The sequence below is a fragment of the Pseudophryne corroboree genome, chromosome 4, assembly GCF_028390025.1.
Source record: "Pseudophryne corroboree isolate aPseCor3 chromosome 4, aPseCor3.hap2, whole genome shotgun sequence".
In the NCBI taxonomy this organism is placed as follows: Eukaryota; Metazoa; Chordata; class Amphibia; order Anura; family Myobatrachidae; genus Pseudophryne; species Pseudophryne corroboree.
In genome coordinates, this window is record NC_086447.1 from 701,922,822 (window position 1) to 701,994,910 (window position 72,089).

Consider the following 72,089-nt stretch of genomic DNA (forward strand, 5'->3'; position numbering starts at 1 on the left):
TATGCACCAACAAGTTTTTGAAATCTTTGCTGTTTTTCTGACTGTTGTCATTTTTGCTGTTTCCTGCACTATATGCTGCCCACAATCTATTTGCATATATTAATGGGTTCTCCTCACTTTGCTGTTTGATTTCATATGCAACCATTGTGCCTGCTACTGAAGGGTTAATTATCTTTTGTAGCTCCTCTACAGTTTCTTCATATGTACCTTTACCTTCTTTAATCAAATCTGTCAAAGCACTCCAAGCAGCTAATGGAATTGTTAATTGCAGTACCTTAACCTGATCAGTGAGATTTCTAATTCCTAGAAGTTCACACCTCTGCTGAACATTAGCTGCATGGGAGGTGATGTGTTCTCCTGAACTCATTTTTCCAATCATATCTGCCACTCCCATAAGTGTTTTTATGGGTTGTGGGGGATGATTGGCACTAGGGGCCCTTGAGTGAATGGCCTCTCCTTCACTATTGAATCCCAATAGGGTGTTCCTACTCTCAGTGAGGAATGCTGGCTGTTTATGAGCCCTGTGTGCCTCAATTTCTGTCTGTACTTCTTCATCACTACTATCTGTGCCTATTAATATAGAGCACTCCCTATTCGCTGCTGATTCTGCAAACTCTCCCATTGCTATGGGTACCCTGAGGGTAGATTCAGTAGAATTCCCCTCTCCCCAGCAGTCCTCTCTGTCCTCATGATTTGTGTCCCATTGTTCTCTTTCATATGCATAGATAGGATATGGGGCAGTGGCTGCAGTTCCTATCCTAATGTTTGCAGCAATATGTCCTTTCAGAACAGATATCTCTTGCATAAGCTGCATCTCCCTGTCCACACAAGGGGTATGGTCAATTGCTTTCCCTTTCATACATTCTGTGAGCTGTCCCTGCATAACTTTATATGCACTTATTATCTCATCTCTCTCTGTTGTAACCTCTGTTAGAGCTCTCCTACATTCTGTGGATTCCCTCTGAGCATTTTTATGTTTCTGTAACACTTCATCCTGGGAGATTTTACCCATGTCATTAAGTGTTGTTAAAGTTTTAATTTGGATATTTAGCTGATCTATTTTTTCCTTGCTTTCTGTTTCTTTTAAATTAGATTCTTCTCTACATTTTTGTAGGGTTTTAGCTAAACTGCTTAATTTAGCATCCATAGCCAAACAGGCTGCATACAAGCCTGCAATGGCTATTCCTTTCTGTTTCCTTTTCTTTGATGATTTAATTTCATCATCAAACAAACCCTGGACATAGCTCCATGGGTTTTCTTTTAATTTGGCATCACAAGCAAAGTCTGTACACTTTTGCTTTGTGATGTATTTCACTACAATGCTGTCTATATTTGACATTGTAGCCATTTTACAGATTTATTCCCTTTCGTTATATGTATTCTATCACTGAGAATTACAAACTTTTAGTATTTGGGAACAATATTTCCTATATTTTGCACGTGGTATCCTCCCTTATCTGTTCGCTAGCCTGATAAGTTAAACTCTAACACCCGTGTTTTTTAATTTCTTACTTTAGGCCTTTTTTAGAAAATAAAATTCTCTAGTCATTTGCAACTTATTCCACTGTGATCTTGTATTTTGCCCAGCGGGCTTATAGCCCTTGCGCTGCCCCTAAATATTGTATTTAGTCAAAATTGATACTGAATAATTCCAAGTCCCTTCCGTGGTCGCCAATGTTGATTTATGGAATCTTATATAACATATATTTATTATATCATATATTGATATAATGGTTTATGTATTTTATATCTGCAAATATATTATAATAGGCTTACAAATAGGTGGGCTCATAACAAAAGGGGTGATGTTTAGTACTGGTCCAATCACACAATATGTAATGCGTGGACGTTCCTATTTTCATACCTGTGATTGGCTCAGATTAAAGGAGCTATATCTCTACTGTCCAGGAAATATTTCCAGGCAAAGCCTAAATATACTTTACAGAGATATATAATCCTGGCTCATTGAACATATAAGTACTATACTTTGACTACAAGTCAATTGTCCCAACTTGCAGAGCCTTATATAATATATGCAGATTTCATGTATAACTTTAGTGATTCCGAAAATGAGTTCAAGACTTGGAATACCAGCTCTATTTTGTCTAGTACATTTATTATAGGTGATACAAATTACAAGATAAGATAACACAATGATAATAAATCTTATAATTTATCTGTACTTCCTTAACCATGGTACATACATAAAACACAAACAGTTATACAAACTTAAACAATTAATACACATACTATACACTTGCAAGAATATGTGAGGGCATAATTCATAGCTACCGTCTTAGGATCCTGACTCCCTCTGGACTTTGTTCCTTCCTCCTCTCCTTCTAACTCTCTATCTATCAGACTGCCCCTTATATCCTATATTCTACCAATTCAAAACTAGTATATGCCCACAGTTTCCAATGGAGTACATAATTATAGGTTTTGACAGATTCCAAAGTGTAATAAAACGTTCTCTGCTAACTCCGTCCCACGGTGGTGAGCATGTAGAGAATTTTGGGATCATAAAGTTTGGTATTCCTTTATCCATCAGAGATCTACCTTTGTATGGATGTGTAAACGATCTATTTCGCCTAGGCCCTAGGGTGTTAGCATAAATGATTGTGACCTGTTTATAGTGCGTTTGATCCTATATTATCATTGCCTCTGGCCAGCAGTATAACTGGACAATAGGCCAGCTGGTTGATGTACTCTCTAAAGGTATGAAGATCTTTGATTGTGAATTCCAATGTACCCTGTTCATACCAGTAACTGTTTGCATATTATGAGACCTGAGCTAGGTGACCTATTGACTTTATCCACCAAGTTATGATTATTTATTTGCTGTGTGTGAATCAAGTATACAGTATACATATATCTACATATCATGTAAACTTTGATTTAATTGTACTTGGTATAGCGCAGATCAGACGTTAATCCTTTGATTAATACAGATATGAATAATGGCATGGAAGGGATGAATTTGTGTAATGCTCAATGTATTGTGTATTCTGGCTATATGGCTTACACAGAGAAAACCTGTCTCTTACATAATGACCCATAATCTTGCAGTAAAACACACAGAAATACATGCTACTAAATTCTCAAAACATAAGACTAATACATTCAAACCTATTTAAGTTATACCTTACAATAATATATATATACACACACTCTTAACTGGTTAAAATCACATTGGGTAATAAATCATATTATTTAATTTACATAATTTGTTCTAACTTTGGTACCTACTAAATTATATTGTTATGTAATGGTCTATATGGCAACAACAGTCAGAACTCTACTTTTGAATAACTGTGTATCTGTATACAGCAGAATTGGGAGGTCCAGCTACCAAGAATCAGCTTGAGCATTGACAACTGGATGTGAGAATGGTGTTTTGGTATATTTTAGCTAAATCTGTACCTGAGTGATAAATGACAATTGTGGCATATTTATTAACTTTTTTTTACTACTATAATGTGAAAAAGGGGGATTTCACACTCTTTTAACATTATTTTAGTATCACCTGAATGTATTAAAGGGCAATTAGAGCAATTTTTGTGAGCTCCAATCACCGATCCCATCTGTGGTGATTATGATCTACTGTCAGATGGAGGTCGTGCCATAGGGGGGTGTCATGAGAGGGTGCCAGCAGCGGCAACGCATATGCAGGAAATACCTGGGATATTTTTCATGGAAACTACAACAATATGTCTGTGGAGTGGTGGCGCAGGGACACAGCTTTCTCGCAAGCTCTGTCCCTGCATGCTATGATTGATACATCCATACAATGTAATTAATAATCTCATTGCAGATTGGGTCGATTTTATCACCTCACATGCGCATCCTCAGATGCGGATGGTGATAAACCAACCAATAAGAGATTTAGGGGTCTATTTACTAAGTCTTTGGCTGGTACTTTATCTCCATCCACTTTATCTCCATCAATCAGCTCCTAACTGCTATGCCACAGGCTGGGTTTGAAAAATGACAGTTAGGAGCTGGTTGGCTGGTGCTTTATCTCCGTCCACTTCATCTCCACCCAAGGCTTAGTAAATAGACCCCTTTGAGATGAATTATTCAGTGAACTTTACAGTAGCATCTCTGGCGGACACAAAATAATTAACTATAACTATAAATGTACAAAAATGCGCCAATATTATGTATAACATGTACAGTAGATAGATAAATTAGGGGCTGATGCACAGTCAGTACAGTTGTCAAAGTATATTGTGCATAAATTCACTCTATGCACATGATACAATTTCAAAACTTTCCACAACAGAGAATTTAATGGGTTGTCTTTTATATGTTAAAAATACATTGCTAATGAAGAAATAGGGGTGTATTCAATAAGTGTCGGATCCCTTCTGACATGCATTTGTCGGAATGGATTTGACAAGGGCTATTCAGTGGACGGCCAAATCCGACTGTCGGATTTGAGCCAAATCCGACTATCGGATTTGACCGTACCCGGGGTCCTGTCCTGCCGCTGCTGTCAGCGGCTGCCGGGTGCGCTGACAGCAGCGGCAGTGGAAGCAAGATGGCAGCGGCCAGCAGGGGCTACTTGACAGCGGCAGCCAGCGGGGGGAGCTGGATGGTGGTGGGCGTCGGGGGGAGCTGGACGACAGCGGGCAGTGTTGGACGGTGGTGGGCAGTGGGGTGAGCTGCCAGCGATGGCCGGTGGAGGCGATGTCTGCGGGGCGGGGGGAGGCACTGCAGTGAGAGAGGTGCCTGGCCGGGGGACGGCTGTCAAGGTACCTCTCATCCCTGATCCCCATAGCCCGCAGCACCGTTCCCCGTCTACTCACTTCAATCTGACTTGTTTTCAAGTCGGATTGAGTTTGTCGGAAAGGGGGCCAAAACTTGTCGGATTTGGCCCCATTTCCGACAGAAGCACGTGGATCGGCAGCTATTCCATCGATCCATGTGTTTTCCAATAAGTTGTGAATTCCCGACTTGATGGAAAAAAACCTGCACATTTTGAATGGGTCGGAACCCCTTCCGACCAAAATTTGTCGGAAGCTGCCATCTTTCCGACAAGACGGTAGCTTCCGACAGCTATTTAATACACCCCATAGTCACAAAACAAACTCACTAAAATAACAAAATCTTACAGGCGGCCGGTTCATCAGTCGTGTGTTCTAGATTTAACATGCAGTGAAGGGGGTTTCCCACCACATTTGAAATCTTCAGTGTAATATTTTCTTAGAGACAGGTACTCTTTAGCTATTTTATAGTGTGGGACCAAGAATAGAAGAAACAATATATATCATAGTGTACTGTGTTATAAATGGGGAATTATTCCAGTCGATACTAGGTAATTACACTCACCTTCTGTAAGTAATAAATACACTTTAGACAAACTCGTTCCATTATTCGACTATAGCTGTAAATACAATTTGTTCAGGAGAAGTTGAGAGGAATGCCTGGTACATTTTCTACGTTCTCCCATTTGCAGATGATTGATATTCATTCCTAAGTAGAAAAATATTACATTATGGTGCAACCTATAGATTGCAAGCTTGTGAGAAGGGCTTCCTACCTCTATGTCTGCCTTTTATTAACCAGTTTTGTTCTATTACTGTTATTCTAAGAAAGGTTGTAAAATGATGACATTAAGTAGTCATAATATTAAATAAATAAATTAATCCTATTTAATAATATATTTATTTATAATTTCCACTAGAATAAAAATATTTACAAATATAAAGAGGTGAAATAAGTCATGGAAATAAACCACAGATTTGCTAAGTGGTAGGTTTCAAACCAGCCGCCAAACCGACACAATCCCTCTGCAATTATGCAAAATGTAGAAAATCACACGTATTTCTACTCAGGCGCTATGTAGGGCTGTGTTTCCACAGCAGCTGTGTAAAGAGTGGGGTAACCGGTCCCTACAATAATAGATTGCCAAAAAATGAAATATGAAACAGCGCTTGCAAGATTCACTTTGAATAACAGATGGTTGGATATTCAATTTCCGCAGATGAAGCTTCGGGTGATATTTCCCGATGCTTCATCGATGTTTTTTCAACCCGAAAACTTGTGTGTTTTCGGTAGAAACAGCTCTGTTTTCGGGTGAAAACTGGTCTGTTAGCGGGATTTTGCTTCGCCTAACGGAGGCAGGTGAAACAAATCCTCGTAAAGCTGCGGCACACGCCGGCTTATCGGGGCTAATTAGATAGCCCCCTCAGCGATACGTTTACACCCGCAGTCGCTGCGGGTAATTGAATATCCCCCATGGAATGAATCAAAAAACTCACACATTTAATAAACAAATAGACATACAAGAAAATTGTAAAGCGATAAAAATAGCAATTTCATGTGCATCACATTAAAATAAAGTTCATATAATCCTCTTCCCTCTATTGCTAGTGCTTGCAGAATATATCAATTCCAGCAAATACAATCATAAAGAGCCTGTTCCTAGTAGAACCTCCAGTCAATGTCCCATAGTACAGCTAGTGGTATAATGCTTTATATCAAAAAAGTAAGCAGTCGTCCAGCTGCATAATAGTTACGACATCCATGTCTGATAGATGGGGTCCTTTTTAGCAGCTATAAATCACACACAAGAATGGATCCCTTGGTGGTGGTGAAAAGCAGAGGCGTCGGAACTGGGGGGGGGGGCAAGGGGGCAGCTCGCCCCCCCCCCAAACATAGAGAGGCGCCGATCATGTCCAGGAGGAGCGGAGGAGTGCTGTGCGGTCAGGTGAAAGACAGCACATTACATCCTTCGCTCCGTGCAGTGATTGTCCGGAGCTACCCACTGAGCAAGGTATGCAAAGCAGGGAGGCGCTCTCCCTGCCCTGCTACCTTGCTGATTGCCCGAGTTGCTGCTGGATGCCGCTGCACCTGTCACACTGTGACAATCAGCGGCGCCGGCAGTATGCTCTTCTGTTCTGTCACAGTGATGTTGATTTCCTCCTGTCTGTGTGTCAAGCCCCCCCTCTCCTCCTTGCTCCTCCCTGCTGCCCATGTCAGCTGGCAGACAGGCAGCAGCGTCGCCTCCTCCAACTCCTCCCCAACCTCTGTCACTGAAGATTCAGCAGTCTTCAGCACCGCCCCCTCTCTCTCCTCCCGTCAGATAGAGGACTCAGGACACAGGAAGTCACATAATGTACATGTGACTATGCACTGTCTGGGGGAGGAGTGAGCTGTAGTGAGAAGAGGAGCAGCCAGCCAGTGTATCAGCCTGCAGCCCTAGTAACCAGCCACAGAGGAGCTGAGACAGGTAACTTCTGCTGCAGATAAACAGAGGGGGGTAATATCCTATCCATGTGTATGCGGGGGGGGGGGGGGGGGTGTCTGGGGAGGGGGTATCCTGTTCGTGTGTCTGGAGTGGGGAGGGGGGGTAGTATCCTGTTCGTGTGTCTGGGGAGGGGGGGGTAGTATCCTATTCGTGTGTCTGGGGAGGGGGGGTAGTATCCTATTCGTGTGTCTGGGGAGGGGGGGGTAGTATCCTATTCGTGTGTCTGGGGAGGGGGGGGGTAGTATCCTATTCGTGTGTCTGGGGAGGGGGGGTAGTATCCTATTTGTGTGTCTGGGGAGGGGGGGTAGTATCCTATTCGTGTGTCTGGGGAGGGGGGGTAGTATCCTATTCGTGTGTCTGGGGAGGGGGGTAGTATCCTATTCATGTGTCTGGGGAGGGGAGGTAGTATCGTGTTTGTGTGTGATGGGGGGGCGTAGTATCATATCCGTGTGTGCCGGGGAGGGGGCGTGGTATCATACCCGTGTGTGCCGGGGAGGGGGCGTGGTATCATATCCATGTGTGCCGGGGAGGGGGCGGGGTATCATATCCGTGTGTGCAGGGGAGAGGGGGTCATATTAATGTGTGCTGGGGGGGGGCAGAAGTGGCATATTAAGTACGGTGTGTGCTGCATCCTGGGTTTTCTGCTTTGAAAACCCAGCGGTGGGAGGAAAGAAAAAGGGAAATGTTCACTTGCTTTGGCGCTCTGCTGTCATCTGTTCCCCGCTGCTGCTTTCTTTGACCGCTGCGCCAGCTCCAGCATGAAGAAAGAAGCCAGTCAGAGAGGGATGCAGGATAGCAGCAGTAGTGTAGTGTGTGGGGAGGGGGATGTAGGGTAGCAGCGATAGTGTAGTGTGTGCGGACAAAGAGGGTGCAGGGTAGTGGCAGTGTCGTGTGTGGGGTTCAGGGTAGCGGCGGTAGTGTGTGTGGGGAGAGGGGGTGCAGGGTAGCGGCGGTAGTGTAATGTAGTGTGTGTGGGAAGAGGGGAGCTGGGTAGCAGCGGTAGTGTAATGTAGTGTGTGCGGGGAGAGGGGAGCCAGGGTAGCAGCGGTAGGGTAATGTAGTTTGGGGAGAGGGAAGCCGGGGTAGCAGCAGTAGTGTAATGTAGTGTGTGTGTGTGTGTGGGGTGAGGGGGTGCAGGGTAGCAGCAGAAGTGTAATGTAGTGTGAGAGGGGAGCCGGGGTAGCAGCGGTAGTGTAATGTAGTGTGTGTGGGGAGAGGGGGTGCATTGTAGCAGAGGTAGTGTGTGCGGGGAGACGGGAGACGGTGTAGCAGCGGTAGTGTAGTGTGTGGGGGAGAGAGGGTGCAAGGTAGCAGCGGTAGTGTAATGTAGGAGGAGAGGGGATCCGGGATAGCAGCGGTAGTGTAATGTAGTGTGTGCGGGGAGAGGGAAGCCGGGGTAGCAGCAGTAGTGTAATGTATTGTGTGTGTGTGTGGGGTGAGGGGTGCAGGGTAGCAGCAGAAGAGTAATGTAGTGTGTGCGGGAAGAGGGGAGCCGGGGTAGCAGAGGTAGTGTAATGTAGTGTGTGGGGAGAGGGGGTGCATTGTAGCAGAGGTAGTGTGTGCGGGGAGAGGGGAGCCGGTGTAGCAGGGGTAGTGTAATGTAGTTTGTGGGGGAGAGAGGGTGCAAGGTAGCAGCGGTAGTGTAATGTAGTGTGTGCGGGGAGAGGGGATCCGGGATAGCAGCGGTAGTGTAATGTAGTGTGTGTGGGCAGAGAGGGTGCAAGGTAGCAGCGGTAGTGTAATGTAGTGTTTTGGGGAGAGAGGGTGCAAGGTAGCAGCGGTAGTGTAATGTAGTGTGTACGGGGAGAGGGGATCCGGGGTAGCAGCGGTAGTGTTATGTAGTGTGTGTGGGCAGAGAGGATAACATAGGACAGAAAAAGATTGTCTCTTTGTTGGCGCACTTGAAAGAAAAAAGGAAGAATATTTACATTTACTATAAGTATGTTACATTAAAATATAACTTTTATTATTACTATCTTAAAAGGTTGCAATTGAGAAACATAAATGTGAAATAATGTGTACAATTCGTGTAAATTCTGTGAATAAATTCAATAGTGCAAACTAGTAAAAACTGATTCACTGTGCCTAAGTTTTCTGCTCAATTAATTATATCATAAATATACAATTGAAGAGTAATAAATATTGCACGATAGCTGTATGTAGGGTTGAGTAGCATATACTGCTCACATAGACGGCAAAAATAGGTATCAAGGACCAAATATCTATAGGTGATGTAAGAATAAATTGATGAGACTAGAGCGTGTTTAATTTCTGTTTCATATGTTGAAAAACACACTGGGATAATCCCACAACCTCATATACTCTCATTATTTCTTGCAAGATCTGCCTGTAATAATGTGGTTGTCTAAGCCAGTTGCTGCTGACAGAGGACCCTATCGCACCATCGTTTGATTATTCATAAACAATGAGACCGCAACTGACTATCCAAGTCTGCTTAGTATTGGTCCCTAAATAATAAATTGTTCCAACTTATATGTATAAGTTGGGTCACATCAATTATGCAGGTTGGTCCTATGAGCACCCTTCACATATCAAGTGGATATTTATGAATGCAGATGCTTTTATTATAGGCGGCTGCCGCTGTTCTCCGCATTCAGACTCCCCGTAAATACTGTAGGGGTTATTATGTCTGAAGTGTGATCAAAGATCACAGTGGCTATATTGCCTGCCACTTGATATGGTTGACTAATATGTCCCATCAATTAGTTGTTAATTACTGTTTAGAACAGTATTTTACACTCAAGCAGTTCACATCTGCCGGCCACTATCCGGGGCATTCCAAAAGGTGAACTCCTCCGGACCAAGAGAAACTGTTCTGATGCAACCAAATACTCTGTGAGAGAACAACAACTGGCAGAAAGGTTAAAGCAAAGGGGGTATAGCAACCGGTTAATAAAAACCGCCAAATGAGATGTGAAAACATACACCAGAGATTCCCTGTTGGTACCAAAAATCAGAACTTCTAAAGAAGAGCCAGTAAGATTAATAAGTACCTTCAACAATAAATGGAGGGAAATCAATTACATCTTACAAAGACACTGGTCAGTTTTCACAGTTGACAAGGACCTTAAAGATATATTACCACAAAAAGTCCAGAGCAGTTGGAGAAGGACTCGTAACTTAAAGGACATCTTAGTGAGGAGCCATTTACCATCTTTGAAAAGACCATTACATTACAAGAAGGGCTCTTTCTGCTGCAGACAATGCAAAGCGTGTCAATTCATGACGACCAGAACTAACTACAATGACGCCTATGGCAGGAAGTGGGACATAGAGAGTTATATCGACTGCACCACATCAGGGGTAGTTTACCAAATAATATGCCCCTGTAACAAGATATACATAGGCAAAACTATAAGACAACTTAAGGTGAGACTGCTCGAGCATGTGGGTACCATAAGAAACGCAAGGCAGGACAAAGCTAAATTTAAATCTCTTACCCCAATTGCTAGCCACTTTTTGAGGTATCATGATGGTCTCGCTAAAGGCCTGCAAGCATTTGGTATGAAACACTTCGAAACAGGGATCCGTGGCGGTGACATTGATGGAGAATTGCTCAGATTTGAGTGCAAAATGATATTCCTGATGGATAGTCTGCACCCAAAGGGTCTAAATGAAGGCACCAGCTATTTACCATTTTTGTGATCTGCCTGGGGTTACAACCTATTCAGTAAGAATTACATAAGATACCCTTCACCCTCCATGAAGAGTCCCGCATTTTATATTATATTATTTTGTGTATCTTCTCAAAATCGAGATGTTTATAATTTCCTCTCTTTCGAGAGGGGTTAACGAAAACTATACAAATATAAAGTGCTTAAGTATTTCTATTTCGTATGCCCTGATAATTCATCTGTGTGTAATCCTAGAGATATTATAAATTTATACAAATATCAAACATCCAAAATTTCATACTTACCATGTCCAATTAATTTTATCTGTGTGCAATTTCGGTAGAGATCATCAATTCTGTTCAAAAGGGTTTTTTCTGACCCTAGATGAATCTATTATCTTCTTTCTTCCTAAAGCGCAGTCACTCTTTATTTTTCAGAGGGTTTTTTCAACAATTTACATCTATATTCGTTGTATTGTGAATATATATTCATCATACTTGGTAGACTTACCTGTGTGTAACCTTGATGGGTACTCGGATTGCCGGTTTTCCTCAATCTTTTTTGGATCCGGGTCTGAATTGATGTCATTATGTCCATAATTAATATATATACTTTTTTTTTAGAAGCAGCCAATCTTTTTTTTTTTCTCCTTGAATCTCTTTCGAATCTAGGACTAAGCCATACTTAGAATGTATATTTATTTATTTTTATTTTTATCTTCAGCAACTTACATTTTTTGAAATAGGATTAGTAACAATTATTCAATTAGTGAATCAAGTATCATAACTGAAATAGGATGGATAGGTTTTCCCATAAGCAGGTTCCCTCAATTCCAAATGGATATTAAAATCATGACTGTATGATTAAAGGAGGTTTTATTTTTCCATATGTTATATATAGCAATAAAGGAGAATAGTCATTTAATATAACACGCAATTTATGTGACGAAGTTAGGTTGTGGTTTATTTTGATCACTATTACACATTTTTTCAACTGTTTTTTCACTTAGTTTCATTCACATTGGTTTTCACACAACCTATCTTTTTATCATTTTATCATTTTTCACATCCGCTCAGAGCACCTAATTAATTCATATCTTATTTTTGTTTATATAGTTTTATATTGCATAGCCTTTGTTGAGGTTTACATTTTACTCAACATAAAAAGGGAATGTTACCCAAGGGAATATTCCCCTATAATTACACCATTAATAATATTATTTATCACTAAATTAATTCACTTGTCACTGTCTCACTTCTTGCCAGTATTATTATTTTCATTTTCTGTTAACAATTTTTCTTTTTATTTAATCACACACTCTTACATATTTTCTTAGTTTGTCAATTTATTTTACACAATATATATGTACAAATATTTATTTATGTTATATATAATCATTATGGTCTGAGTATAATCAATTTATACCACACTATATTCATCTTTTCCTAAGAATATGAAAGACCAACATCACTCAAATCCATATGATATTTATGTGTATATACACATATATATACACACATATCTGGATATTACTAACATATATAATGGAGGGAACGGCATAATGGGTCTCCTCTCATTCATCTTATAGAAAAAGGTAATAAATACATCATTATTACTACTTTATGAAAATACCAATAGAAGTTATCCTTATGTGAGTGGATTTTTATTAATTTCGCTGTGAGTATTGTGCTCACACGAGAATGTGAGCGCTACGTGATTACTGGCCCGGGATTGGTTCAGAATCGTCACGTGATTCGGGACGATTAATCATGCATTCCACCGGGACCGCTATTACATGAATGGTGCGGTTCACAGGAGTCCAGTAGACCATGTGACAGAGATCGAGGTCTGGGATAGGTGGAATGCTCTGTTAAAAGTATTCAGGATTGGTCATTCGGGTTCGCCTTGTCAAAGCAATTGCGAAAAGTGCACGTCGGCGTTTCAGAGCGGTGCTGACAAGCCCGCTCGTACTGATCACAGTGAAAAAATGTGCTCGAATGATTTTATACAACAGAATGTGGATAGATGAGAGATAGAAGAAATAGCATGATTTACTGTTATGTAGGGAGTGTGAAAATGCCAGAATAGCGTAGCTACTGCACAGACGTTGTATATAGTCAGATATGAGGACCAGTAAATTTCAGACGGCAGGTGTGGTTTGGTAATAGCGGACCACAAGCAGTTTTTAGGACTTGTAATTTAACACATTAGTGAGGCATGAACCAATTTGTCCTGCCCATTGTACAATATTAAAGTGATTGAAAATGTACTATAATCAATAATACAAGTCAGAATACTCTTCACAGCTGCTGCGCCTCTCTATCAAGATCTCTGAGACACGTGCCAGACAGGAATATACCCAACACAGCTTTTGCTCAATAATACCATTGTGGTATAGCCGCATTGATACAGATAATATCGTATTCAAATATTCACTGTACACATTGGGTGTGGAATACTTTGATTCTTAACCAACGGCACGTACAGAACAGCAGTATTATTATAGGAATTTGCTAGGTGTGTGCAACTCGCTATATTAAAGATGTATCTATCTAACTAATTAAAACAGCTACACAGGGTACTCCTCTAGCACAAAATCAATAAGTCTTTATTGGAATTTATTCATAGTTGCTGCACACCTAGAGGTTATTACGATTCAGGCCGGCAGCACAGTTGGATGCGGAGTCCGCACTTTGAACCCACACAATAGGGTCCCACTAATTAATATAAGTGCAGTGGCAATTAACAAGCATGCTGTACACATATTAGACGAGGAGATAGGATAACTGTTTATAATTTGAACTTTTATCTATATCTATACGGCTAAAATTATCATAATGAGGATTGTAATGGGGATATATCCCTTTAATATTTAACATTAATAATTGATGGGACATATTAGTCAACCATATCAAGTGGCAGGCAATATAGCCACTGTGATCTTTGATCACACTTAAGACATAATAACCCCTACAGTATTTACGGGGAGTCTGAATGCGGAGAACAGCGGCAGCCGCCTATAATAAAAGCATCTGCATTCATAAATATCCACTTGATATGTGAAGGGTGCTCATAGGACCAACCTGCATAATTGATGTGACCCAACTTATACATAAAAGTTGGAACAATTTATTATTTAGGGACCAATACTAAGCAGACTTGGATACTCAGTTGCGGTCTCATTGTTTATGAATAATCAAACGATGGTGCGATAGGGTCCTCTGTCAGCAGCAACTGGCTTAGACAACCACATTATTACAGGCAGATCTTGCAAGAAATAATGAGAGTATATGAGGTTGTGGGATTATCCCAGTGTGTTTTTCAACATATGAAACAGAAATTAAACACGCTCTAGTCTCATCAATTTATTCTTACATCACCTATAGATATTTGGTCCTTGATACCTATTTTTGCCATCTATGTGAGCAGTATATGCTACTCAACCCTACATACAGCTATCATGCAATATTTATTACTCTTCAATTGTATATTTATGATATAATTAATTGAGCAGAAAACTTAGGCACAGTGAATCAGTTTTTACTAGTTTGCACTATTGAATTTATTCACAGAATTTACACGAATTGTACACATTATTTCACATTTATGTTTCTCAATTGCAACCTTATAAGATAGTAATAATAAAAGTTATATTTTAATGTAACATACTTATAGTAAATGTAAATATTCTTCCTTTTTTCTTTCAAGTGCGCCAACAAAGAGACAATCTTTTTCTGTCCTGTGTTGTTCTGTAACTTTATTGTCTATGGCAGCATCCCCTATGATGAATGGTAACAAAACTTCCTGTAATCATAAAATTTGGGGAATTTTTCATCAAAACGAAAAAATACCAATATTTTTCTAGTGCAGAGGATATCCTTATCCCCCATTTCCCTTATATTTACTGGGCAGAGAGGGTGCAAGGTAGCAGCGATAGTGTAATGTAGTGTGTACAGGGAAAGGGGTTGCAGGGTAGCTACGGTAGTTTAATGTAGTGTGTATGGGGAAAGGGGAGTCGGGGTACCAGCGGAAGTGTAATGTAGTGTGTGTGGGGAGAGGTGTGCAGGGTAGCAGCAGTAGTGTAATGTGTGTGTGTGTGTGTGTGTGTGTGTGTATGTGTGTGTGTGTGTGTGTGTGTGTGTGTGATTGTGGGGAAAGGGGGTGCAGGGTAGTGGTGGTGATGCAATGTAGTGTGTGGGGAGAAGGGGTGCAGAGTAGCAGTGGTAATGTAATGTAGTGTGTGTAGGGAGAGGGGGTTCACTGTAGCATCGGTAGTGTAATGTGTGTGGGGAGAGGGGGTGCATTGTAGCAGCAGTAGTGTAATGTGTGTGTGGGGAAAGTGGGTGCAGGATAGTGGCGGTAGTGTGTGTGGGGAGAGGGGTGCAGGGTAGCAGTGATAGTGTAGCGTGTTGGGAGGGAGGTTCAGGGTAGTGACTGCAGTGTAGTGTGCGTGGAGGGGGTGCAGGGGTAGTACGTACCTGTCCTGTGCCTGGCAGGTCCCTGGAAGATCGCTTTGTGAGAAGAAGAGGAGATCTGCAGGAGAGGCAGTGCTGCAGAAGGTGAGTTATTAAAGACTAATTAAGGTAATTTCTCATTTGGGGGGTTGCCACAGCAGTTCAGCATCCCTGCCCTCGCCCTCCCTGTAACTCTCCCTCAGCACCCCTGCCCTCGCCCTCCCTGTAACTCTCCCTCAGCACCCCTGCCCTCGCCCTTCCTGTAACTCTCCCTCAGCACCCCTGCCCTCGCCCTCCCTGTAATTCTCCCTCAGAACCCCTGCCCTCGCCCTCCCTGTAACTCTCCCTCAGCACCCCTGCCCTCGCCCTCCCTGTAACTCTCCCTCAGCATCCCTGCCCTCGCCCTCCCTGTAACTCTCCCTCAGCACCCCTGCCCTCACCCTCCCTGTAACTCTCCCTCAGCACCCCTGCCCTCGCCCTCCCTGTAACTCTCACGGCCACTACTATCAGTCACCTCGGCGCCAGCACTGCACTGGTCACTGCTAGTGCTTGATATACTCTCTCTGCTACATGGGGCACGTGGTAGAAAACTAGAGTGACATGGGAGAGCTGAAGTGACATCATACAATCAGACATTCTGGTCACTAATTACGGTTATAGCCATACTCATCGTTGCCGCGATGCATATACATGGATATACGCATCGCCACAAGCTGCAGTATACGCCGTGCTGCAACTAGTCGCAGCCGGCGATTGCACCATTGAAGCCTATGGAGTGCACGCCATAGATGCGGGCACACTAGGCACGCCATCCATGTCGTGATGATGAGTGTGGCTACATCTGTACATGAGGAAGCCAAAACAATAGTATGCTTTTCTGGTTGTGGGAATTTAGTGTTGATCTGGCCTTTAGCGATTCAGCAATTTAGGGGCGCCAAATTGAGATTATATCTTGCCCCCCCCCCCAACCTAAAAACGTTCTGATGCCCCTGGTGAGAAGTCACGCTGTCCAGAGTGTCAGAAGATGATTGCAAAGAGCAGTGTACCTTCCAGAAAGAATCCAGAGATTTGGTTAAGGCTCTCAGTAGATCATAGCTAGTCTCTTACTTGGAGAGAAACAGGGAATGGAATCATGTCAGCACATGGACTCAGTCCCTAAGAGATATACTGTATAATCATCATTAAATGATTTTAATTTTAATTTTTTTTGAGTGTGCAAAATGAATTGTGTTACCTGATATTATATATATATATATATATATATATATATATATATATATATATTTCACATAAATGAATGCTTCCAAACATGGGGGGGGTAATTCAGACTTGATCGCTAGGGTGCATTTTTTTCATCCCTGCGATCAGGTAGTCGGGGGTATTGTGTATGCAGGTGTGCGATCACTTGTGCTGGAGAGCTTGTGCTGGAGGGCTTACTCACATGCTGCGATGATTGGGGCCGGAGCTGACTTCAGAAATCCTCCCACAAAACGTCGGGTCCCTCCTGCGTTTTTCTGGACACTCCATAGAAACGGTCAGTTGCCACTCACAAACGCCCTGGTCCTGTCAATCTCCTTGCGATTGCTTGTGCGTGTGGAATTTTCACACCATCCCGTCACTGACTGGCGATCCCCATTGCTGTGGTCCATCGTACCTGCGCATTGCTGTGCATACGCATGCGCAGTGCAGACCTGATCGCAACCTGTGAGGTCAGAATTGGCCCCTTGGGACCCTATTTACCATAATCCACATTTTTGCCCATAATTGTAGAAGGTTTGTACCATTGCAAGGAAGATGGTACAGTCCTAGAAGAGGAGGACCATCCACCAGGTTGGCGAGGGTAGTGTGGGTGTTCACGATGGAGTGCTGGGAATACAGAGTTGAGGATGGAGCGGAGATGGGGAGGTGGGCAGAGACTGAGGTGACCCACAGTCAGTTTTCACCAAAATTTTGCAAGAAACTTATGCTGGGCATGGCAAAGAGCTGGCATCAGATAGGTAGCTTACACCATCACTATGCTTCTGATTTCAGTGTCAGTGCACAACTGCGCATGTGCACCCATCTGCCTTCACATACAATAGTGGGGGTGACTGAGTGCATCCGGAAAATCCCTCTCCAGTAAAACCTGCAATACAGTAGCCCATAGCCCTACTGTGGAGTAACATCATTTTCAAATGGTATTAGCCGCTGGACCAAGCCACAGGAGCTTTGCATCGGGGGACTGCTTTTGTGATCTGAAATGGAGGCACCGCTAAAGATATCAGAGGTATCTGCTGCAGCCTCTCCTGCTTAAATGCTGGGGATACTTAGATTTTCCCACAATTACACTTTAATAAATGGGGCCCAAAATCTTCAATTGATATACAGTACCTTGTAGTACTAAACAAAGCATTAGTCAGTCAGGTTACAAAGATGATGTGCCTACTATAGGCTTACTGGCTAGTTAATAACTGGACAGCAAATCAGGGGCTGTGTCATGGGAAAGTTAGTAGCAAGAAAACCCCACCACCACCAAATTGTTTTTTTAGAGTACCACGGGCAGTCTAGGCCAGGGAGCATGCAGGCAGATGACTCTGCCCAATCTCTCCAGTTGTGTTCTAAAACAATCACAGCAATCACAGCAATTGGGCAACATGTTCTGCCCTTCTGCTGCCCACCGTCACCTGCCAGTAACAGGCACGGCAGGGTCCCGACTTTCTGTTAGGATGCAGCACTGCAATGCTAATTAATGAATGGCTCTGGACATCCACTAATCACAGTGGTGAGATGCTTACACACATTGGTGGATAGCTGGAGCTATCCACCAGTTATAATGCATGAGGCTGAATAGGGCAGGACTGAGAGACACAGCACAGAAGACAGCCCAAGTAAGTATAGTAATCATCTGATTTGCCCAACACACATTGATCTGCTGTTCTGCTGTTCACCAGGGGAGGAAAAGGGGCATGACTTTTTTTTTAATGAAATGGGAATACAAATACAAGTAGAGAGTGCAGTTACCAGGTTTTCTGAGACATCAAAATACATTTATTGACTCACAGTCATACCACAGGGGTAGCAGTTGAAGTTTTGTTCTACTAGGAGACCTTTGTCAGGACAGTCCAATCATATTTTGTGGAAATTAGCAACATGTTCAATCTATGAGTCACTGAAACCGTAAAGGGTAATCATGAAATATATATGCCATCTTTATCAGTATGTGTATATATATATATTTATTTATATATATATATATATATATATATATATATATATAAAATCAGGTGTAGGTGAGGCGGCACTCACAGGGCTTAGATAAACTCAACATAATCAGGCGACTAGCACCAAACATTTCAGTTTTAATGTAAAAACTTCTGTCAGGATTTAAATTAAAACTGAAACGTTGACCTATTGTTTGGTGCTGGTCACCTGATTATATTGGGTTTATCTAAGCTCTGTGAGTGCCAACTCACCTACACCTTCTATTACTTCCATTGACATGGAATTGGAAGGCACCCAGGCCATATCACTTATTGTGATCGAGCAACGGCATTGCTGCTCTCCCTCTCTCTCTCTCTATATGTATATATATATATATATGTATATATATATATATATATACATATTCTATATTTACTCTTTAACTATATTTATTCTGCATGGTTATTCCTTAAAAGTACAAGTTTGTAAACCCCAGCATTTGCCCCTATTATAATAGGTCTATATGTACGATGGGTGTATTCAGGGCTTAAAGTGATCCTGGAGAGATGGTGGAACTCATTTACCCCACCATCTAGCCCCCCTCCCCTCACGTTAACCTGAGCCAGGGCCAGTGCTAGTGTTTTTAGCACCCCCGGAAAACTATAAATTAGTGAACTACTTCTATTACTTTATAAAAGAGACATTGATCTCACAAAGAAGCAGCTTGGTCACTCAATAGTACCCCCAATTCAAATTACACCACACAGTAGCACAATCTTAGTCATATTATATTGCATGTAGTGCCCCTGATTCACATACAACAACATAGTAATGACCCTTACTCAGGTTATGTCACTCATTAGTGCCCTTTATTCATGTTGCACTACACATAATGCCCACAGTAGTGCCACTTTTACACATAATGCCCACAGTAGTGCTGCTTATACACATAATGCCCACAGTATTGCCCCTTATATACATCTCTGCCTCTGTCACTCGAGCAGCTCACCACATGTGTCCCTAAAGCAGCTCCATGCCCTGTATACCTCCAGCAGCTTCTCCACTTCTCTTGTCCCTCCAGCCCCCTCTCATCTTGTCTGCTAGATGCACAGAGCCTGCTTCTCTTCATGGCTCTACATGACAGTATGCCATCACACATGCCGTGCTGGAAAAGAAAGCCACTGGCAGATGAGGAGGGGATGAATGCTGTCTAACAGACAGAGCACGTGTGAGTACCAGGAGGGGTGGGCTGTAGATGGAGGAGGACCATGAGGAAGGGGGAGGTGGCTGCAGATCATCAGTAACACTAGCGCCACCTGCATCATCTATTGGCGTAGATGACAGAGCAGGCTTTTCTGTTGGAATTACTGTGCAATGGAGGAGGTGGAACTAGTTCCCCCTACAATTACAGGTTGTGGAACTCCGTTCCACCTCGTTCCCCCCCACTTTAACCCCTGGGTATATTCTTATTAAAGGATGTGCATATACAGTTTATTATAAGATATGCACATATATTATAGGGTGTGCATGTACTGTATATTATAAGATGTATATTGTAGGATGTGCACATAAAGCACCAGAGTTGTACATCAAAATGACACTGCTATGCCAACAATAAATATTACAGTATATCAATCTAGAATATTGAATTACATTTAAAACTTCCTTTGTATGAAAGTACACATTATCTTACATTTTATATTTATTTATTTGCACATAACATGTGACAGTTATTAATACTGTATCAAAATCATTTTGAAACAAAATTTTAAACATTTTGAACACTTTATTGTGCAGTGTACTTACAGTAGGGTAGATTAAGCATTGCCACCTATATTTAATACTAGTTACCAGCGTGTCAAAATGAGTGAACAACATAACTGTAATGCTAGCACCGGAGGCTGTGCAACACTAGAATTGGTCTGTTGGGAACCTTCTAGTGGCTGTCGCTGCACCAAACTCTTGAATTCCGCCCAACAGAGGCGAGGAGCAGCGTTAGCTATTTATTATATAGGATACATTCCACCTTTCTACAGCGGGTGTGGATCGTTGGGTCGACAGTAACTAGGTCAGCAGTCATAACATAGACCACTATTGATCTACAGTGAATAGGTTGACACATAAAATAGGTCGACATGGTAATTAGGTCGACCTGGATAAGGTCATCATGGAAAAAGCTCGACATGAGTTTATTAAAAAAAATTGATATCGTTATCTTCGTAAAGTGACCGGGAACCCCAATTAGTGCACTGTGTCCCCTCGCATGGCTCGCTTCACTCGCCATGCTTCAGGCAAGGTGCCTCACTACCGCTGCACTTGGCACAAATGACTATTCCCAATCATAGTCCACATGGATCGTACAGTATGAAAATGTAAAAAAAAAATATTGAAAAATGTGAAAAACTCATGTCGACCTTTTCACGTGTTGACATTTGCCACGTTGACCTAGTGACCATGTCGACCTAATGCATGTCGACAATAGTGGTCGACCTAATGATTGTCGACCTAAAGACCGGATACCTCTACAGCACCTGTGTGCTGCTCCCTTCTCTTCTACTCTGCCAGCATGAAAAGGTGGGAACCCTGGCAGAAGACCACCCGGAGGAGGACTGCACACAGACAGTCACAGGTTAAAATCTAGCCACTGTAATAATATAATACTGTAATGTATGGTGCAGGATTTCTGTAATGGAAAATAAATAATCATTGCCTAAATGGCTGTGTGCATATGTCATTAATATTTAAATGAAGAAATAAATAAGTTATTGTATACCATAAAAAATAACATTATCCACTTTTAGAATTTCAAATATTACATAGTCATGAATTTTTAAAACCTTTCGAATCAGAAAATATTGAAAGTACAAGCACAGAGTGGTGTCAGCAAAAGCTGTTTGTATGTTGTGCACCCTATTGCAAGTTCCCTTGCTCTGGCTAGAGCCTACGTCTGGTGTTAGAGGAGAGTGAGACATCACTGGCCTTTTCGTGAGAGAAATAAACTCTTATGCTGCCACTGCTCATGGTAGTAATGAGATAATTAACCTTTTCTCTCTTGCTGATACTGGAAGGGTAATTACCCTTTTTACTGCTGAAGATGAATATTCGACAGTTCATCTTTTCACTTCTTTGCTACCTATGCAATAACAGTGTGCTGACTTGTTCTTTCATTACATGTCCTGGTAGCATAGTAGCGTCATTTACAAAACAAAAAAAAATCTGCAGAATGGGTGCTATTTTTTAGAAGGTCTACACTTCTGAATATTAACATTGCATATACAGCTACTGTATCTGACAATATTTCATGGCAGGCTTAGGACAGAATGCTGTCTACTCATTATTATTGCTTAAATGACAGTGGTTGCAAGGGACTTTTTTAGCAGTGCAATAGAAATTATGGAACGGAAACAGATTTTCAGGCCTGGTATTTATGACCATGTGCTGGGACCACACATATGCAGTGAAGACAGATCTTGGCGTATAACTAAACTGGAGGCTTCAATTCACCTCTAGCCTCCTGGACCAGGGCCGAAAGCAGGATTCTCGGCACCCGGGGACAAGGCAGTAATTTGGCACCCCCAAACCCCCCCCCCCCCCCCCCCGAAAAAATAAATAAATATATATATATATATATATATATATATATATATATATATATATAAATTAAAAATAAAAACCATTAATTAAAATGTTTTAATTTTTAAAATTTTTTAAAGAAATAATAATTAAACGTTAATTGAAAAAATGTAAAAAAAAACCATTAAAACTACGCCATGCTGTAGTGCAACCTTATTCTCATCACACAGCACAGTAGTACCCCTCATTAACATTATGCATCCCCACAGGGGAGAGATGGAGAAAGAGATGGGAGAGCAGAGAGAGACAGAGACGTGAGGGAGAGAGATGGAGGAGAGGGAGAGAGAGGGGTGAGAGAGAGATAAAGATTGGAGAGAAGAGACTGAGAGAGATAGGAGAGGGGGTTGAGGGAGAGATGGGGAGAGGGAGAGGGGTGAGGGAGAGAGGGGTGAGGGAGAGAGGGGCGAGGGAGAGATGGGAGTCACTGCTGTCACTATCAAAATGTTTCACATATATTCTTTAGACAGTTTCCAACTTTACCTATCACAGCTGTGTCTCTCCTCCTAATGTGCACTTCAAGCCTGTAGTGCTGTAAATGCATCTTGTGTAGATGTGTTCTTGGATTCCAATGGAGGCAGTCAGTAATGACACAGCGCATATTTCTTTTATCATCAGCTGCCTACTGGCCATCTGCTCCTCCGCCCGCCGATACATCCTAAAAATCCAGCATTGTCACGGAGGGGAGGTGGTAGCTATTGCATCCAGCAGGGCATATTTCTGTTATCATCAGCTGCCTACTGGACTATACCAGGTTACCAGCATTCACATACTGACACGCTGACCGCGGCCCGCTCACACAACAGTGCTTCGCTGCACTTACGATCGGCAGCACCAACACTTTACACTATCCGGCTACCTGCAATTGCATATTGTTACACTGACAACGGTCAGCACATTTAACAGTGCTCCACTGAACTTACAATCGGCGGCACTAACATCCACACGGGATGTTAGTGCCGCCGATTGTAAGACAATGCTAGACCTCATGTGGCTGGAGTGTGTCAGCAGTTCCTGCAAGACGAAGGCATTGATGCTATGGACTGGCCCGCCCGTTCCCCAGACCTGAATCCAATTGAGCACATCTGGGACATCATGTCTCGCTCCATCCACCAACGCCACGTTGCACCACAGACTGTCCAGGAGTTGGCGGATGCTTTAGTCCAGGTCTGGGAGGAGATCCCTCAGGAGACCATCCGCCACCTCATCAGGAGCATGCCCAGGCATTGTAGGGAGGTCATACAGGCACGTGGAGGCCACACACACTACTGAGCCTCATTTTGACTTGTTTTAAGGACATTACATCAAAGTTGGATCAGCCTGTAGTGTGTTTTTCTACTTTAATTTTGAGTGTGACTCCAAATCCAGACCTCCATGGGTTAATAAATTTGATTTCCATTGATAATTATTGTGTGATTTTGTTGTCAGCACATTCAACTATGTAAAGAACAAAGTATTTAATAAGAATATTTCATTCATTCAGATCTAGGATGTGTTATTTTAGTGTTCCCTTTATTTTTTTGAGCAGTGTATATATATATATACATACATACATACAGTACATCCGGAAAGTATTCACAGCACTTAACTTTTTCCACATTTTGTTATGTTATAGCCTTATTCCAAAGTGGAATAAATAAATTTTGTCCCTCAAAATTTTACACACAATACTCCATAATGACAGCGTGAACAAAGTTTTTTTTTAGATTTTTTGCAAATTTATTAAAAATAAAAAACTAAGAAATCACATGTAGATAAGTATTAACATCATTTGCCATGAAGCTCAAAATTGAGCTCAGGTGCATCCTGTTTCCAATGATCAATCAGGCACCGCTTATCACCAATACCAATGGCCAATACCATCCCTACAGTGAAGCATGGTGGTGGGCAGCATCATGCTATGTGGATGTTTTTCAGCGGCAAGAGCTGGGAGACTAGTCAGGATAGAGGGAAAGATGAATTCAGCAATGTACAGAGACATCCTGGATGAAAACCTGCTCCAGAGCGCTCTTCACCTCAGACTGGGGTGACGGTTTATCTTTCAGCAGGACACCGACCCAAAGCACACAGCAAAGATATCAAAGGAATGGCTTCAGGACAACTCTGTGAATTTCCTTGAGTGTCCCAGCCAGAGCCTAGACTTGAATCCGATTGAACATCCCTGGAGAGATCTGAAAATGGCTGTGCACCAATGCTTCCCATCCAACCTGATTGTGCTTGAGAGGTGCTGCATAGAGGAAAGGGCGAAACTGCCCAAAGATAGGTGTGTCAAACTTGTGGCATCATATTCAAAAAGATTTGAGGCTATAATTGCTGCCAAAGGTGCATCAACACATTATTGAGCAAAGGCTGTGAATACTTATGTACATATGATTTCTTTTTATTTATTTTTATTTTTAATAAATTTGCAAAAATCTAAAAAAAAATACGTTTTTCATGGGTTATTGTGTGTAGAATTTTGAGGGAAAAAATAAATTTATTCCATTTTGGAATAAGGCTGAAACATAACAAAATGTGGAAAAAGTAAAGCGCTGTGAATACTTTCCGGATGCACTGTATATATAGAGATGTGCGACGGTTACATTTCGTGTTTTGTGTTTTCGTTTTGGATCTGGATCCTCGCTCGTGTTTTGGATCTGGATTTGTTTTGCAAAAACCACCCTTTCGGGTTTTGGTTTTGGATCTGGATGATTTTTTAAGAAAACATAAAAACAGCTACAATCTCAGAATTTGGGGGTAATTTTGATCCTACGGTATTATTAACCTCAAAAACATTCATATCCACTCATTTCCAGTCTATTCTAAACACCTCACAACTCACAATGTTGGTGGTCATTCCGAGTTGATCGCTCACTAGCAGTTTTTAGCAGCCATGCAAACGCTAGGCCGCCGCCCACTGCGAGTGTATTTTAGATTAGCAGAAGTGTGAACGAATATATCGCAGAGCGGCTACAAAGTTTTTTTGTGCAGTTTCAGAGTAGCTCAAAACCTACTCAGCGCTTGCGATCACTTCAGACTGTTCAGTTCCTGTTTTGACATCACAAACCCGCCCTGCGTTTGCCCAGCCACGCCTGCATTTTTCCTGGCATGCCTGCATCTTTTCGAACACTCCCTGAAAACGGTCAGTTGACACCCAGAAACGCCCACTTCATGTCAATCACTCTGCGGCCACCAGTGCGACTGAAATGCTTCGCTAGACCCTGTACAAAACGACATCGTTCATTGTGCCCATACGACGCGCGTGCGCATAGCGCCGCATATGCATGAGCAGTACTGCCAATTTATAGCCTGATGGTTGCGCTGCGAACAAATGCAGCTAGCGATCAACTCGGAATGACCACCATTGTTTTTAGGCCAAAAGGTTGAACTGAGGTTGCTGGATGACTAAGCTAAACGACCCAAGTGGGCAGCAAAAACACCTGGCCCATCTAGGAGTGGCACTGCAGTGGCAGATAGGATGGCACTTTTAAAAACTAGGACCCCAAGAGCACATAATGCAAAAAAAAAAAAGAGCTGTACCAAGGTCGCTGGGTGACTAAACTAAGCGACACAAGTGGGCGGCACAAACACCTGGCCCATCTAAGAGTGGCACTGCAGTGGCAGACAGAATGGCACTTTTAAAAACTAGGCCCCAAAGAGCACATAATGCAAAGAATAAAAAGAGGTGCACTGAGGTCACTGGGTGACTAAGCTAAGCGACACAAGTGTGCAGCACAAACACCTGGCCAATCTAGGAGTGGCTCTGCTGTGGCAGACAGGATGGCACTTTTAAAAACTAGGCCCCAAAGAGCACATAATGCAAAGTAAAAAAAAGAGGTGCACAGAGATTGCTGGATGACTAAGCTAAGTGACACAAGTGTGCGGCACAAACACCAGGCCCTTCTAGGAGTGGCACTGCAGTGTCAGACATATCACTTTTAAAAACTAGGACCCAAACAGCACACGATGCAAAGAAAAAAATTAGAGGTGCAAGATGGAATTGTCCTTGGGCCCTCCCACCAACCATTTTGTTGTATAAACAGGACATGCACACTTTAACAAACCGATCATTTTAGCGACAAGGTCTGCCACATGACTGTGGTTGAAATGACTGGTTTGTTTGGGCCCCCACAAAAAAAGAAGCAATTAATCCCCCCACCAAAAAAGAAACAATTCATCTCTCCTTGCACAAAGAGGCTCTACAGAGGCAAGATGTCGTCCTCATCCTCCGATTCCTCACCCCTTTCCTCCTCCTCACAGATTATTAATTCGTCCCCACTGGAATCCACCATCACAGGTCCCTGCGTACTTTCTGGAGGCAATTGCTGGTAAATGTCTTCCTGGAGGAATTTATTATACATTTTGATGAACATCATTTTCTCCACATTTTCTGGAATTAACCTCCTACGCCGATCACTGACAAGGTGACTGGCTGCACTAAACACTCTATCGGAGTACACACTGGAAGGGGGGGGGGGGCAACTTAGGTAAAATAAAGCCAGTTTGTGCAAGGGCTTTCAAATTGTCTCTTTTTCCTGCCAGTATACATACGTACTGTCTGACATGCCTACTTGGATGCTGTAACTCATATAATCCTCCACCATTTTTTCAATGGTGACAGAATCGTATGCAGTGACAGTAGACATGTCAGTAATCGTTGGCAGGTCCTTCAGTCCAGACCAGATGTCAGCACTTGCTCCTGAATGCCCTGAATCACCGCCAGCGGGTGGTCTTGGAAATTTCATCCATTTCCTCGCAGTCCTAGTTGTGGAAGAAAATGAAGGAGGAGCTGTTGACGGGTCACGTTCCACTTGAGTTGACAGCTGTCTCACCAGCAGGTCTTCGAACCTCTGCAGACTTGTGTCTGCCGGAAAGAGAGATACAACGTAGGCTTTAAACCTAGGATCGAGCACGGTGGCCAAAATGTAGTGCTCTGATTTCAACAGATTGACCACCCTTGAATCCTGGCAAAGCGAATGAAGGGCTCCATCCACAAGTCCCACATACTTAGCGGAATCGCTCCGTTTTAGCTCCTCTTTCAATTTCTCTAGCTGCTTCTGCAAAAGCCTGATGAGAGGAATGACCTGACTCAAGCTGGCAGTGTCTGAACTGACTTCACGTGTTGCAAGTTTGAAGGTTTGGAGAACCTTGCACAAGACGGAAATCATTCTCCACTGTGCTTGAGTCAGGTGCATTCCCCCTCCTTTGCCTATATCGTAGGTGGATGTATAGGCTTGAATGGCCTTTTGCTGCTCCTGCATCCTCTGAACCATATAGGGTTGAATTCCACCTCGTTAACACCTCTTGCTTCAGGTGATGGCAGGGCAGGTTCAGGAGTGTTTGATGGCACTCCAGTCTTCGGCACGCGGTGGCTGAATACCGAAAGTGGCCCGCAATGTTTCAGGCCACCGACAGCATCTCTTGCATGCCCCTGTCATTTTTCAAAAAATTTGGCACCACCAAATTAATTGTATGTGCAAAACATGGAACGTGCTGGAATTTGCCCAGATGTAATGCACGCACAATATTGGTGGCGTTGTCCAATATCACAAATCCCTAGGAGAGTCTAAGTGGGTAAGCCATTGTGCAATGATGTACCTTCAGTTTCCGTAAGAGGTTCTCAGTGGTGTGCCTCTTATGGAAACCAGTGATACACAGCGTAGCCTGCCAAGGAACGAGCTGGAGTTTATGAGATGCTGCTACTGGTGTCGCTGATGTTGTTTCTGCGGGAGACAATACATCTACCCAGTGGGCTGTCACGATCATGTAGTCCTTAGTTTGCCCTGCTCCCCTTGTTCACATGTCCGTAGTTAAGTGGACACTGGGTACAACCGCATTTTTCAGGACACTAAGGACACTTTTCTTAATGTCCCTGTACAGTCCGGGAATCGCTTTCCTAGTGAAGTGGAATCAAGATGGGATTTGGTACCGGGAACACACTATCTCCATCAATTCTTTAAGTCCCACTGCACCAGTGGCGTATACCAGATGCACGCCTAACACCAACATAGCTGTCAAGGCCTCAGTTATCCGCTTTGCAACAGGGTGGCTGCTGTCATATTTCATCTTCCTCGCAAAGGACTGTTGGACAGTCAGTTGCTTAGTTGAAGTAGTACAAGTGGTCTTCCGACTTCCCCTCTGGCATGACGATCCCAACAGCAACAATAGCAGTGGCGGCAGCAGTAGGCGTACCCCTCAAGGATCCTCCGGAAGAATCCCAGTTAGGAGAGGACTCGTCAATCATGCCAGTGACATGGCCTGCAGGACTACTGACATTCCTGACTGAGGAGGAAATTCACGTTGAGGGAGTTGGTGGTGTGGGATGCAGGAGCTTGGGTACAAGAGGAAGAAGGGATTTAGGTGTCAGTGGACTGCTTACGAACTTACCCAAAGTTTCTGAACTTGACAATGACTTCTGATGAATGCACTGCAGGCGACATGTAAGGGAGGATGTTCCTAGGTGGTTAACGTCCTTTCACCTTCTTATTATGGATTGACAGAGGCAACACACGGCTTGACACATGTTGTCCAGATTTGTGGAGAAATAATTCCACACTGAAGTGGTGGCTTTTTGGTAATTTGACAACAGCTGTCTCCCCCGGTGCCCGATTTAAACAAACCACATCACCATCAGAATCCTCATTGTCAACTTCCTTCTCAGCGCCAGCAACACCCATATACTCATCCTGGTGTACTTCAACAGTGACATCTTCAGTTTGAATATCAGAAGCTGGCCTGTAGGTGCTCCTTCCAGCACTTTCAGAGGGCATGCACATGGTGGAAGGAGCCACCTCTTCCCGTCCAGTGTTGGGAAGCTCAGGCATCGCAACCGCTGACACACTTGGACTCTCCTTGGGCAGGGCCGCAACTAGGGGGGGGGCTAGGGGGCAGGCGACCTTGGCGCAGGATTGGAGGGGGCGCCAAGTCCCCCCTAACCAGAGCTGGCGCTACCCGCTAAGCGCTGTCCGCGATGAGTGAGGCTCCAGCCCCACATAGCACTGCCGCTGTCTGTCTCTGAAGTGAGGGGAGAGAAGACCTGGTCATGGAGATCACGCTGAAACTGCTCCGTCCTGCACTGCCTAAGTGTGCCGCTGCCTGTCAGCTGTTTGACAAGCGCAGCAACAGCAGAGTGGAGAACTCTGCTGCTTGCTGCGCCTGTGAAACAGCTGACAGGCAGCGATAAGCTTAGGCAGTGCAGGACGGAGCAGTTTCAGCACGATCTCCATGACAAGGTCTTCTCTCCCCTCACTTCAGAGACAGACAGCGGCAGTGCTATGCGGGGCAGGAGGAGAGCAGCTGATTACTAAATCAGCCAGCAGAGGAGCTGGGCATTGAAGAGGTAGATGGCAGGTACAGCTGAAGGGGGATAAGTGAAGAAAAGGGCGGGGGGACTACAGGAAGTACAGCACAGGCCAGAGGAATAACAAATCTCCCAGCAGCTCAGCTTCCCCTCTTCACTCCTCTGTCCTCTCTGCATTTTGCCCCGCCCCCAGGTCTCCTGCTGCTCCTCCGTTCTTCCCCTGCTTCCTCTAACTGAGGCTGAGCTATAGAGGCCATCAGAAGTTATCCAGCTGTGCCTCTCTCCCCTGTATCCCCAGGTATGCCTCTTTCTCCAATATACCCATATGTGCCTCTTTCCCTATATCCCCATGTCTGCCTCTGCCCCTACCCACCCCATGTGTGCCTCTTTTCCTATATCCCCATATGTGGCTCTTTCCCTATATCCCCATGTCTGCCTCTTTTCCTATATCCCCATGTGTGCGCCTCTTTCCCTATATCCTCGTGTGCATCTGCTCCTCACCTCATGTGAACATCTTTCTCTGCCCCTCCCCTTCTATGCCTCAGTCCCTTTCCCATCAGTGCCTCTGCTCACTTTCCTATATACTGTACAGTCTATATATATTTGACATGTTCCCTATCCATGTCTCTGTCCTCTCTATCTGTGTCTCTGATACTCCTCCCGTGCCTCTGCTCACTATCCATTGAGAACCTCTGCCCCCCCCCCCCGTGTGCCTCCATACCATTCCCCATCTGTTTCTCTGCTACCTACCCATGCGTGCCTATGCCTACTCTCCCCCTCCATGGCTGGCGGCTGCCATTGGAAGAGGCGCAGACCAACAGAAGCAAGACCATGAACAGCGCATCATAGTCTGAAACATGGCAGGGAAGTATAATTTTCTATTAATAATAATTGTATACTTCTATTTTGTGTGTGTATGTATGTATGTATGTATGTATGTATGTGTATATATATATATATATATATATATATATATATACACACTGCTCAAAAAAATAAAGGGAACGCTAAAATAGCACATCCTAGATCTGAATGAATGAAATATTCTTATTAAATACTTTGTTCTTTACATAGTTGAATGTGCTGACAACAAAATCACACAATAATTATCAATGGAAATCAAATTTATTAACCTATGGAGGTGTGGATTTGGAGTCACACTCAAAATTAAAGTGGAAAAACAGACAACAGGCTGATCCAACTTTGCTGTAATGTCCTTAAAACAAGTCCTGCCTTGGGGATTTGTGATACCATCTTAGAATGCACAGTTCTTTGCTGTGCTTTTGCCAGCTTAACTCTTATCATTTTTCTATTGGGAGGATGAGGGCTTCCATTGTCAGGTGAAACTGAACCACCAGTCATGAACACATGCCAAGGCCTTAGCCGTTCCTTGCCTCTCCATGTCGTAAATGGCATATTGGCAAGTTTACGTTTCTCCTCAGACCATTTCAATACATTTTTTTGGGTCATTTTACTGAACTTTGGCTTTTTGGATTTTACATGCCCTCTACTATGACATTGGGCATCGGCCTAGGCAGATGACGTTGATGGCATTTCATTGTCTATGTCATGACTAGTGGCAGCAGCTTCAGCACTAGGAGGAAGTGGTTCTTGATCTCTCCTTATTTTATCCTTAAAATGTTTGTTCTTCATTATTTTTCTGAAGTTATATAACAATATGTGGCACAGGAGAGTGTACTTCTAAACCACACATGGCAATCCTTGTGAAAAATATTTGGATTAAATATTAATAACCCCTTTATTTGGAGTAAATAATATACAGCATAGGACAGCACCACTGAACTTATACGGCAGTACCACTGGACTTATACGGCAGTATCACTGGATTTATACGGCAGTACCACTGGAGGATTTATACAGCAGTACCACTGGAATTATACGGCAGTAAAACTGGGCTTATACGGCAGTACCACTGGACTTATACGGCAGTACCATTGGACTTATATGGCAGCACCACTGGACTTATACAGCAGTATCACTGGACTTATATGGCAGTACCACTGGACTTATACGGCAGTATCACTGGACTGGAATTATATGGCAGTACCACTGGACTTATATGGCAGTACCACTGGACTTACACAGAAGTACCATTGGACAACTCTACTTCTCCTCTCCTGATCTGTCCCCCTTTGTCCTCTCTCAGGTTCCCAGCTGCCTCTCCGCCATCTCCTCCTGGATGTCTGAGCACTCTCTGAAGCTCAACATGGACAAAACTGAGCTCATTATCTTTCCCCAGCCAGAGTAAGACCTCCTACCAATTTCTCTATCACTGTTGACAACACCATCATCTCCCCTGTTCCCCAACTCCCCTGATTGGTGTCGCTCTTGACTCCTCCCTCTCCTTTGCACATCCAAGTTCTGGCACAATCCTGTCAGTTCCAGCTACGTAACATTGCTCGCATCAGGCCATTTCTCTCCCAGAGTGCAACTAAACTTATCATCTACTCACTGGTCATCTTCCGACTTGACTACTGCAATGAGGTTCAGGGGAAATTTGAGGAAAAATTACTTCACAGAAAGGGCAGTGGACAAGTGGAATAGCCTCCCATCAGAGGTGGCAGAGGCTATGATAGTAGAGCAATTTAAACATGCATGGGATAGACATAAGGATATCCTTACAAAGAAATAAGGATCAAATAAGGTTTGAGATAAAAATATGGTAAACAAAAAAAAAAAAAAAGGGGCAGACTAGAAGGGCAAATGGGTTCTTATCTGCCGTCAAATTCTATGTTTCTATGTTTCTCCTCACTGGCCTCACTTGCTTCCATCTTGCTCCCCTCCAATCTGTCCTCAACTCCGCAGCTAGGCTTATCTTCCTCTGCCGCCGCTCCACATCTTCCACTCTCCTTTGACAAAATCTGCACTGGATCCCATTCCCCTACAGAATCCTCTTCAAACTCTTCACCCTCACATACAAGGCCATCTCTAATTACACTGCTCCCTACATCTACAACCTCCTCTCCCTTCATACTCCCTCTCGTCCCCTACGGTCGGCCAATGACTGTCGGCTCTCCTCTACCATGGTAACTGCTTCCCATGCTCGAGTTCAAGATTTTGCCCGTGCTGCACCCCTTCAGTGGGCGCGCTCCCCCGCTCTATTAGACGTTGCCCGACCTTGCAAAGCTTCAAATGGGCACTGAAAACCCAGCTATTCATCAACGCGTACCCTTCTGATGCATAACCTAGTCCTGAGGCTGCTCCTCCATCCCCCTGCTTCATGCCTTGAACATCTCTGCTTTGCTTCCATCCTGCCATCAGGCTACCTCCCGCTTGCTTGCACCTCATGTCAACTGTCTGTCGCCCCTTCCCACTAGATTGTTAGCTCTTCAGAGCAGGGCCCTCTTTCCTCTTGTTGTCAAAGCTCTCTTCTCGACAAATTTCACTCACAGCTCTCTCCTACTCAGCGACCATCTTTACCCACTTTTTCTCCTGCTGGTAAAGGCTCATCTCTATCTATGGCCGCCAGCCCCAAGTAGTACGCTGATCACTCACTCCCTACTTACATTTAAGCTGTATTATGTTTTAAGAATTGTTGTGCTCTTTGTTACCTGTACTCTATTTTTGTTATTTACTTACTGTAATGCTAAATTTTGTCTCTATGTACTGTTCTTTGTACAGCGCTGCGAAACACTTGTGGTGCCTTATAAATAAAATGTAATAATAATAATAATAATACTATGTAAGCTTTGTAAATCCAACAGGCAGCAGCACTAGGAGATGGCTTTAAAGGTGATACCTTGATAAATCACCTTGACAAAGGGGCGTCTTGGCCTAAAACTTTGAATTTCGAGTTTGTGATGGAATAAATAATCTATTTGCTCCTTTAAAACCATCTTGTAAGCTTGCGAGCAGGGCTTTTACTACCTCTATGACTGTTTGTTATTACCCAGTTTTGTTTTATCATTGTGTCCATTTGTAAAGTGCCACGGAATTTGCTGTGCTATATAAGAAACTGTTAGTTAATAAATAAATAAATAATCTCTGAGTGCCACGTCTGTTGGATTTTCCACCTTTGTGGCTAGTTTTCACGGAAGTACCATTGGACTGGATTTCTACGGCAGTAACACTGGATTAATATGGCAGTGCCACTGGACATATAAAGCAGTATCACTGGAATTATACGGCAGTACCACCGGACATATACGGCAGTACCACGGGAATTATACGGCAGTACAACTGGACTTATACGGCAGTATCACTGGACTTATACGGCAGTACCACTGGACTTATATGGCAATACCACTGGACTCATATGGCAGTACCACTGGACTGGATTTATACGGCAGTATCACTGGACATATACGGCAGTATCACTGGAATTATATGGCAGTACCACTGGACATATATTGCAGTATCACTGGATTTATATGGCAGTACCACTGGACATATACAGCAGTACCACTGGATTTATACAGCAGTATCACTGGACATATACGGCAGTATCACTGGACTTACACGGAAGTATCACTGGACTAAATTTATACGGCAGTACCACTGGATTTATACGGCAGTATTACTGAATATATACAGCAGTATCACTGTAATTATATGTGTAATTCAGGGACGTGCGCTGAGCTAAATGGCTCAGGAGGCACTGGCTAACCCCAGAGCCAAATTTACATGCAATATATGAGCCAAAGGGTACATCTGGGCATTATACACAGGTGCAGCATTATAAACTCCTGGAAATCTGGTGAGTTTTGATTAGAGATGTGCGGAAACGTTAGCCAGCTGAGGCACTGCCTCACCTGCCATAGACTTTGTACTCCAGAGTTTGGGCTATAAAAATTATTAGAATAATGCAAGAAGATATTTCAAACAAATTATCAGTATTTTTCATATATTTTATTCAGTCAAAACTCTGGTTTAAACGTAAGTATGACAGGAAAGGCTCTGCCTCACCTGCCTCACACCAATGCACGTCACTGGTGTAATTATATGGCAGTACCACTAGACATATATATACTGCAGTACCACTGGATTTATACGGCAGTATCACTGGACATATACGGCAGTACCACTGGACTTATACGGCAGTACCACTGGACATATATGCCAGTATCACCGGACTGGATTTATACGGCAGTACCACTGGACATATACGGCAGTATCACTGGAGTTATATGGCAGTACCACTGGATGTATATGGCAGTATCACTGGACTTATACGGCAGTATCACTGGACAGGATTTATAAGGCAGTACCACTGGACATATATGGCAGTACCACTGGACATATATGGCAGTATCACTGGATTTATACGGCAGTACCACTGGACATATACGGCAGTACCACTGGAATTAGACGGCAGTACAACTGGACTTATATTGCAGTACCACTGGACTTATACGGCAGTACCACTGGACTTATACGGCAGTATCACTGGACTTATATGGCAGTATCACTGGACTTATACGGCAGTATCACTGGACTGGAATTATATGGCAGTACCACTGGACTTATATGGCAGTAACACTGGACTTACACGGCAGTACCATTGGACTGGATTTCTACGGCAGTAACACTGGATCGATATGGCAGTACCACTGGACATATAAATCAGTATCACTGGAATTATACAGCAGTACCACCGGACATATACGGCAGTACCACGGGAATTATACGGCAGTACAACTGGACTTATACGGCGGTATCACTGGACTTATACGGCAGTACCACTGGATTTATATGGCAGTACCACTGGACTCATATGGCAGTACCACTGGACTGGATTTATACGGCAGTACCACTGGACATATACGGCAGTATCACTGGAATTATATGGCAGTGCCACTGGACATATATTGCAGTATCACTGGATTTATACGGCAGTACCACTGGACATATACGGCAGTACCACTGGATTTATACAGCAGTATCACTGTGTTATGAGCCACGGCTGTGGCTCATTTCCATTTTGCATTTTGGTTATGTATTTTATGTTATACTTCTGTTTATGTTCCCCGTGGGTGTCATGGGGTGCTCGGATCTCACCCTTAAGGAGAGGATACTGTTATGAACCACAGGTAGTGGTTCATTCCTATTTTATGTTTATAAGTTGTCTTGCAGGCCAGGATTTCCCGTTGCTCTGTTTAAGAATACTCTTGTTTGCTGCCGGTGGTGAGTCTGTGTAATTGCAGCTTGTTCCTATGTGTTCAGCCTCACCTGGCTGCTAATTGCATCTTGTCAGTTTGGAGTCATGCAACAGGACAGCTGCATGACATAATTAATTAGGCCTCTCTGTTATATGCTGGCTGAGTGCAATTCACAGATGCTGGTGATATTTCTAGGTTTCCAGTCTGCTTGAGTTCTGAGCTTGTTCCTGCCAGTTCCTGAGCTCCTGTCTAGCAGTGTCTGTCTAGCTGCTTCCTGTGTCGATTCCTGTGTCAGTCCCTGTGTCGATTCCTGTGTCTGATCCCGTGTCCTGCCGTGAAGCGTTCCTGTCCAGAAGTCCTGTGGCTTTGCCTATGCCTGGTCGAGTTTCTGGCTTCTTGGCGTCCACCGGTCTGTCGTTTGGGATTCCGCCTGTCCTCCAGTTCTGAGAGTCTGTGTCGGCAGCGTTGGGGGTTCCTGTCCGTTTGCCAGTATTTGTACCGGTTCCATGAGTAGCGGCTCTGCCGCGTCCGTCGGCCTAGGCCGCTGTATTCCTTGGTTATATCTGTCACTGGTGTTTTGCAGAGGGTTCTGCTTATGCTGTCACCGCCGATACACAAAAGTATTGTGTCGGCGTGTGGACAGCATTTACTTTGTTGTTCTTTTCCTTTGGCGGCAAGCCGCACATACATTTAGTTTTAGGCTAGTCAGTAGCCCCTGGCTTTGGTTGTTTCAGTTAGAGGGCCCCTTGTTATTACCCTGTCTCAGTTCACTCTTTGTCTCTCCTTAAGACCTGAGGGGGCATCGGAGTTGGGCAGGCTTAATCCGGCCTTCAAACGCGGATGCCATGGGCCCAAGAAACCATAGTCTTGCAAGAGTGAATTGACAGCACGGGTAAAACAACGAAGGTAGGGTGCCAGGGGCTATTCCCATTCCGTTTCCCTTTCCCAGCATTACGTCCTGGTGCTCTGGACTCTCTTTATAACATCTCCCTTGTTCTGAGCACCAGGAACCTAACATTATCACCAGCCATACCACAAAAAAGAAATAAAACTTTTTTCTTTTTTGGCCCAGTCCTGTGTCTAGTCTAGAATCCAGTCCGTGTTTAGAATCCAGTCCTGTCTAGAATTCAGTGTGCAGAATCCAGTCCGGTGTTTAGAATCCAGTCCGGTGTTTAGAATCCAGTCCGGTGTTTAAAAATCCAGTCCGGTATTTAAAAAAAAATAAAAAAATTCAGTCTTGTTTTCTCTAGTTTAAAAATTCAGTCTTGCCTTGTCTAGTCTTGCCTTGTCTAGGCTTGCCTTGTCTTGTCTTGTCTAGTTTTAAATCCTCCTATGTCTACTATGCAAGCCCTGCAGGCATCTCTCTCAGCCCTGAACTCTGCTTTCAGTGTTTTGAAACCTGAGCGACTAGAAGTTTTGCAGCAATCCTTAAAGCAACTGCAAAACCTTCTGACTAAAATCTTGCTCATCTTGCCAGAAGTCGTTGAGAGTACATCTATCTCTAAAGAGACTCTTGTTCACAGTATGGTTTAATTGAAGAGAAAAGGTTTAAAAGTTTTCTGCGGCCCAGGCTCTCAGAAGAGGAGCGTCTGCGTCGCAGAAACTTACACTTATGCCTATATTGTGGGGGTTTAGGCCACTATCTGCAGACCTGTGAGTTGCGCAAGCCAAAGTGTGGTGACAAGTCTTGCCCTCTGGCCAAGTTGAGTCAGGATACAAGACCTACTCCTGTCTCTACTGTGCCAGAGGTACTTGTCACACAACCCACACTAAAAAGCTCTCTGTCCTATAATTGGGGTCCTTGGGCAAGGGAGCCCCATTATAGATTCAGGAATCAAAAGAGAATGTTTCTCTCCTCTCTTGAGGTTCCTGTTGAAGCAGAGTTGCAAGCCCCTGGAGTGGTGCCCGATGCCCAGGTTCCTGGAGTGGTGCTCGATGCCCAGGTTCCTGGAGTGGTGCCCGATGCCCAGGTTCCTGGAGTGGTGCCCGTTGCCCAGGGTCCTGGAGTGGTGCCCGTTGCCCAGGGTCCTGGAGTGGTGCCCGTTGCCCAGGGTCCTGGAGTGGTGCCCGTTGCCCAGGGTCCTGGAGAGGTGCCCGATGCTCAGGATCTTGGTGCGGTACCCAATGCCCAGAGTGCTGGAGCGGTACCCGATGCCCAGAGTGCTGGAGCGGTACCCGATGCCCAGAGTGCTGGAGCGGTACCCGATGCCCAGAGTGCTGGAGCGGTACCCGATGCCCAGAGTGCTGGAACGGTACCCGATGCCCAGAGCGCTGGAGCGCTCTGGCACAATCCTGTCAGTTCCAGCTACGTAACATTGCTCGCATCAGGCCATTTCTCTCCCAGAGTGCAACTAAACTTATCATCCACTCACTGGTCATCTTCCGACTTGACTACTGCAATGAGGTTCAGGGGAAATTTGAGGAAAAATTACTTCACAGAAAGGGCAGTGGACAAGTGGAATAGCCTCCCATCAGAGGTGGTAGAGGCTATGATAGTAGAGCAATTTAAACATGCATGGGATAGACATAAGGATATCCTTACAAAGAAATAAGGATCAAATAAGGTTTGAGATAAAAATATGGTAAACAAAAGAAGAAGAAAAAAGGGGGCAGACTAGAAGGGCAAATGGGTTCTTATCTGCCGTCAAATTTTATATTTCTGTGTTTCACCTCACTGGCCTCACTTGCTTCCATCTTGCTCCCCTCCAATCTGTCCTCAACTCCGCAGCTAGGCTTATCTTCCTCTGCCGCCGCTCCACATCTTCCACTCTCCTTTGACAAAATCTGCACTGGATCCCATTCCCCTACAGAATCCTCTTCAAACTCTTCACCCTCACATACAAGGCCATCTCTAATTACACTGCTCCCTACATCTACAACCTCCTCTCCCTTCATACTCCCTCTTGTCCACTACGGTCGGCCAATGACCGTCGGCTCTCCTCTACCATGGTAACTGCTTCCCATGCTCAAATTCAAGATTTTGCCCGTGCTGCACCCCTTCAGAAAAGCGAAAGATAATGGTTTGCTCCCGGAAAAGGTATTAAAAGCACTGTGTGTGGACCATCCCAAGAATCCGGTGCTGTACACACTGCCTGAGCTTCATAAACATGACACCTTGCCGCCTGGTAGACCAATCGTTTCTGCTAGGGCCTCTCTTTACCAGCTAGTGGCGCAGTTACTGGATAGTATTCTACAGCCTCTATTGATTAACCAAGAGACTTTCCTGAAGGACACTACTTCGTTTTTGATTAAACTTGAGGCTCTTCGGGACATTCCACTTAACACCTTATTGTGCTGTTTAGATATTCGCAGCTTATATACATCTATCCCACACCATGACGGGATGCGGGTCATGAAAGTATTCTTAGAAAGAAATTTGGCTTCCAGTACATTTGATCATGAATTGTTCTTGACACTGTTAGAGCTTACACTACATCGTAATTACTTCTTATTTGATGGGAAATTTTATTAGTTACGAGGGTGCGCGATGGGATCATCAGTCGCACCCTCGTATGCTAATGTATATATGTTCGATCAAGAACACAGGATGTTCTTTAGTAACCCAGAAGTAAAAGGTAAGATATTGATGTACACTAGATACATTGACGATGTGTTCCTGCTGTGGGGGGGTGGTTTGGAGGCCTTTGAGTCCTTAATGATGGAGATAAACAACCTAACATCTCCGATAAAATTTACGTATTCCTGTAATGATACAGTGGCTAACTTTTTAGATGTTAAGGTGATGTTGATCGGTGGAGTCCTACACTCGGAGATATACTCAAAACCCACAGATAGGAATACACTATTGATGGCATCTAGCCATCACCCTCCCGCTTTGAAGAAGGGTTTACCGGCATTGCAAATGATGAGGGTGGCCCGTATTACTAGCGACCAGGCCAAGGTACCACAATTGTTGGATGAGATGATTTCTAAATTTGAGTGTCAGGGCTATGATAAATATCTTTTAGAGGCACAGAAACAGAGGGTACTAGGTATGTCCTGAGGTGAATTGTTAAAATCCACCATTAACAAGGAGAATGTAATCCTACCTTGGAGTAGTGACTATTCGGTGGCCAGCCTCATTATTCACAAGGCCTCTAAGGCACTTTGGCCTATAGTGGCATCTGACCCTGAACATCCAGGGCTAAAAATATTAGACCTGTAGCCGCTTTTAGGCGGGGCCGAAATCTAAGGGATCGCTTGGTACGAACAGATATCACGGAGATGGGTATGGTAGGGGAACCAGATGTTCACTACAAAACCCCGGGGTGTTATAGATGCCCTAAATGTGCCACGTGCCGATACATGGTGGCGTGCAAGGAGTTTAAGCACCCACATAAGAAAGAAAAAAATATTCCATCAGATATGTCATCACATGCAGCACTTCGTATGTAGTATACGCTATTGTCTGCCCGTGTGGTTTTTACTACATTGGTCAGACTACGCGCAAACTGAGTGAAAGGATGGCGGCCCATCGGTCTGCCATCAAATTGACGCTCGAAGGAAAGATGGTCGACCAACCGGTGGCACGCCATTTCAAGATGGCTGGCCACACGTTGGGGGACCTGAGATACTTTGGCTTTGATCATGTACCACTCACGTTGCGGGGGGGTGTTAGGGCTAAATGTCTGTTGGAGAAGGAATCAAGATGGATCATGATGTTGAACACTTTTGTTCCATTTGGTCTTAATGATAAGATCAATTGGAATGCTGTATAGGGACTTATTGATGGGGTATATAAACCTCATCAGTATGAGGGACCGCTGAGTATTGAATACTGTATAGGGTAATCTGTTTCAGCAATAGGTGATAGATGTATTGATTTGTGTTGCCCCTTGCTTTTATGGTTCCTTTTTGAAAATACTTTGTATTTCCACTTAGAGATTAGTGGTAATATGTCACTTAGATTTGTTTAAGTATGTTTTATGTGTTAAATATGTTTTTGTCACTTTTTTGGTATAGGTTCCTGCTGGGATCCAGCTGCAGGCACCATAGGAACTGGTCTGTGGAGCTGGGGCACCCAAGACTTCCTGCTCCGTGGACAGTGAGGCGGGTGATGCATCGCCATGGCAACATGACGTCAGGAGCAGAAGCGGAAGGGAGCGTGACGGCCGCGGACGGGGACCAGTTGGACGGCGGCGGTGATCAGCGGGTACCTTTACAGGTATTTAAATGTACGTTTGTGCTTGTACTGTTGTTATCCAAATCTTGTATGGTATTGAGGACGGAGCAGTAGCTCCGAAACGTGCGTCTACTGACAATACAAGTAATACTTTCTTGTGCAACTAGTCTCCAGTGCCGTGATTTCCTGAGGAGTGTATGCTGTCTTAACACTGGTGCACGGAGACCTGCTGTTTCTTAGAGTTGGAGTGCCGGCTGCTATGGACTATGTGTATATATATATATATATATATATATATATATATAATTTTTATTTTTTATTCCAGAGATGGGAGATCCATGGCTTCCTTATTTGGTCACGTTACCCAGTACCTGAGCCCCGTTCAGCTCTCAACAGTCCTGCCAGAAATGCTGGGACCACCATAAAGTTTCAGGCACGTTTCAGGCTCACCACATTTCAGGCACGGCGGCTCACTTTGTTCGCCATAGATTACTATTTCCATTAGATGTCCACGTGGATAGTAAAACTGATAGCACAGGGGTCCCATGTTCTACACTTGAGCCCATGATGTTAAACATATTAGCAGTCATTTTTCAGGAAGATGGAACATTTTATTCACAGTAAAAATCTCTCCAGGTAGCAGTGGTGTAGTATTAGGGGTAGCAGTATTAGCAACCACTACCGAGATCAAGATCCCTGGGAACCTGGCTGCCTCCGTAGAACTGTAAAGGCTATAAGCTACAGTATGCTGGAGTCAGGCATAGACGGGACAGAGAAGGAATAAGGTTGGTGTAGAAACGTGTAAGGGGCAGAGAAACTCAAATGTAGTATAACTGAACTAGCAATGGACAAAGTAGGTGTGAAGGTTGTGGGAAGTTGCTAGCAGTGGTGGGAAAATATGAGGGGCCTAGAACACAATTTGCTCAAGAACCCACGTACCTTTAGTAATGCCACTAGCTGTGCAGTGTTTATGTTTAGTTTTATTTTCTTGTTTTTTTGCTGAAACTTTAGGCATATTTCATATTTTGATTTATTTAACAGCTCAACAGTTATAGGTTCTTATCATGGTTTTTCCATCAAAAATGAACTAAGTTTGGGCTTGTTATAGATTGAGAGAGCATCAAGTTCATGACTGTTTTTGTTTCAAATATATAATATTGCTGTCTGCATAGCACTGAGAGTGTCAATCATTGTTTTTTTAGAACTAGTTTATGAGGCCAGGTGTCAATATCCTAAGCCAGTGGCTACAAATCTTTCTTGAACCACGGCACCTTAGAGTATCAGCATCTTTTTCATGGCACCCCTAGGATAAATGTTTTTTAAATGATTAAATTTGGAACAAAATATATAGTAAATTGTGCCCATTTGTCATCCTTAGGGTCAGTTACGTGATGGCTGTGCTTCTGTTTGTCCACATGTTTTGATTTGCAGCTATCAGCACTAGTTTTGCCTATCACTTTGACCATAAATTATTTGATTTGGTCCTGGTCTACCAACCCCAGGCAATATCAGACTTCTGGGTTTATTAGCATCAAGGTTAAATGAAAGTCATACATCGCCTTCAAATGTAAGGTGTAAAAAAAGTCCTTCCTTTGATGGGGCAGGAGCTGAAGTTTTTTAGTGTGGGTTAATAGTTAAATATTTTTACATGACTTTTCAACTTACAAATGTAAATATGCCTATATCAGGTCTATTGGGGTAGACCATTTACTCCATTCTACTGCAGAAAGTACGTCAGGATCTATTAACTTGCGTAGCTCCTCCACCACCAATGGCGTATGGGACTGGGCATGCTTTAAGAAATATAAGAAATCAGCGGTGGCTCTACCTTCTGGTAGGAGGGGTGCTGCCACTATCTATGCTTTGCGCAGAGAGTAGAGAGCCAGCCCCGGCGCCTGAGCAACGGATCTGGCAGGCGCCCGGACCAGCACATGCACACAAAAGGCTGGCAGGTAGCACTTCCTATAGGAAGTCACTGCCAGTCACAGTGTAGCCAGGGCAGTCACGGACTGCAGCTGGCTCACTGACACTGAGCGGAGGTGGCAGATTTTACCGGGGCAGTCTGCAGTCCTGCACCACACCCCATAGGTAAAATCCACTACTATAGGAGATGCATCAGCTTTTATAACTCTATATGCCTTGATACCTTTTAGGGTACCTATGCCTTTTTTAAATATACTGTACGGTAGACTGAACTTTTTTCAGTAGTGATGCCATACTTTTTTCAGCAAGCTCAATCCGTGAAAGAGCAGACTTTAAACCATGTACAGACTGCAAATCAAAGTTCATTTTACGTAACCATTCATGTTCAAGCAAGGCAGGTCTGCTATCTTGTAGGATGTACAAATAGAATTTGTGTATCTGTTATGATTCTGTCTGCAGCAATCAAGTTCTTGTGTTTGTTATTGGATTTACATTGTCGCCTGTCCTGCAGGTCAGATTTGTCTTGGAAACTGTTGCTGTCGGAGTATGTCAGCTGATTGCATTCCCTCCAGTAAAAATGTTCCTTGCCTCAGCTGACATCAACAACCAGTCAGAGATTTACAACCCCTATGTATACCTTGCATACCTTTTGTTCTGTGCCAGTGCATAAGTCTTCTGGCTTCTAGCAAGTAACAGACTGAATCCCTGGCTCCAGAGTGTATTCCACAGTTCCCGGTGATTTAACCCTGCCTTGCTGTATTCCTGGTCTGCATTACCTGCTGTCAAAAGTGCCTCACTTGCCTTTCGCCACAATAAGATTACACAGACTTCGGCCATTAATTTCGTCCTTCAGTAAATCTGTTACATTACGGCAGGCAGAGCCCCCCTTTTTACACATTACAGCAACAGAGACCCCCCCCTTTTTTTTTTTACACATTACAGCAGCAGAGTCCCCCTTTTTACACATTAAGCAGGCAAAGTCCTCTTATTACACATGAGGCAGCAGAGTCCCCCTTTTTTTACTCATTATGGCAGCTGGGAGAGACGTCATCAGCCCTCACAGAAGTGCTGCTGCACCCTGTATCCCCTTCTTCGTGTATGTGCTGAACACATAGTGGGGAAAGGGTAGGGGGTGATGCCTGCTGGCCCTTCGTTCCCTCTCTGCGCTGCGGGGAGGAACAGGGGTGCTGTACTCACCACAGACGCCTCAGGTTCGCGGCCGACTGTTGGAGATGCAGCGGTTCACGACTATTTCTTCACTCCTGTCTTGCACTTGAAAGATCCCGCCGGACGTGGGTCCGCAGGAGACAGATACCCAGTGTTAGGGCTGACTGGACGAGGCTAAAGTTAGCTGGGAGGTTGGAGAAGGAGGAGAGCGCCTGCCGCCGCTGCTGCACTTCCAGCTCTGGGCTTCCCGGCGTCAGCTCCGGGCCACTGCACTTGGCTCCCTCCCCTGCTCCCTGGTGCTGCCTGCTGCGTGTACACAGGGTCCCAGGGATGATCGCCAGCATGGCGCGGGACACTCCCACCACCAGCAGCAGGTGAGGACGGACTAAGGGGGGAATGAAGGGAGGGGAGCTTACTGTCCCGCTGTCTCCTCTGGGTGATTGGACAGCGGATCCAGCGATGGATCCGCTGTCCAATAATTTCTACCTTGCTGACAGGGATGCACTTTAATGTGGGCTCAAAGCCCATCCCCGTCAGCGAGGCACTTCTATAGGTGCCGCTTTCTTCCCTTATTTCAATGGGCTTTTGCAGCCCAGTGCTTGGTCTTGCCATTATCCACGGGAGGCACTTCTATCTGTGCCTTCCAAACTTATTTAATGAGTTAAAATTATTAGACTAAAATAAAGAAGATACTTATGACACAGAATATGTGTCATAAGTATCTTCTTTATATTAGTTTAATGAGTAATTACAGGGTAGGCACTGCCTCCCCTGACTGTACGTCCCTGGTCTGTTGGACAGCATTCATCCACTTCTCAGGTCCCAGTGGCTAAATGAGTTCCACCACCTCTCCAGGACCACTTTAAGCCCTGCATCCGCCTCCTATGTTCCTTCTCATGACTTGATGTTACACGTGTCAGCAAGGAGGAAAGGCTGAGACACTATGTGGTACAGCCTGATAGCAGAAGTTGCACCTGATTAGACTGGCAGCAGCCAGCACAGTGTAAAAGGAGGAGGCCACATACAGAGACATTCTTCAGTTTTTTGCTAGATGAGTTCAGTGCCGCCCTCCAGGAGCCGGCGCCCCTAGGTAGTCGCCTAAAGCTGCCTAAATGTAGAGCCGGCCCTGGTTATAGTCCAGATCCAGTCTGTTCCAGTATTCAGTATTTAGTTGATTCCAGTCCAGTTAAGTATACAAGTCCGGTTCAAGTCAGACACAGTGGCCCTCATTCCGAGTTGATCGGTCGCAAGGCGAATTTAGCAGAGTTACACACGCTAAGCCGCCGCCTACTGGGAGTGTATCTTAGCATCTTAAAATTGCGACCGATGTATTCGCAATATTGCGATCACAAACTACTTAGCAGTTTTAGAGTAGCTCCACACTTACTCTGCCAGTGCGATCAGTTCAGTGCTTGTCGTTCCTGGTTTGACATCACAAACACACCCAGCGTTCGCCCAACCACTCCCCCGTTTCTCCGGCCACTCCTGCGTTTTTTCCGGAAACGGTAGCGTTTTCAGCCACACGCCCATAAAACGCCGTGTTTCCGCCCAGTAACACCCATTTCCTGTCAATCACATTACGATCGCCGGAGCGAGGAAAAAGCCGTGAGTAAAAATACTATCTTCATAGCAAAGATACTTGGCGCAGTCGCAGTGCGAATATTGCGCATGCGCACTATGCGGAATTTCACTGCGATGCGATGAAAAATACCGAGCGAACGACTCGGAATGAGGGCCAGTGTCCAGTCAATTCCAAGTTACAACAGCAACTGCCCTGGGCTGCCTGATTCTGTGTCCACTAACTATCCTGACAGATTCGGACAGTGAGGAGTCTGACAGTATCCAGTCTTTGGGGGATATTCAATTAGTGCCGATTTTTTGACCAATCAAAATAAAAAATTGAGTTTTCGCCCGTTTTTAGGTCGAATTTACATTTGACCAATTCAATGTCCGTGCCATTTTTTTGACTGGCCGAAAAAAACGCACAGGCAAAAATCCCATCCACAGCCCCCCCACCTTCCCCCCCCCTGACACACACACCACAACCCTGCCTCAATGACCGGAGCAGAGCTGCAGCTGAGAGACAGCCAGCATGCTGGAGCACAGGGGTGTGGCTTTGCGACAAGGAGAGCCAGAGATCCTCACCCCCATTTTTGTTATGCTTGGGGCTTGTCCAGCACTCCCAGAGTTGCTGAACAGCCCCCAGCCTCTCCTGGAGCTGGCACAGAGTCTGTGGATGATGGGCTCCTTGGATTGCTCTAGCTTGGCCGCTTCAGGGGATCACTATTTAACATTTATTTTTAATACTTATATTGACGTTTGGTGGGAAGGCTCATACTATTGGGCAATTTTATGCCAAAAAGGAGATTTATGGTAAGAACTTACCTTTGTTAAATCTCTTTCTGCGAGGTACACTTGGTTCCACAGGGAACAACATCAGTGGTATAGAGGTATATCATCTTGATCCGAGGCACCAACAGGCTAAAAGCTTTGACTGTTCCCAAGATGCTCAGCACTGCCTCCTCTATAATCCCGCCTCCGTGTACAGGAGCTCAGTTTTGTTAACCAGTCCAATGCAGTAGCAGGTAAAAGAGACAACAACCATTAATAGCCACATACTCCACATTCTCACAACAGGAGAAGGTATCAGCGGCTAATGCCATACAAACCCAAAGAAGCTACGTGCGTGAGGGTGGGCACCCTGTGGAACCCAGTGTACCTCGCAGAAAGAGATTTAACAAAGGTAAGTCCTTACCATAAATCTCCTTTTCTGCAGCGGGATACACTGGGGTTCCACAGGGAATAACATCGGGGAATTCCTAAAGCAGCTCCTCATGGGAGAGGACGCACTGTAGCGGGCACAAGAACCCGGCGTCCAAAGGAAGTATCCTGGGAGGTGGAAGTATCGAAGGCATAGAACCTTATGAACGTGTTCACTGAGGACCACGTAGCCACCTTGCACAATTGTTGAAGGGTCGCACCACGGCGGGCTGCCCAAGAAGGTCCAACCGACCGAGTAGAATGGGCTTTGATGGTAGCAGGAGCTGGAAGGCTAGTCTGTACATAAGCATGTGCAATCACCATTCTAATCCATCTGGCCAAGGTCTGCTTGTGAGCAGGCCAGCCACGTTTGTGAAAACCAAACAGTACAAAGAGAGGATCAGACTTCCTAATGAAGGCTGTCCTCTTCACATAGATACGGAGAGCCTGTACCACATCCAAAGACCACTCTTTGGAAGAAAATTCAGGAGAGACAAAGGCCGGAACCACAATCTCCTGGTTAAGGTGGAAAGAAGACACCACCTTAGGTAGATAACCAGGGTGCAGCCTAAGAACTGCATGGTCACGGTGAAAAATCAGATAGGGGGACCTACAAGACAAGGCACCCAAATCTTAAACCCGTCTAGCAGAGGCAATAGCTAGCAGAAATAAGAACTTAAGAGAAAGCCACTTAAGGTCTGCAGATTCAAGAGGTTCAAACAGACTCTTGCAAGGCTTCCAGAACCACCGACAAATCCCAAGGAGCCACAGGTGGGACATAGGGAGGATGAATCTGTAAAACACCGAGTGAATGTATGAACATCAGGCAGAGTTGCAATTTTTCTCTGAAACCATACCGACAAGGCAGAAATATGAACCTTGGGGGAGTCCAGCCGAAGGCCCAAGTCCAGGCCCTGTTGTAGGAAGGCCAAAAATTAGGCTGTACTAAACTTGTAAATGACATGATTGTTAGATGCGCACCAAGCAAAGTAAGTATTCCAGACTCCCTCCAAATCCGGCTGTGATCTTCTTTCTTCCCTCTGCTCGCAACTTGCTCTCTCTGACCTTTGGTGTATACATCATCTACTCCTTCGTGACTACTCCTTTTATTCTCACCATCATTCTACGCACTCCCGTATTTACTATATTCTCCTATCCCGACATCTCTTCCCTAAAGTCACACACACCTCAATCAAAAATATAATTATCTCGGTCCATGCCCCTATTATGATTTCTCTTAAGCTCGCGTTGCCTCAATGCTTTTCCAAGTGCTGGCGATTCCCTGCTTACATTATACACTCGGAGGACTTTCTCCTACACCTTAGACATACTTGGCACATTTACGTTTCAGATAATTTAGCCCAGGCGGAGGATGTCTCGCTGTTTTGGAGCGCCTCTAAAGCTGTTATCCGGGGTCACATTATTTCATATGTCAATTCTAGATGCAAAGCATTTAACTCCCGCCTGCATGAATTGAGTTCCATCCTCACCTCAACTTATAGAACATATAAATGCTATGACACCCCTTCACAAAAAGAGGCATACCTGACCGCTAAACAAATATATGATACCTTTTTAACAGAGCAGGCCCAGACACGATATGACTACCAGCGAAACAAATACTTTAGTTTGGGTAATAAATCGGGCAGACTTTTGGCAAACCTTGCGATTAAATCTTCAGACACCATTATATCAGACCCGACAGCCATATCCGCTGAATTTATGCAGTTTTATAAATCCCTATATACTGCAGAGCCGGATGACATGGAGGCAGGTCAATCCTATTTGCACGACGCTCAGCTTCCTGTACTCTCTCAAGAGGACAGGGATCTTCTTGAGATGTCTGTAACTGAGGAGGAGATACTCACAACTATCAAATCCCTACCGAACGGCAAGAGCCCAGGCCCTGATGGCTTTGGGGCAGAATATTATAAATTACTTAGAACTGAACTCACACCTAGGGGTATATTTACTAAGGTCCCGATTTTGACCGAGATGATGTTTTTTCTTCAAAGTGTCATCTCGGGAATTTACTAAACTCAAATCACGGCAGTGATGAGGGCATTCGTATTATTTTGGAAGTCCTAGGAAAAAATTACGAATCAATACACCATCGGTCAAATACGCCTGGAATTTGGTAGAAATCAGTCATTTACTAAAAAGTGCAAATCACAAACACTGCCGACAATAGCCAAACACTGCCGTGCTAAAATACAAATCGTGAAAAAGTGCTAAAAAAAAACAGACCTGCTTTTTGTTACCGTGTTCGGATAGGCATGCACGGATCCATGAGATCCGTGCATGTTTTTCAGTGGGAAGGGGTGGGAAAGTTTTTTTTTTTGTTTTTTTTAAAATGCGTGGGGTCCCCCCTCCTAAGCAAAACCAGCCTCGGGCTCTTTGAGCCAGCCCTGGTTGAAAAAATATGGGGAAAAAAATGATAGGGGTTCCCCCATATTTAAACAACCAGCACCGGGCTCTGCGCCTGGTCCTGGTTCCAAAAATACGGGGGACAAAAAGCGTAGGGGTCCCCCGTATTTCTGAAACCAGCACCGGGCTCCACTAGCCAGATACATAATGCCACAGCCGGGGGACACTTTTATCTAGGTCCCTGCGGCCCTGGCATTACATACCCAACTAGTCACCCCTGGCCGGGGTACCCTGGAGGAGTGGGGACCCCTTCAATCAAGGGGTCCCCCCCCCTCCAGCCACCCCAGGGCCAGGGGTGAAGCCCGAGGCTGCGGATGGGGGGCTGATAGCCTTTTTGTCAAAAAATGAATATTGTTTTTAGTAGCAGTACTACAAGTCCCAGCAAGCCTCCCCCACAAGCTGGTACTTGGAGAACCACAAGTACCAGCATGCGGTGGAAAGCCGGGCCCGCTGGTACCTGTAGTACTACTACTAAAAAAATACCCCAATAAAAACAGAAGACACACACCTTGAAAGTAAAAGTTTAATACATACATCCACACCTCTGTCACGATCCGGGTATCTGGACGCCATTACTTACCCTTCAGATGCCTCCTAAGGCGGGCTCAGCGTTCCAGGACCAGATTCCGCTGTTCCTGAGTTTCCACATGCAGAGTGTCAGAGTGGTGTTTTCATCAGCCGCGGCCTCCGCTGTGCCCGCGTGGTTAAATGTGCATCTATCAGCCTGGCGTCTCCTGTCTCCGGTGGCCGGCGCCGCCATTACTGTTTCCCAGACCACATGGATTACAAACCAAACTTCCCTCCAAGTGTCTGCATGGGCGCAGCCATCTTGGATTCTGTCATCTGATCATTTCCACCAATCTGCTGTTTGTATTGTTGATTTGCATAATTGCCTAGCCAACCCCTTCCTTGCTGCAGGTATAAGTAAGCTGTGCCTGAGCAAGGAAGACGTCAGTGCTTTGGTTGTCAAACCTAGTTCCTGTTTGTCTCTCTTCTATGATTGTCTTCCAGGTTCCAGCTCCTGTCTCAAGACTTCCACCATAGAGACCCGCACCAGCATTCCACCTGCGGTGTAGCCTGACTCTCCAATCCATTGTGGATTCATCTGTTTCCAGCTACAACACTACCTGCTTCCAGCCTCAGCTTCCAGCAGAATACAGCTTCCCTTAAAGGGCCGGTGTCCTTTCTACACTTTACCACTCTCCACCGGAATTATTATTTCTCCGCTCTCAAGTTCTACATTTCAGTTCACATTTCATCGCTCCCAAAGTTCATTTATTATTTAACTGGTTCCAGCCAGTATCCACTCCGTGCTAACAACAGTCTGGTTCCAGCCAGTATCCACAGCAGCTGTTTTACCTTCAGCAACCCAGCTCTTCCTGGAACACCAGCTGGTACAATCCTGGGTTATCTCCATTGCTACAGCCGGGCCTGGTAAGGACTTTCCATCTAGAAGATCATAAGAACTATCTCACACTACCAGTGCCCTGTGGCTCCTGCCATGCTGTAGTACTCAGGAACTGTATTTATTCTTTGCTGACTTTTACGTTTTCTTTTATTGCTGCTGTGATGCGGAGTTGTCATAATAAACATCATTGACTTTTATCTAAGTTGTCGTGGTCACGCCTTCGGGCAGTTATTATTCATGTTACTTACATGTCCAGGGGTCTGATACAACCTCCCAGGTTCCGGTACATCTCAGCCCCTACAACTGAGGCTGCCTCCCGTCAGCTCAGGCCCTCAGTTGTGACAGTAAGCACTGACCTAATGAATCCAGCCGGAGACCAGGATCAAGCGGCCAGGCCGATGCAAGAACTGGCAGCCCGACTAGAACATCAGGAGGCTGCACAGGGCCACATCATCCGCTGTCTCCAGGATCTCTCTACTCGGCTGGATGGGATTCAGACCACTCTCCGTGGATCAGGCGCGTCTGGTGCGTCAACCACAGTGACTCCAGCTATAACCCCACCCACCTTACCCATTCCTGCTCCACGTCTTCATCTTCCAACGCCAGCAAAATTTGACGGATCTCCAAGATTCTGCAGGGGATTTCTCAACCAGTGTGAGATTCAGTTTGAGCTACAACCTGGCAATTTCCCCAGTGACCGTACAAAAATTGCCTACATTATTTCTCTTCTCAGTGGCTCAGCCCTCGATTGGGCATCACCGTTATGGGAGAGGTCCGACACCCTGCTATCTTCTTACACTGCATTCGTGTCAACATTCAGGCGCATCTTCGACGAGCCAGGCCGGGTAACTTCAGCTTCGTCTGAGATTCTCCGTTTACGCCAGGGATCACGTACTGTAGGACAATATCTTATACAGTTCCAGATCCTGGCATCCGAACTGGCATGGAACGACGAGGCCCTGTATGCTGCATTCTGGCATGGTTTATCCGAGCGTATTAAAGATGAGTTAGCTACCAGAGACTTACCCTCCAAGTTAGATGAGTTAATCTCACTTTGTACGAAAGTTGACTTACGTTTCAGAGAGAGAGCAACTGAGCGTGGAAGATCATCTGCTCCAAAATCTTCTGCTCCTCCTCCTCGCCAACTGTCACCAACTAAAGATGAACCCATGCAAATTGGCCGTTCCCGTTTAACTCCTGCTGAGCGCCGAAGACGTCTCTCCGAGTTTCTCTGTTTGTACTGTGCAGCTCCGTCTCACACCATTAATGCCTGTCCCAAACGTCCGGGAAACTCCAAATCCTAGCTCGCCAAGGAGAGGGCCGGCTAGGAGTAATGATCTCCTCTCCATCTCCTCAAGATTGTAACCTCCCAGTCTCGCTTCAAGTTGCTCAACGTTATCAGAACGTCATTGCCCTCCTGGATTCCGGAGCAGCTGGGAACTTTATTACCGAAGCCTATGTTAAACGGTGGTCCCTACCCACCGAGAGACTTCCTTCGTCCTTTTCCTTAACTGCTGTGGATGGCAGTAAAATTTTTGATACAGTTATTTCTCTAAGGACTCTACCAGTTCGTCTGAGAGTGGGAGTTCTTCATTCCGAACTTATTTCACTTTTAGTGATTCCAAGAGCCACACATCCTGTGGTCCTGGGCCTTCCATGGCTCCGTCTTCACAATCCTACAATTGATTGGACGACTACGCAAATCCTGGCATGGGGTTCCTCCTGTACTAAGACATGTTTGTTTAAAGTGTTGCCTGTCTGTTCCTCCTCCCCCAGGTCGTCTGATGTTCCACCTCCTCCATATCAAGATTTCACGGATGTGTTCAGTAAAGCTTCTGCTGATATCCTTCCCCCTCATAGAGAATGGGACTGCCCGATTGATCTCGTTCCAGGGAAGGTTCCACCTCGAGGCCGAACTTATCCGTTGTCTCTCCCCGAGACGCATTCTATGGAGGAATACATAAAAGAGAACCTAGCAAAGGGGTTCATTCGACCTTCTTCTTCTCCAGCCGGCGCAGGCTTCTTTTTTGTAAAGAAGAAAGATGGTGGTCTGCGGCCGTGCATCGACTACAGAGGTTTGAACGACATTACCATCAAGAACCGCTATCCTTTACCCCTGATTACTGAGCTCTTTGACAGAGTTAGCGGAGCTACCATCTTTACAAAGCTGGACCTGAGAGGTGCATACAATCTCATCCGGATCCGTGAGGGTGACGAGTGGAAGACCGCATTTAACACCCGTGACGGACATTATGAGTACCTCGTCATGCCCTTCGGATTGAGCAATGCTCCAGCTGTCTTCCAGCATTTCGTCAATGAGATCTTCAGAGACATTCTATACCGTCATGTCGTGGTCTATCTAGATGATATCCTCATTTTTGCCAACAATTTAGAGGAACATCGTTTCTGGGTAAAGGAGGTTCTGTCCCATCTCCGTGTCAATCATCTCTACTGCAAATTAGAGAAATGCGTCTTTGAAGTCAAGTCCATTCCGTTTCTAGGGTACATTGTGTCCGGTTCCGGACTAGAGATGGATCCTGAGAAACTACAAGCAATCCAGAATTGGCCAGTACCCTTAACCCTCAAAGGGGTCCAGAGGTTCTTAGGGTTCGCCAATTATTACCGAAAGTTTATACGAGACTTTTCCACCATTGTGGCGCCTATTACTGCTTTCACCAAGAAGGGTGCTAACCCGTCCAAGTGGTCTGAAGAAGCCATGCAAGCTTTTCATCTTTTAAAACAGAGGTTCATCTCTGCACCTGTCCTGAAACAGCCTGACGTCGACTCTCCTTTCATCTTAGAGATGGATGCCTCCTCCGTTGGAGTAGGAGCGGTGTTATCTCAGAGGGCTAAAGATGGTCATTTACATCCTTGCAGTTTCTTCTCACGGAAGTTCTCCCCAGCGGAGCGCAACTATGCCATTGGCGACCAGGAGTTGCTAGCCATCAAGCTCGCTCTAGAGGAGTGGAGATATCTGTTGGAGGGAGCTTCTCATTCAATCACCATCCTTACAGACCACAAGAACCTTCTATATCTAAAAAGCGCACAATGTCTCAACCCTCGTCAGGCCAGATGGGCACTTTTCTTTTCCAGGTTCGACTTTAAACTCCAGTTCTGTCCGGGCTCTCAGAATCGCAAGGCCGATGCCCTTTCCCGCTCATGGGAGCAAGAAAATGAGTCAGAGTCTTCAGACAAGCATCCTATTATAAATCCGTTGGCATTCTCCACGGTAGGGATGGACTCTACGCCCCCATCAGGGAAAAGTTTTGTGAAGCCGACACTAAGGAAGAAGCTCATGCATTGGGCCCATGCTTCCCGTTTTGCCGGACATACAGGTATCCAAAAAACCCTGGAGTTTATCTCTAGGTCCTATTGGTGGCCAACTCTGAAAAAGGACGTTTTGGAGTTTATTGCATCTTGCCCAAAGTGTGCTCAACATAAAGTATCCCGCCAGTCGCCTGCGGGGCAACTGGTTCCACTATCTGTTCCCCGTCGACCATGGACCCATTTGTCGATGGATTTTATTACAGATTTGCCCATGTGCAACAAGTTCAATACCATCTGGGTGGTAGTTGACCGGTTCACCAAGATGGCACACTTCATTCCTCTCACCGGTCTTCCGTCAGCTTCCAAGTTGGCTCAAGTATTCATACAAGAGATCTTCCGACTCCACGGTCTTCCAGAAGAAATTATCTCAGATCGAGGAGTTCAATTCACAGCCAAATTCTGGCGAAGTTTATGTCAAGTCCTCCAAGTCAAGTTAAAGTTTTCCACGGCTTACCATCCTCAGACCAATGGTCAAACTGAGAGGGTGAATCAGGACTTGGAGGCCTTCCTCCGCATCTATGTGTCCTCCTCTCAAGATGACTGGGTTCAATTACTTCCCTGGGCCGAGTTCTGTCATAACAACCAGTATCATTCTTCATCTTCTTCAACACCATTCTTCACCAACTTTGGATTCCACCCTAAAGTCCCTGAGTTCCAACCGCTTCCAGCAACTTCTGTTCCCGCAGTGGATATCACCTTGCATCAGTTTGCCAATATCTGGAAGAGCGTACGATCAGCTCTGCTCAAGGCATCGTTCAGGTACAAGAAGTTTGCGGATAAGAAGCGTCGAGCAGTTCCTGCTCTCAAGGTGGGTGATCGGGTATGGTTATCCACGAAGAATTTGAGGTTAAGAGTTCCCAGTATGAAGTTTGCACCTCGCTACATCGGTCCTTTCAAAATTGATCAAGTCATCAATCCTGTTGCTTACAGACTCCAGTTACCTCCCTTCTTAAAAATACCCAGGACATTCCATGTTTCCCTGTTGAAACCGCTAATCTTGAATCGGTTTCATTCCTCACTTCCACCAACTCCGAAAGTCCAAACTCAACGAGGCGTTGAGTATGAAGTGGCCAAGATCCTGGACTCACGTCACCGTTACGGTCAACTTCAGTATCTCATTGACTGGAAGGGCTATGGTCCTGAAGAACGCTCTTGGACCAATGCCTCTGACGTCCATGCTCCTGCCTTGGTCCGAAATTTCCACGCAAAGTTTCCTTTAAAGCCTAAGAAGTGTCCTGGGGCCACTCCTAAAGGGGGGGGTGCTGTCACGATCCGGGTATCTGGACGCCATTACTTACCCTTCAGATGCCTCCTAAGGCGGGCTCAGCGTTCCAGGACCAGATTCCGCTGTTCCTGAGTTTCCACATGCAGAGTGTCAGAGTGGTGTTTTCATCAGCCGCGGCCTCCGCTGTGCCCGCGTGGTTAAATGTGCATCTATCAGCCTGGCGTCTCCTGTCTCCGGTGGCCGGCGCCGCCATTACTGTTTCCCAGACCACATGGATTACAAACCAAACTTCCCTCCAAGTGTCTGCATGGGCGCAGCCATCTTGGATTCTGTCATCTGATCATTTCCACCAATCTGCTGTTTGTATTGTTGATTTGCATAATTGCCTAGCCAACCCCTTCCTTGCTGCAGGTATAAGTAAGCTGTGCCTGAGCAAGGAAGACGTCAGTGCTTTGGTTGTCAAACCTAGTTCCTGTTTGTCTCTCTTCTATGATTGTCTTCCAGGTTCCAGCTCCTGTCTCAAGACTTCCACCATAGAGACCCGCACCAGCATTCCACCTGCGGTGTAGCCTGACTCTCCAATCCATTGTGGATTCATCTGTTTCCAGCTACAACACTACCTGCTTCCAGCCTCAGCTTCCAGCAGAATACAGCTTCCCTTAAAGGGCCGGTGTCCTTTCTACACTTTACCACTCTCCACCGGAATTATTATTTCTCCGCTCTCAAGTTCTACATTTCAGTTCACATTTCATCGCTCCCAAAGTTCATTTATTATTTAACTGGTTCCAGCCAGTATCCACTCCGTGCTAACAACAGTCTGGTTCCAGCCAGTATCCACAGCAGCTGTTTTACCTTCAGCAACCCAGCTCTTCCTGGAACACCAGCTGGTACAATCCTGGGTTATCTCCATTGCTACAGCCGGGCCTGGTAAGGACTTTCCATCTAGAAGATCATAAGAACTATCTCACACTACCAGTGCCCTGTGGCTCCTGCCATGCTGTAGTACTCAGGAACTGTATTTATTCTTTGCTGACTTTTACGTTTTCTTTTATTGCTGCTGTGATGCGGAGTTGTCATAATAAACATCATTGACTTTTATCTAAGTTGTCGTGGTCACGCCTTCGGGCAGTTATTATTCATGTTACTTACATGTCCAGGGGTCTGATACAACCTCCCAGGTTCCGGTACATCTCAGCCCCTACAACTGAGGCTGCCTCCCGTCAGCTCAGGCCCTCAGTTGTGACAACCTCCATATACACATACTTACCTATGTTCACACGAGGGTCGGTCCTCTTCTCCATGTAGAATCCATGGTGTACCTGTTGAAAAAATTATACTCACAAAATTCAGTGTAGATGTCTCCTCTTTTCTATTTGTAATCCTGGTACTTTGCAAAATAACAAAACGGACAACCCGACCTCGCACTGAAAGGGGCCCCATGTTTTCACATGGGACCCCTTTCCCCGAATGCCAGGAACCCCCCCTGACTTCTGTCTAAGATGGTTCCATCAGCCAATCAGGGAGCGCCACGTTGTGGCACCCTGCTGATTGGCTGTGTGCTCCTGTAGTGTATGACAGGCAGCACACGGCAGTGTTACAATGTAGCGCCTATGCGCTCCATTGTAACCAATGGTGGGAACTTTGTGGTCAGCGGTGAGGTTACTTTCGGTCAACCGCTGACCACAAAGTTCCCACCATTGGTTACAATGGAGCGCATAGGCGCTACATTGTAACACTGCCGTGTGCTGCCTGTCACACACTACAGGAGCACACAGCCAATCAGGAGGGTGCCACAACGTGGCGCTCCCTGATTGGCTGATGGAACCCTCTTAGACAGAAGTCAGGGGGGGTTCCTGGCATTCGGGGAAAGGGGTCCCATGTGAAAACATGGGGCCCCTTTCAGTGCGAGGTCGGGTGTCCGTTTTGTTATTTTGCAAAGTACCAGGATTACAAATAGAAAAGAAGAGGAGACATCTACACTGGATTTTGTGAGTATATTTTTTTCAACAGGTACACCATGGATTCTACATGGAGAAGAGGACCGACCCTCGTGTGAACATAGGTAAGTATGTGTATATGGAGGTGTGGATGTATGTATTAAACTTTTACTTTCAAGGTGTGTGTCTTCTGTTTTTATTGGGGTATTTTTTTAGTAGTAGTACTACAGGTACCAGTGGGCCCGGTTTTCCACCGCATGCTGGTACTTGTGGTTCTCCAAGTACCAGCTTGCGGGGGAGGCTGCTGGGACTTGTAGTACTGCTACTAAAAACAATATTCATTTTTTGAAAAAAAGGCTATCAGCCCCCCATCCGCAGCCCTTGGATGGGGGGGACAGCCTCGGGCTTCACCCCTGGCCCTTGGGTGGCTGGAGGGGGGGGACCCCTTGATTGAAGGGGTCCCCACTCCTCAAGGGTACCCCGGCCAGGGGTGACTAGTTGGGTATGTAATGCCAGGGCCGCAGGGACCTAGATAAAAGTGTCCCCCGGCTGTGGCATTATGTATCTGGCTAGTGGAGCCCGGTGCTGGTTTCAGAAATACGGGGGACCCCTACGCTTTTTGTCCCCCGTATTTTTGGAACCAGGACCAGGCGCAGAGCCCGGTGCTGGTTGTTTAAATATGGGGGAACCCCTATAATTTTTTCCCCATATTTTTTCAACCAGGACCAGCTCAAAGAGCCCGAGGCTGGTTTTGCTTAGGAGGGGGGACCCCACGCATTTTTTTTAAAGATTTTAACAATGATTTCTGTTTTAATAAAGGTGCACAATGAAGCCCAGCACGGATCTCTCAGATCCGGCCGAGATTCATTGTGTTAAAGTCGGCAGTGTTTTACAAGTCACTCACGTAAAACACTGCAAAAAAAAACGAATGACATCGACTTCGGTAAATACGAAAATGCAGAATACGACAGCTTAGTAAATTAGTCGTAATAAATTCAAAAAGTTGCAACTTTACACTTTCGATGTCATTCGTGATTGAACTTTAACCTCAGTCGGGAAATTACGAATTTTAGTAAATATACCCCCTACTCTAGTCAAATTATATAACCATATCTTTACTTCTGGGACCATACCACTATATTTCAATGAGGCGCGGATAATTGTACTAGCCAAGCCGGGTAAAGACCCCTCCCTCGTCGGTTCCTATCGCCCTATCTCGCTTCTTAACCAAGATTTTAAATTGCTTACCAAACTAATGGCCAACCGCCTACAGTCTTGTTTGCCTCATCTCATTTCTCCGGCCCAGTTAGGCTTTATTAAGTTCAGACAATCAGTACAGGGTATCAGATCAGCGATAGCAGCTATTTCTCATAACCGCCTTCATAATCTGGAAGATAATATCCTTATTAATTTAGACGCCGAAAAGGCCTTCGATTAAATAGCTTGGCCACACCTTTCTAGAGTACTATCCCATCAGCAATTTGGCACTAATTTTTGTAGTCTAATGCAGACCCTTTGCACTGCCCCGATGGCCCAGGTGGTAGTCAATAATGTGGCCTCCCCTTCCTTTTCTCTAGAGAGAGGCACCAGACAAGCTGCCCTCTCTCCCCCTTGCTTTTTAATTTGGCCTTGGAACCCTTTATTAACTATATCCAGCTGTTACCTGGGTTTCGGGGTATTGTTGCTGGGGATCGCGAACTCGGAGTCATAGCCTTCGCAGACGACCTATTTATATTTACCTCAGACCCCAAACGGTCCCTCCCTGTATAGATAGAGGCGATTGACAGATTCTCGTCTTTTGCTGGTTTCTCTATTAATTTTGCCAAGTCAGAAGCCCTAGCCATATTTGGCCAGGCACGATTAGGTTGGGTTAGACCCTTCCCGTTTAGATGGGCCCCCTCACATATCACATTTTTGGGAGTGGCTTTGCCACAGCATCTTTCCACTCTTTATACGCGTAATATTACCCCGATCATACATAAAATTCGAGACGAACTTAGCCTCTGGCAGAACCTTCCCCTTAACGTGTTAGGAAGATGCAACCTCTTTAAAATGGCAAGCTTTCCAAAACTCCTGTATATTTTGCAAATGACTCCCATTCTTCTCACTAATTCTGATCTTTCTTTACTTAATATCTTGCTCTCCAAGTTTATATGGAACCGTAAACATCCCAGAATAAGTCTTAAATATGTCATGGAGGTGTAAACCTACCAAACGTTAAACAATATAATCTAGCTTGCTACGCTTTGCCATGGATTGGCTCAGTGGTAATGATGTATTCACAGATACCAAGTTGGAATCTCAGCTCTGTACTCCCCTCTCCCTTGGTTACCTTTTGCTTGCCCGGCCCTCTCAAATAACATCTTCCCAGTTTGATAATATATTATTGTCTTCCACTATTAAGGCGTGGAAAATGGCTAGAAAAGCCCTTGGTCTTAAATATTATCACTCAGTATCTTTACCCTTGCTCGGAAACTTGGAGTTCCAGAACGGTGATGCCTCTTTGCCTTTTAGTACTTGGCGCTCCTCTGGTTTACTGACTGTACGTAATCTGATAACACCTTCACACACTCCTCTACCATTCCAGGAAGCTATCGAGAAATATAAAATCTCGCCCCTGCATGGATTCTATTACTCCCAGGCGATACACTATCTTACATCCGTCCTCCCTCACCTTAAGGAACAAGACTTTTTTAACCCTTTAGATTCTCTGTTACGCTCCAATACTTACTCCATATCCTCTATTTATGCCCGTATCCGTTTGGAACTAAACCCTCACACTGATTTTCCTGATCTAGCGAAATGGATCTCCCAAGTCCCTACACTCACAGTAGAAAACCTATTAGACACTTTCCTTGCGACACATTACTGGCGAGTATTTGTACTGGCAGAATTGAGTATTAGTCTTTAGTCAGTCGTGCTCAACTCCGTTCTCATTATAATGCAGTTTAGCTGCCGCTCTTCTGGTGGTTTACAGTTTGTTTTTTGTTAGTTATTTTATTTTAGAAAATTAGAAAATTTCCTCCGCTTACTTATAGATGCTGTATACTTTTATTATCTTTGTCTGATCATTGCTGTGTTGGTATGTTTGATATACATGCTGTTCTTTTTTCAACTCTGTTCTGTATTTTGGAGGACTTTAATAAAAATATATAAAAAAATAATTCCAGACCCTATGGTAAATCTGAGCAGAAGCCGGCTTACGGGCCTTCAACATAGTTTAAATGACCGCCTCAGAAAATCCTTTGGCCCTCAGTACGGAAGCTTGAAGAGCCACACCGTCAAAACCAGCCGGGCCAGATCCTGGTAGACACAAGGGCCCTGAACGAGGAGGTCTGGTCGTTGTGGAAGCAGAAGAGGACGCTCCAGCGGGAGACCCTGTAGGTCTGCGAACCAATGCCGTCTGAGCCATGCCTGAGCTATCAGAAGTAGGATACCTACTTCTTGCTTGAACTTCCTCACTACTCTGGGCAGGAGTGACACAGGAGGAACACTTATGGCAGCCGAAAGTTCTATGGCATTGCCAGTGCGTCCACGAACTCCGCTTGAGTATCCCTTGTTCTTGCTCCTAAGACTGGATCCTTGTGATTGTGTCGAGACGCCATCAGGTCTACATCTGGTAGACCCCACTTGTCCACTAGGAGTTGAAATACTTCGGGATGAAGGCTCCACTCTCCGGCGTGTTCGTCCTGACTACTGAGGAAGTCCGCTTCCCAGTTGAGGACCCCCGGAATGAACACTGCTGGGATGGCTGGCAGATGGCGTTCCGCCCATTGAAGAATCTTTGACATTTCCATCATTGCCATGTGGCTTCAAGTGCCGCCTTGATGATTTATGTACACTACCATGGTGGCGTTGTCTGACTGTACATGAATACGCCTGCTCTGTACCAGATGCTGGATAGTTTCAGAGCATGGAACACTGCCCGCAATTCCAGAATGTTTATTGGGAGGAGAGACTCCTCCCTGGTCCACCGACACTGAAGAGAGTATTGCTCCAAGACCGTGCCCCAACCCCTCAGACTGGCATCCGTCGTCAGGAGGACCCAGTTGGAGATCCAGAAGGGACGACCCCTGCACAATTGTTGGTCCTGTAGCCACCAGCTCAGTGACAGATGAACCTCCGGAGACAAGGAGATCATGTGAGACCTGATCCGGTGAGGCAGGATGTCCCAGTTGTCAAGAATCAGCTTCCGCAGAGGGCGGAAATGAAATTGAGCGTACTCTACCATGTTGAAATCCGACACTATGAGGCCTAGTACTTGCATCACCGAGTGTATCGACACTCGCGGGAGAGAGAGGAAGCATCGCATCCTGACCTGAAGTTTCAAGGCTTTCTCCTGAGACAAGAACAACTGCTGGTTGTGTGTGTGTCCAACAACGCCCCCAGGTGCACCATGCTCTGAGCAGGGACCAGGGATTTCTTCCAGTTGATGAGCCACCCGTGGGCTTGCAGAAACTTGACCGTCAGATCCAGATGAGGGAGGAGAACATCGTCAGGATCAGCAAGACGTCCTGATACGGAAGGATCCTGATACCCTGACGGTGGAGCAGGGCTGTCATCACTGCCATTACCTTGGTGAAGATTTGCGGAGCTGTAGTCAGTCCAAAGGGTAAGGCCCGGAATTGATAATGGAGGTTGCCAATTGCAAACTGCAGGTATAGCTCATGCGACACAGCAATAGGTATATGTAGGTAAGCATCCTGCATGTCCAGGGATACCATATAGTCCCCTGGCCACAAAGCAAGGACAACAGAGCGAAGGGTATCCATACAAAACTTGGAGACCCTCACAAACTTGTTCAATGACTTGAGGTTGAGAATGGCCCGAAAGTAACCATTCGGTTTCGGGATGAGGAACAGCATTGAATCGTACCTCCTGCCTCTCTGAGCCAGAGGCACTGGCACTACCACTTCTGTGTCCAGGAGGGACTGAACCACCGAATGAAGAGTCTTTGCTTTTACCTGATCCGAAGGAATGTCTGTCAGGCAAAAGTGATGAGGGGGACGTTTCTTGAAGGATATGGCGTATCCGTGAGTGACGACTTCCTGTACCCAGGCGTCTGAAGTTGTCTTCAACTCTCTTTTGGAAGCAGGCTGACAGTCAGCCCAGGCACATTTAGGTTTGGGCTTAGTGGGATTTGGAAGTGCAAGCCTGTATCAGGTACACCTGACCCTTTGCATAACCTGGAGGTCGAAAGGAATGAAAGGAAGTACTCTTAGCCTTCGGAACCAAAGGAGTAGTACTAGGCAGACATGCAGTCTTAGCAGATGCTAAGTCAGCAACGATCTTGTTGAGATCTTTCCCAAAAAGTATGTTTTCCTCAAAAGGGATCACCTCCAAGGCCTTTCTAGAGTCCAGATCTGTAGACCAGTGTCAAAGTCAGAAAAATATCTCTATGCACACTACCATATTTGCACCTCACACAGGTCCGTGCTGCACATGCGTACGCTCTCCCGTACGTGCGCATACTCACAGTCGCGGGCACCCGCAGGCGCACGGTATGCGTATTTACGGTAGAGTTTATGTGATCGTAGCGTGCGACTCAATCGTTACATATTTTCACTATATAATGTATTTTGTAGATCATGGTCCCTTTGATAGATTCTGAAAGTTTAGTTAACATAGCATGTTCCTGAACAGAGAGATCCCTCTTTGTATTGTACGAAGGGTCTAACAGGGGTCATACAGTGGTGTTTGGTACCCATCGGAAGAGTATTTAAATAGCAATATTCCGGTGTTGGTTTGGAGCGGATTAATCGCTCGTGCGAATAGTTATGGACATAAGAAGTTTATGTCCATTTACTATTATTTGTTCTTATTTAGTCATGCGGCGGGAAACCCAGTATCCCACCCACCTGAACAGTTGGAAGCAGTCACAGCCCACCTGTATGAATCAACCTATGACCTTTTGTTATAATGCGAAGCCGAATTCCTGTGTCCAATGAACAATGAGATTGTAGGGACCATTGAATTGCATTGTGTGTGGGGCATAAATAGGCAGGCCGACCATATCCAGTTCACTCTCTTCAACGGTTCTCATTGCTGATAATCGGGAGCTGGATATCGAGGCGCATGCGATCGTTTCCCCTTGTGCGTAAGTGTTTCTCCGCAACTATATTGATCTTCTTGTTATTGTGGGCCAATTTCTCTCTCTCTCTCTCTTCTCCTCTTTCTCTCTTATTTTCTCTTAAATAGTAATTGTATTATATTTCCTGTGTAGTTATCTGGTTAGGTAGTCTATGTTATATTGTAGTGTATGATTTGTATTTGTATTAATTCTTTTGCAAGTATATCATTCATAATATATATATATTAGGCGTTGGACCCTAAGCCCAGGTATCTGTGTATTTCTTATAGTGTTAAGTATTCTCAGAGCGTTGGTGACGCTCATACAGCTTTTGAGTTAATAAGGTTACACTGTGTTGCATTTACACTCTATCTATACACTAAGGTTTTACAGCATATTACATTGTTTATGGTTTAGATTTAAAGGTTTAACATTGTGAGCGTCAGCGCCGCTGGTGATCTCCTCGTGGTCCCGAGCGTCCGCTACGCTATAGCGAATCATTACGTTAGTCAGCAGCCAATAGCGTGCCTGCCTGTGATCTCTTGGCCGTGAGCGAATGTGACGCTTGAGCGTCTCGACTACGGCTAAGCGATTGTTACGCAACGAGCGTACCCTTACGGTACTTCATACGTAGATAGCGTACAGTGTTCTTAGACCTCATAAAGGGTATTATATAAGATAAATATTTAGCTTTATCAATTGCGGGCTCGTCCTGTCCTTCACATATCTGCACTAGGTAATTTCAGCAGACATTATCCAGCAGCAAAGGGCGGGAGATCATATTCCTCGTAGTGCTGTTTGGATAAGCGTCTGCTTCTCTTAGTAAAGGGTGCTGAAGGAATCCGGGAACCGGAGGTAAGAACAACACGCTAGTCTCTTTTAAAACTGTTTATTTTTCTGTCTTGCGTACACACGCACATATCTGCATTTCTTTTTTTCATTTGTGTATTTTCGTATATCACTCTCCTGTGTGCCAGTTTTATAGTTGATAAACGTGCTAAGAGAGATTTGCTGCTATTTCATAGTTTAAGAGTAAAAAGGTAATATAGTTAAAGTATAGACAAACACAGCTGTGCCTGAGAGACAAGGCGAAGTCAGTGTGGTGCGTGGTAGATGATAAAGGATCATCTACATTGATAAACGTATAAATTGTGTTACGGTGGATCTTTGCTTTGCGTACACGTGTCTCTAACAAAGGACTGAGACTTGCGTACGCAACCCAAGGGCCGACGCACGCAGCGTATATTACGCAACGGAGCGTACGGGTACGCCCACGTAACTCAAATCACAAGTGTTAATTTTTTTTTCAACGCGATAAATAGCGCAACGCGGTAAATAACGCAAGGCGATAAATCGCGCAAATCTATTTTAACATTCGAAATTTAAATTAACAGATCCTTCTCCTAATTTGTAACACATCTGGTCTAAAGAGAAATTTCTGCGCAGAAATAGAAATAGAAACAAAAGTGTATATGTGGTGAGTGAGTGTTTGTTTTTACAATTTTTGAGGTTGAACCACAAGAAAAGTCGAGTTCTCGTGAGGTACATGCGTGTAAGTGACGTACATGGTGGCTAGGGAGGCATCCCTGGTTAAAACATACAATTTGAGCATTAGAGTGTAGCAGACCAGGAGGTCATACTGTAACAGACCAGGAGGTCATAGCAGACCAGCAGGTTCAGGTACAGCAGACAAGGAAGTCCGCTATACAGTCCACAGGCACAACACCTAAAAGGGTTGGTGCAACACCCATATAGGCCATACAAGCTCTGGCTGAAGGAATTCGCAGCCGTAATTTTCGATTCCACTGGTCGCTCCGTACATAAGATTAGTTGCTTATGTGCTGAACGATTGTACCGCACGTAATTGTGTACATTAGTAAACCTGACCGGTACTATTTGTGTACGAAGGTCATAAACGCTATTTGTACATTCTAACGTGATTTGTGTAAATTTTTTTATTTTAAGGGAGGTTCGCTGCTCACTCAGGAACTATCCAACAACCAATAGTTACTGGAAAGAGTAAGTGTTCTTCGGATCACCCTCACAGGTTCCAGTAAATAGAGGTTCAGGTCGCAGGGGCCCTGGGTCGAGTACGCCAGCACCATATCGGTGTGATCAGGTCATATTGGTCGGCGTGGGCGAGTGAGTGGGGTACTCGGTAAACCGCCACCGTCAGCCTATTTTGAACATTTTGGTTTGCGTAAGGGTTGGCTGAATAAAGCAACACTTTCGAACTATGGGGGCCACTTGTTCAGGTAGGGGGCGATCAACCTTGGTTCGGGTTGATTCAGTGAACCGACCAGTCGGGTCGGCAAGGTACGTAATGTGTGAGAAATACAGAAGTCACACAGAAGCTTTATGTGATGAATGGGAGAGAATGACGGTACATGACGGGGAGAAATTCCCAAGAGTAGGTAGCTTCAGCACAGAAGTGTTAACGAATTTAAGGAGAAGGATATGTCTCATTAAATCAGCAAAGAGACGAATCAAGCATTATGATTATTTACAGTTGTGGCAACAGGAGGGTGACATACAGAGAGGATTGGCTCAGGCGGCGGGATCTGGCTCGATCAGAAAACTGATAGCCACGGCCCCACCGCCACCATACATATCAGGAGAGAAATTGGTTGCGGAGAATGACGCACTAAGGTGTAACAAACAAACACTTAGCAACTGTGTAAATGTTAAAGATAATGTTAACCAATTAACCAATGCAAGTATTAACCCGTGCAAGTTGTACCCTGTTTTGAACTTTCCTCAGGAGTGTGATCAAGAGGACGAATCGGCAACAATTTCAGCGCTCTCTCTAGCAGCCACCATAGCAGAGACCACAGTAGGCACAGCTCCACCCCCGAGATTAGTAACAAAGGCCCCTAGCGGAGGGATAGGTGAGGTCGTATCAACGGGTAAGTACGGCACCATACACTATGCTGAAACTATCTCACCACAGCCTGTAGAATCTACACAGAATGAGGTTGTTAGAGTTAATCCTGTTAAGGTAATAGTAGTTCCAAATGGGAAAACAGACACTTCAGGAGTCACTCCTGTTAGGAACATTGCCATGTACAGCCCATTTTCCCGAATGGAATTAAGGACCATAGTGTCTGAATTCCCTGACCCTAGAAAAGACTTAGTTGCCAGCCAAAAATACATCAGAGACCTAGGTAACACTGTAGAGCCCAACAATAAAGACTGGCAGATATTGCTGAGAGCATGTTTACCCTCCAATGTCGACGCAGCTCAATTTTTAGCTGACTGTGGATTAGATCAGGATGTACCTCTTACAGAAGTATACAACAAAGACAATGTAAAAAGAATAAGTTTACAGTTAAAGGAGTATTTCCCAGCCGTAGTTAAATGGAACAAAATATTCTCCATTAAACAGAAGGAGTCAGAAACAGCTGCAGAGTATTTTCACAGAGCATTATCAGAAATGGCAAAATACACAGGCATAGAGGACATTAAAACAAACATAAACCATCGAGAAGTAGCAGTATCGGTACTGATGGATGGTTTAAAAGAGTCATTGAAGACTAGGGTACAGACCACACAACCATGTTGGCGAGGTCTGTCTGTGGCTACTTTAAGAGAGGCTGCTATTGATCACGATAGGAACATCACCAGACACAGGGAACAACAAGGTGATAAATTAATGGCAGTAAGTATACAGGCCCTGACCACAAGGCAGCCTTTGTTTATATCACCTAACCCTGTGGGTAAGTCAAATGTGGTTACTTGTTATTCTTGTCATAAACAGGGACACATGGCATGAGATTGTAGAGTGAAGAATTCACGAAACTCATACCAACCCCCTAGACAACGACACGACACACGACATTGGGATCAGGGTCCGCAGAAACAGAGTTATGAGCCACATGCAGGGGAAACAAAAAGATATCCCCCGAACAGAGACTGGCAAGCCTCTGGTAGCTCCCAATTAACTCCATCACAAGTAGTTGCTGCCAGCGGGATTCAGGGAGGTCACCATACCCAATAGGGGTGTGGCCATACCTGTAATCTGCAGCCAGTAAAATTGATTGCAAGTCTTGGGAGTGAACCAGAAATTGCAATCAATGTAGCTGGTAAATCATTAAACTTTCTTGTAGACACAGGGGCGGCCAAATCAGTGATAAATTCGACAGTGGGCATGAGAACCACTGGTAAGACAATTCCAGCCATAGGGGTAACGGGAGTAGTCCAGCACTACCCTGTTAGCAAACCAGCCGAGATTACAATAGGGCCTTTACATACCAAGCATTCCTTTTTGCTGGCTGCATCGGCACCGACTAATCTCCTGGGAAGAGACTTACTGTGTAAAATGGGGTGCGTCATTTATTGTACTCCTGAAGGTGTATTCTTGGACATACCTGAGAATCACGCTCAGGAAGTGCGAGACATGTTAGACTCCCCGTCAAAATTAATGTCACATACCATTATGACAAATAGGACTCCCTCCCAAGTAGAAGAAATGACATCTCAGATACCAGAGTCACTTTGGACTAAAGATGGACAGGACACTGGATTAATGGCAAACGTAGCTCCGGTAGTTGTACAAGTAAAAGATGGTAGGATAGCTCCAAAAATCCCACAGTACCCTCTGAAGCCAGAGGTGGAGTTAGGAGTGTATCCCGTAATAGAGCGCTTGCTACAACAGGGCATTCTGGTAAGAACGTCCAGCACTGCCAATAGTCCCATCTTCCCTGTTAAAAAGAGTGGGGGGAGGGGTTACCGGCTAGTGCAGGATCTAAGGGGGATTAACAAAATAGTTGAGAGTCAGTTCCCCGTAGTGCCAAATCCAGCTGTCATCCTAATGCAAATCCCTCCCACTGCGAAATTTTTCACTGTTATTGACCTCTGCTCCGCTTTCTTTTCGGTACCTCTGCACCCTGACAGTCAATATTTGTTTGCATTTACATACAGAGGAGTCCAATACACATGGACTCGATTAACACAAGGATTCATAGATAGCCCAAGTATATTTTCCCAGGCTTTGCATGATTGTTTACAGTCTTTCCAACCAGTGAGTGGATCAGTATTAATACAGTACGTGGATGATCTACTACTGTGTTCTGATTCATTGGAAGCATCCCTGAAGGATACGAAACAGCTCCTGTTTCATCTTTCAGACACAGGACACAAGGTTTCCAAAGACAAGTTGCAATTATGCCAAACTAAGGTAAAATATTTGGGACATTGTCTAACACAAGGACTGAGACACCTGACCGCTGATAGAATTCAAGCAATTAGAGACATGACTCTGCCACAAACCCAGCAACAGATCAGAACATTTTTAGGAATGTGTGGGTATTGCCGTAACTGGATCCCAGGGTTTTCCATTCTAGCGTTACCCTTGCAGGAGATGGTCTCCTCAAACAAACCTGATCGGATTTCGCATACAGACGAGTCTGAGACAGCATTTGAGAGACTTAAACAGTGCCTAACGCAGGCACCAGCATTAGGTATGCCAGACTATGGGAAACCCTTTGAACTATACGGAACAGAAAGTGCTGGTTGCGCGGCAGGCGTACTAACCCAAAAGCACGGTGATGCCAGCAGGCCAGTAGCATATTACAGCGCTCAGCTAGATACGGTAGCGCGATCCCTCCCCACATGCTTGCGAAGCGTTGCTGCGATAGCATTGCTAGTAACGAAAAGCGAAGACGTCGTGCTAGGTCACAACCTCACAATTCATACACCACATGCAGTGTCAGCCTTGTTAAATTCTGCCCAAACCAGACACGTCTCATCAGCGCGGTTTACAAGATGGGAATTGGCACTAATGGCCCCCGTAAACATCACCATAAGGAGATGCAGTGCATTAAATCCTGCAACATATCTCCCAGGTGTGCCTGGACAGGCACAAAGGGTGGAGGATGAGAGTGGTGGGGAAGGAGAATTTAATACAAAGGAAGACACACATGATTGTATGGAATATTTGACCCAAAATTTTACCGCAAGGCCTGACATCAGTGACAACCCACTGGAAGATGTAGAACTTACGTTCTACACGGACGGTAGTTGTCATAGACAGTCAGACTCGGGAGACTTGTGTACTGGATACGCAGTCGTAGATGACCAAGGCACCATAGAAGCGGAACCGCTAGGCCCACCTCACTCAGCCCAGGTTGCTGAACTGGTCGCCCTAACCAGAGCATGTGAATTGGCTAAGGGCAAATCAGCCAATATCTACACCGATTCTAGATACGCATTCGGGGTAGTCCATGATTTCGGAGCCCTATGGCGCCTCAGAAATTTCATGACGGCAGCTGGTACACCGGTAGCGCATGCAGCTCATATAAAAAGGCTTCTAACAGCGATACAGGAACCCGACAGAGTGGCTGTTATCAAATGTAAAGCACACACATATAGCCAAGACCCAGTATCACTTGGTAACAGCCGAGCAGACGAAGCTGCTAAATTAGCAGCTGCTACCCCCAGACAGACAGACACCACACAACTGATGGTATTTAATACCATCAACACACAGAAGTTGTGTGAGATGCAAAATTTGTGTTCCACACAGGAAAAGGCAGTCTGGAAGGCAAAAGGATATGGTCAGGAGTCCTCAGGACTCTGGACGGATGGACACGGTAAACCAGTGGCCCCCAGAGCATACCTTCCATGTTTAGCTGAGGGAGCCCACGGGCTGACTCATCTGGGCAAGGAAGGGATGTGCAAGTTGGTAAGAGCATATTGGTGTGCCCCAGGATTTTCATCTCATGCGAGTAAAAGGGCAATGTCATGCCTTACCTGTCTGAGAAAGAACATCGGAAAGGCAATACCTACAGAACCATCTCATATCCCACCTGCAGGCGGCCCTTTCCAGGTAATACAGATTGACTTCATTCAATTACCCCCTTGTCGAAATTTGAAATATGTACTTGTTTGTATAGATGTTTTCTCAAATTGGGTCGAAGCATTTCCAGCGGCCACAAATACCGCTATGATTACTGCTAAGAAAATTGTGCAGGAATTTGTATGTAGATATGGTATCCCTAGAATTATCGAAAGTGATAGGGGTACCCATTTTACAGGTGATGTCTTTCAAGGAATGTGTAAATTGATGGGAATTGATAGCAAGCTGCACACTCCATACCGTCCACAGGCGAGTGCGAAAGTGGAAAGAGTAAACAGCACTATTAAAAATAAACTGAGTAAAGTGATGGCAGAGACAGGATTGACATGGCCAGAAGCTTTACCCATTGTACTGTACAGCATCAGAACCACTCCCCGGTCCCCTCTTAATCTGTCTCCCTTTGAAATCTTGTTTGGTCGACAACCGCATGTTATGATTAACCCTCAGGATGATTTGAAGTGTAACAATGAAGTGACTGTAAAATACTTGATTAACATGAGTAAACAGTTGAGGAATCAAAATGATAATCTGAAGTTAGTGATTCCTGATTTACCAGATAGTAATTGTCATGACATTGAACCTGGGGATTATGTAATGATACGGAATTTTCTACGCTCAGGTTGCCTTATTGACAGATGGGAAGGACCATACCAGGTCTTATTGACTAGCACTACAGCATTGAAGGTTGCTGAGAGAGAGACTTGGGTTCATTCGTCCCACTGTAAAAAGGTTGCTGATCCAGAGAGGTCCCGTGATAAGGAACAGACGGTAGAGGTTGTATCACTGGAGTGTCTGTTCCAGGAAGATTGAGGCGGCACCTGAGCATTGAAAATCACAAGACCAAAAGCAGTTGTCGATCCCCTGTTCCCTTTTATTGTTTTTCTCCAACTTCCCATCCCCTCTCCCTCAAATTATTTTTTTTCCCCCTTCTCATTCTTCTCCGTTTCCTCCTACAAGATGGACTTGCCCCAAGAGACTGTGATCCGGATTTTCCTGTTGACCATGATGTTGACCAGAGCAGTCTGTTCCGGCGAGAGTACCATGGAGGTCGAGAGAGGTTCTGGAATGGGTTCTGATGACAGAGATGGAGGCGTAGTTTTCCAAGAACAACATAATCAACAAGCAAAGGCGAGTATCAGAAAACGATCCGATAGCATTGACCATAGAAGGAATTGTGAAGGATTGTTAGCTGAAGAAAACTGTATCTGTCGGCTCTGTAACAATGTCATTGAGGATGGGTGCATAAAGAAATGCCAATCCAGTTTTAATATCCATATGGACCGGCATCCATTGAGTGACTATCACTCCTTAGTGGGTAGTGTGTTAAATAAAACAGATTGTTGGGTATGCTCTCAAGTACCTCAAGGTCATAGCAAATCAGGGCTAGTACCATTTCCTTTAACGTTAGGGGAGGTACTTGAGTTAAGTGGTGGGAGACCGGTGGACAGGAGGTTTAATATCTCCAGCCCTCCTAGTTTGAAGCTCCACCAATACCATGTGGATAGGTCCCTATTATGTTTTAACATCTCCAATCCCCGAAAGCCGGGAAATTGGGAAGTGTCATGGAGTAATCAAACCATGACCTTTTCGCATAGAGCAGATAGAATGCCTACAGATACAGAGCTTATACGCCACATAGCCAGTAGAGGAAAATCTTTCCGGTATAGGTATACCTTAGGAAATAGGATTACGAGAGTTGGAGAGGTATCACCAGGATACTGTGCACATGTCGTACAACCTGATACGTGTACTAAGCAGATGGAAGAATTAGGGTTAGGAGATTTCACATGGAAGGTGTGTAATATGGTTATGTCCTACTCCGTCCCATATGTTCTCCCCGATGATGCATATTTCATATGCGGGAGAAAGGCGTATAAGTGGCTTGCCCCAAACTCTGAAGGATTGTGTTATATTGGAAAAGTACTGCCTGAAGTAATGACTGTATCACATGACAAAATGAAAGACATACACCGTGTTGCCCAAACTCCTTATACTCACACCCATTACGAGCACGTAGTTAAACGGCACCTGATAGAAAGAACAGAGCATCCGGCCTCTGACATGATCCATGAATCCACCGGGATTCAGTTTCTAATCGCGTTAGATATCACTCGCACCGCTAGAGGAGTGTTGAATTATAAATACATATCTGCACTCGCCAATTTGTTAGATAATATCACTGAAATGTATGATGACACGTTTAGGTATACTGGAAGAGAACTTCAGGCTTATAAAACAGAACTAGTACAGCATAGAATGGTTCTTAATTACCTCACAGCAGTGACAGGCGGATATTGTGTCACACTGGCAACACA

At 44.9% G+C, this 72,089-nt stretch overlaps 1 long non-coding RNA gene across 1 annotated transcript; it reads left to right on the plus strand.

Moving 5' to 3' along the window:
* The first annotated feature begins 6,969 nt into the window (after positions 1-6,969).
* LOC134911707 (uncharacterized) lies at positions 6,970-41,848 on the plus strand. The gene is made up of 3 exons (XR_010176783.1): positions 6,970-7,237; positions 40,515-40,716; positions 41,000-41,848. It is a non-coding gene; the product is annotated as an uncharacterized LOC134911707 (long non-coding RNA).
* Positions 41,849-72,089: the final 30,241 nt, after the last annotated feature.